Raw genomic sequence first — 72,089 nt, forward strand, 5'->3', positions numbered from 1 at the left:
CTTCCGGTTCCTCTTCTTTCGGTTCCTCCTCTTCCGGTTCCTCCTCTTCCGGTTCTTCTTCGAGAATTTGTGAATCTTCTCAAATTATATTCGACTCTTCATTATTATTAGGTGAGTCGATGGGATTTGTACTAGTGGTAGACATCTATCACACAATATCAAACACATTAAGAGGTTAATATATCACATAATATTTACATGTTAATAATATATAGTTTCCAACAAAAGTGTTAAGCAATCATTTTTAAAGAAAACACGGTCGAAGTCCAGACTCACTAATGCATCCTAACAACTCGGTAAGACACACTAATGCAAAAATTCTGGTTCTCTAAGACCAACGCTCGGATACCAACTGAAATATCCCGTTCATATTAATTATAAACGTTCCATATTAATTGATTTCGTTGGGGAGGTTTTGACCTCTATATGAGACGTTTTTCAAAGACTGCATTCGTTTTTAAAAATAAACCATAACCTTTATTTTATCGACAAGGTTCAAATAAACACCACCTAGATTATCCAGAAATGATAATCTAAAAAAATATCACACTTACACACTACCAATACATATTGGTTTACAATATTAATATGTTACAACAAAGTAAATCTCGAATGCAGTTTTAAACAATATTATACAAACATGCTGACACCAAATCTTGTCCATATTTTAGCAAGCAACAGCGGAAGCTTTTAATAATCACCTGAGAATAAACATGCTTTAAACGTCAATAAAAATGCTGGTGAGTTATAGGTTTAACCTATATATTTATCAAATCGTAATAATAGACCAGAGGATTTCATATTTCAATATACATCCCATACATAGAGATAAAAATCATTCATATGGTGAACACCTGATAACCGACATTAACAAGATGCATATAGAATATCCCCATCATTCCGGGACACCCATCGAACATGATAATTTAAAAGTACTAAAGCATTCCAAATTCCAGAATGGGGCTTGTTGGGTCCGATAGATCTATCTTTAGGATTCGCGTCAATTTGAGGGTCTGTTCCCAAATTCTTAGGCTACCAAGCTAAAAAGGGGCATATTCAGCTTCGATCATTCACCCATATAATGTAGTTTCATTTACTTGTGTCTATTTCGTAAAACATTTATAAAGTTTCATGTATTCTCATCCCAAAATATTAGATTTTAAAAGTGGGACTATAACTCACTTTCACAGATTTTTACTTCGTCAGAAAGTAAGACTTGGCCATTGGTTGATTCACGAAAATATAACAAATATGTACATATATATCAAAGTATGTTCAAAATATATTTACAACATTTTTTTATTACGTTGATGATTTGAGTTTATTAAGTCAGCTGTCCTCGTTAGTAACCTACAACTAGTTGTCCACAGTTAGATGTACAGAAATAAATCGATATATATTATCTTCAATCAATCCACGACCCAGTGTATACACATCTCAGGCTAGATCACAATTCAAAGTATATATATTTTGGGAATCAACCTCAACCTTGTATGGCTAACTCAAACATTACTGCATATAGAGTGTCTATGGTTGTTCCAAATAATATATATACATGGGTCGATATGATATGTCAAGACATTTGCATATGTGTCTATGGTATCCCAAGATTACATAGTATATTAGAATACATGTATAATACAATATGAGTTCGCTAGGATATGATTAATATAGATTTGTTACCAATTTTCACGTAGCTACAACAAGCAAAATTATCCAATCTTGTTTTACCCATATCTTCTTTGTTTTAAATCCGTTTTGAGTGATTCAAGTTGCTATGGTTTCATATTGAACTTAAGTTTATGAATCTAAACAGAAAAAGTATAAGTTTATAGTCATAAATACAGATTACAAGTCATTTTTGTAAAGGTAGTCATTTCAGTCGAAAGAACGACGTCTAGATGACCATTTTGGAAAACATACTTCCACTTTGAGTTTAACCATGATTTTTGGATATAGTTTCATGTTCATAAGAAAAATCATTTTCCCATAAGAACAACTTTTAAATCAAAGTTTATCATAGTTTTTAATTAACTAACCCAAAACAGCCCGCGGTGTTACTACGACGGCGTATATCCGGTTTTACGGTGTTTTTCGTGTTTTCAGGTTTTAAATCATTAAGTTAGCATATCATATAGATATAGAACATGTGTTTAGTTGATTTTAAAAGTAAATTTAGAAGGATTAACTTTTGTTTACGAACAAGTTTAGAATTAACTAAACTATGTTCTAGTGATTACAAGTTTAAACCTTCGAATAAGGTAGTTTTATATATATGAATCGAATGATGTTATGAACATCATTACTACCTCAAGTTTTATGGATAAACCTACTGGAAATGAGAAAAATAGATCTAGCTTTAAAGGATCCTTGGATGGCTTGAAAGATCTTGAAGCAAAATCTTGACACGAAAATAAGTTCAAGTAAGATTTCCACTCGAAATAAGATTGTTAAAGTTATATAAATTGAATCAAAGTTTGAATATGAGTATTACCTTATATTAAAAAGATATATTACTGTAAATAAGAAAGATTTCTTGAGGTTGGATGATCACTCAAAGTGGATTTGCAAGATTGGAAGTAAGCTAGCAAACTTGGAAGTGTTGTTGGTGTGTTCTTGAGTAGTTATTTTATAACTTGGTTTATGTATGGATTTATGAACTAGATTGAGCTAGATTTTGATGAAGATGATGAAGAACACTTAGAACAAAGGAAGAACACTTGATAGAGAGTAATTTGATTCAAGAAAATTGAAATGGAATTGTGTTTGTGAGTCCTCTAATTCACGTGAACTTAAGGGTTCCATATAGGCTCAATTAGTTTGTAATTTTGTGAGATATTTCATGCTAGATGTTAAATGATGGTTCCCACATGGTTAGGTGACTCACATGGGCTGCTAAGAGCTCATCATTGGAGTGTATATACCAATAGTAAATACATTTAGGAGCTGCGTATTGTACGAGTGCATACGAGTAAAGTTGTTGATGAAAATGAATGAGGATGTAATCGTAAGAATTTTTGTTAAGTAGAAGTACTTTGATAAGTGTCTTGAAGTCTTTCAAAAGTGTATGAATATATATTAAAACACTACATGTATATACATTTTAACTGAGTCGTTAAGTCATCGTTAGTCATTACATGTAAGTGTTGTTTTGAAACCTTTAGGTTAACGATCTTGCTAAATGTTGTTAACCCATTGTTTATTATATCTAAAGAGATGTTAAATTATTACATTATCATGGTATTATGATATATTAATATATCATAGTATGATATATATATATATATATATATATATATATATATATATATATATATATATATATATATATATATATATATATATATATATATATATATATATATATATATATATATATATAGTTAAATATTGTTACAACGATAATCGTTACATATATGTCTCGTTTCGAAATCATTAAGTTAGTAGTCTTGTTTTTACATATGTAGTTCATTATTAATATATACTTAATGATATGTTTACTTATCATAATATCATGTTAACTATATATATATATATATATATATATATATATATATATATATATATATATATATATATATATATATATATATATATATATATATATATATATATATACATATATATGACATCATATAGTTTTTACAAGTTTTAACGTTCGTGAATCACCGGTCAACTTGGGTGGTCAATTGTCTATATGAAACCTATTTCAATTAATCAAGTCTTAACAAGTTTGATTGCTTAACATGTTGGAAACACTTAATCATATAAATATCAATTTCATTTAATATATATAAACATGGAAAAGTTCGGGTCACTACAATAATTATATCTTATATAAATAATATTTGTTGTAATAGTAATAATAATACTAATGGTAATATTAGTAATACAAATAATGATAATAATAATAATAATGTTAAAAATAATAATTTTAATGTAAAAAGTAATAATGATGATAATAATAATAATAATGTTAATAATAGTAGTAATAATAATAATATTCATAATACTTAGTAATAATCATACTAAAATGATAAAAATAATAATGATACTTATTTTTATTAATTCATAAAATGATAATATTAATAATAATAATACTTATATTAATACTAATAATGATACGATAATAATAATAGTAATGGGAATAGTAATACTACCTCAAAGAAGTAGTCTTTAAAAAAACCCAAGTCCGGGTTTGAACACGCGACGTCCCGCTAACCCGATAACATCCTTAACCATTACACTATGTGTTTCAATTCTGACATAACACCCAACTTGAATTGTTTTTAACCTTTACTTCTACATCCTTCTTCTTCTTTTTCAAAAAAAGAACAAAATGCCCAAGCCCTGGCTCGAACCCAAGAACTCTCGCTAATCACGAAAACAACCCACACCACTCCTCCGTATTTGCTTTTCTGTTTATATTATAATTCTAATTTCGTTTATCTTAATATCCACATTCATCTTTATTATAATCATTAATTATCATTAATATCAACACGTCTTCCACCTCTTTATCAAATAAATCTCACGATCAAGTGTTTGAGCCCAATTCACATTCAATGAAACTTAAAAACGTGCAGCATAGTTCAGCAGCCAGATGAAATGTAATTATGTGCCGATAGTGTTCACGGACTGTGTATCGTGCACTATTTGAAATCAGTGGCGGATAAAAGTCTTCGAAAAAATCCCAAAATTTTAAATTAAGTATCTTTATTTATTTAGGTCATTATGGTACAAAATAGGGTCATTAATTATTAAATAAAAATTACATTAATTATTCACTTCCAACTCCCAAGTAAAATATAAAAAGTTTTAAAATTTGACAAACAACTTCTACATATATTATTAATAAGCCTAAAATTTATAAAACTCATTTTCGAATCACCGTTTATTTTAAAATTATATAAGTTTCTTTTTAACTCGTGTATTATTAATCAATATGACAATTGAGCGTTACCGTTGTTTACTAAATAACTTCGAAATCACATAATATATATTTAATATACTTTTTATGTATATATAGATTTATTTTAATAATAAATTTTATTATCTCTTATATCATTTTATAATTTAAATCATATATTATATCAAACTATATTTCAGAGTATTATATATATATATATATATATATATATATATATATATATATATATATATATATATATATATATGTTTATTTATTTATATGTAATAGTTCGTGAATCGTCGGAAATGGTCGAAGTTAAATGATTGCATGAAAACAGTTCAAAATTTTGAGACTCAACATTACAGACTTTGCTTATCGTGTCGAAATCATATAAAGTTTAAGTTTAAATTTGGTCGGAAATTTCCGGGTCGTCACACCAATAACGCCAATCAAACCCAAACATAAGTGTTAAATACCAATCTTGCCCAATTTGACACCTAAACCCTAATTTTGACCCATTTCAAAATTAGTCAACCCAAATACACCCAAATGGTTTCAAACACTTCTATAATCACTAATACTAGTGATTATACACCACTTACAAGCCTTAAACATGGTTAAATCATCAACCAACCCAAAACCCGCCAAGTATCAAATATAACTAGTTTTCATAAACCCACTTCATCATCTAAATGGGTTTTACAACTAACAAGCTCAAAACCCTAACATTGAATCTCAAATCAAACAATGAAACTCGGAGTTGGAACTTACCAATACCACCAAAATGATGCAGTTGACGAGTAGAATAACTTTAACACTTGAGACTTGACCCGAATCAAACCCCTTCTTCTCCAAATGGAGCTCTCTCTCTCTAAACTCTCTTCCTCTCTCTAGAGTTTGAAGATGAGAGTGTTTGTGTGTGAAAATGAAGATAAGATTGACCCATGAGTCAGTCTTATGGCTCCAAAACCGTCCATAGGTGAAATTACCATACTACCCCTTTTTAAATTACAAAATAAGAAGTATGCTGAATCAGGGGTGTGCGCGTCGCGCACACTATACTATGCGCCCCGCGCACCAAGTGTAATTTGTGTGAGCCACGCACATAAAAGCGCGCCCCTCACAAATGCGTTTGTGAGCCGCGTACATAAAAGCGCGCCCCTCACACCAAGTGCAAATTTTGACTGGTTTCTTTTTCTTCATACGTGCGTGCCTCACACCATAACTAGCGCGCCTCACACATTCCAAACTTCAATTTATGGACATTTTCTTGCACTTTTAACCAATCGAACTTATACCCACAACCTTTAAAACCCACGATAACATACGAGCTTCAAAATATAGGAAAATAACACAATTTGCGCGAAAAACACTTTAAACCCAAATCCTCCAACTTTAATCCTTATACGATTGCACTTTTAGATTTAGGGTCTTACAACTCTCCCCCACTTAAATTCGATCACGTCCTCGTGATCTTAGTCACTTAACAAATCCGAACCTACACTCTATGGTTCTCGAACAATCGTTCCAATCCGATTTCCACCACATTCCTCATTAACCCGAAGATTATCCCATTTACCGAATACACACTTGCACGAATTCTGAGACATGCAATGCACACAACATCCGAAGTCTATAACAGTCACTTAGAATACACGGAACCACCATGTATTCTTCTAACTTCTCTGGGAAACTCTTCTCAATGAGTCACCCGCGATTTATCAAATCCACGGTTCCGAGCAATAAAACTCGCGCAATCCCTCACGTCGGGAAAAAACTCAACCAATCTCGTGCCAAGATATCAACCCTTTAGCGTACCCTTACCAAGTACAATGCTAAAGTAACCGCATACCAAAAATAAGGTCAAACATCTAACCGATGAAGACCGAAAAAAAGCGAATCCTTACGGATATCACTTACCACTTAACATCCTTTGTAGTGCGCAAACACGGTTATTACGCAACTATCGTAAAATCGTAAGCAAACGACTAAATCCGCTAGTGTCCCAAACGACTATGGCAACGCTAAACTCAAGTTGTACAAAATTGACTAATGTCACACCCTTAACAACATGCGAGCGAAACACGGCTATCGCATACTAATCACACAACATGGTCCTCACGACCCCACCATTGGCGTATAAAATAACCAATAGTTCTCAATACTAACCACATGAAGGCTGGCCGAACTACACGCAACTTAGTGAATCCGCACCATACGCGACTCACCACCTCCACCGCAACAACAATCGGGATTGGCCGAACTACATGCGCCCTAGTGAATCCGAACTACACGAGAGTCACTATCCCAATAGAATGACCGCATCCACACGTGTCATTGTGAATCCGAACTACACGTGACTCACTTCCCAAATCTCAACACAGGAATGGTACTCCCATTCCCCATCGGTACTCGCATTTCCCGATAACGTTATACCATACCGATATAACACTACTCCTAAGATGAAGTTAGCGGACCAAGTCAACGACCATAACCCACCAATCACACACGCTCTTTTGGCCTCATACTACGAGTAGTGTAACATCGCGCACTGCTACACCATAGTGAATCCTAACGGAATACACTAACCATCAACACACGCTCTTTTGGCCTCGATCACAACGAGTAGTGTAACATCGCGCCCTGCTACACCATAGTGAATCCTAACGGAATACACTAACCATCTACCCCAAACAACAAGTATATACTCATACGTAGAAACGTTCCACTCACTTGGAAATCCTTGCACACGCATCACACATTACGTGTACACAACGCCACCACAATCGAGCAAGAACCACCTATATCGCACATAGGCACAAAACAATAATTCTCTAGAAGAGAATCTGACACACACATCCCTTAACTGAGGGATCTCACCTTGCTCGTCAAACACGTCCATTATCTCTAAATGAGATTCACCACATTACCACCTCGGTGATAATTTAAATCTAAAACCATAAGTATAATTTATTCTAAACCGTACTTTTGCCACAATCGACCAACGTAGGTCTAAACGCTAGCTCCGAATCCATACAAGCATCGCCCAATATCAATACACTAGAACATCTTCGTGCGAGAGTTCAAACTCCCCCACTTAGAACTCCATTCCATAACCACATCATCGAGATAGAAGTATCTCACAACCACACACATCACAATACCTTGCTCCAACCTCGAGCATACGAAGGGTTTCGGATTATCTTTCGCTAATTCAACCGATGTAATTACCAAACCGTACAAGTATCACTCTAGCAATCACCGAGTTGCTAACACTTATAACTTCCACACCGTCACTTAAGCACCTAAGGGTTTCTCACCGGTACCCTAAGTTCAATGTGACCGCAACACTATCGGAGTCGAATACTACGCTAGTAGGTATGAAAGAGGCACCTAACATCGCGTCATGTAGACCCCTTCAACAATATACATCGAGATCAAACACTCGATCTCTTGGGTTCTATCTACCCGATGAACCCCGTGGTTCACCCTCCTCAATACAAAAGCGAACGCGCACTTAACAACCGAACACCAAAGACCATACCCATGGCTTGGTAGAAACATTTCCCAAACACTAAGGAATGCTTGGTTGCACTAAGTCTTACGCCCTTCGTCCGTCAATCCAAAATGTCACCATAGGGTAATTCCATTAGGAACGTCACCCATAACAAAATATACACAACACAATGCATTTAACCAAACCCGAATTTATCGAAACAAAATATATAATCAAAGGACATATTTATTAAAATGAAAAGTACCTTAACATCTTCTCGCCACACCAGTCCCCTTTAACTCGGGACACTATGACTTACAATGTCCCTCTCTTTGGAAATTGAAGCACACCGTGCCATCGCACTTTGGTACCGAACATTCCCAAGACTTGTGACCTCTCACGCCACAATTGTAACATCTAGATGCACTAGAATCCGATATACCCGTCCGTATACCACCCGTGCTCGCACTTGCACCCTTAGTTTTCTTACTTGGTGTAACACCCTGATTTTTTTTTAGCACAGCGGAAGTAAATATTTAATTTCCAAAGTAACCTTAGTTAATATTTACATAACATTGTTTACAAACCAACTTTATACAATAACGTTGTTACGTGAAAACATAATTAAATTAGAAAACATCAGAGTCAACGCATAGTTAAACATGTCTTCAACCCGTCCGCAACACCCGTCCTAACCAGCAGTACCTAAACTTGCAAGGGGTGAAAATGTGGGAGAATTAGCATAACTGCTAAGTGAATGGATACTATCTAACAGACCAAGCATAAGCAACTGAACATGCAAGGGTCATAACTATGCTAACGTCCTGAACTAGCATACAACAACTGACAATATAAGGATCGGCGGCTTGTACGAGCACACGACTTAGTTGATCAAGCTACAGTCTACCGATAGTCCGCTTTACCGATTCCACTGCATAACTGTCCAGACACAAAACATGCGTCCTTCTATGCTATACTGAACAATCAGTAACATCATGACCCGACCAGGCTACCACAGTCGACCTCACATCAACCCTACCTTGCCGCCTCAGTGGGTTCCCAACCTTTCCGCCTCGGTTAGTGTCCAACTAACAGTGCGCACATAAGATCACAGATAAACAGTCATGCAATCGTCCTAACTAGCATGGAAATATCTAACTACGCATGGTAATCATACTGAACATAAACATAATATAAAGAGTCTGAACAAGTAGCGTGTCAGCTACCTAATACTCTATCCAAAGATAGACCCACTCACCGAATACCAGCAACTAGCTCAGATAATCTATCACTGAGCGACTTCCTTATCCTTATCACCTGAACATAAGGAAAATCAAGTTAGTTTCTGTCCGTTAACATAAAACAACACAGTACAGAAATCAGTCACAAAAAGCGCCACTAAAAGTCCACCTAACACTTATGCATTTTCAGAATTTACATCCTGATCATCATAAGTCACGCGGACAGCATAACGGCTAGGAAACAACACTTAGTAAAATATTCTGCCCTCAAAGACACTCGGTCGATTGACCGACACAGTTGGTCGACTGTGTCCACACACTCGGTCGAGTGTCCACTCACACGACCGACTGAGTAAAATAAATCATCTGGTCAGAACTCAGACACACTCGGTCGAGTGTGTCACTCAACCAGTCGATCGTCTACACGGTCGATCGAGTATCAAGAGACACTCGGCTGAGTGTGTTCATCTAATGAAGAAGATGAACATAACTACGGGTTTAACCCAAAATTCTCCATTTCTTGCTCTAGAGCTCGTTTCTTACCTCAAAACTGACCAAATCGACTATACTAAACATCAATAGACACAAACCCACAAGATTTTGACACTAACAACATCAAAATCAACCATTTTGACCCAATTTGCACTTTTAACAAGCTTGACACAAAAACTTCATTTTCTCAAAGATTAGAGCTTGATACACTATGATTCTTACCTCAAAAGACTCGGTAAATTGTAAGGAACAAGATGATACAAAAGATTTGAGCTCTAGAACACCAATTAGCAATCTAGGGTTTGATGGATGAGGAAGAAGTGAGTACGGGTTTGGTTTGGGAATTTTCTAGATAAGTGGAGAAATGAGAGGATAATGGCTGCACAATACACTTAATTGTGTTAAAACACAATACCCCATGACACACGGGTATTTACCAGTTATCTAAAATCTTTCGTACTTAATTTGACTGCCCTAACGGAGTCCAAATTAAATAAACGAACCTGTTCTGTGACCCTTGTCACAAACTGGTCTTAACCAAATAATAAAATAACACTAAACAGTTAATTAAAATAAAAGCATAATTAACCACACAATTATGCCTAAGGGCAAAAAAAGTCATCTTACATCTATGCCCGATCTGAGGATATTACACTTGGAGCACCATACGAAACAACCCTTCTCTTACTTGAAGGTTCACCAACTTTCGATCGCGAATACGATTCGGAACCCCTAGCCATGGCGAATAACTCGGTAAACTGGTTCACTTGACCAACGCTAATTTTGTTCTGCAAGTCATCATTCAAAGTTCGATAGAAATCTTCCATCAACATACGATCATTCCCAATATACTCCGGGCAAAAACGAGCCTTCGCCATAAAGGTCGTCTTGAGAGTATTCAAGTCCATAGACCCTTGTTGCAAATTTCGCAACTCATTATGCAATTCTGATAAATCGGCTCGAGTACGGAACTCCTCGAAGAATTCTTTCTTAAAATCGTCCCATGATAACCCCATAAACGCTTCACCACCAACGATATCAATTTTACCATCCAACCAATCTTTCGCCCTACCCCGCAGCAAGCTAGTAGCGAGTCTTGTCCTCTTCTCGGGAGGGCAATCAATAGTACGAAAACACCCTTCGACATCTGAGATCCAAGTTGTGCTTACCAAAGGATCCGGTTTTTTGTCATACATCGGGGGTTTAGTCCTCATGAAACTCTTAAGACAACACTCCATTTCACTACTACTCCAAAATTTGGAATACTTCATATCCAATTCTTCTCGAAACACACCCATTTGCTTCGCCACGACGTCCGCAACTCTAGTGTTAAACTCATCATCACTCGCCTCGATCCCGTTTCTCGTCGTCATTCTAAAGAATGCAAAACGATTAGTCCGCGAACATATAAAATCAGACGCACAACACCGCCCCATCTTGCTAAACACTCGTTGTACATCACTTGTTAGACACGATTTGCACCCGTAATAAGGTTTGCAAGTCCTTATTACGCACACACGCCGTATCAATTTGTTAATACAATGACCGCCTCGCTCGATGATATAAACCAACACAACGAAAATTCTGCGCGATATAAACACACGCAAGAATTACATCACAACCAAGCCACAATCCTAGTTAGTTTACCTACACGCTAAGACACTAACCAATTCCCCGTCCGACCCGTTCACCTACAAGTTCCGTAACAATTAAGCACACACAAAAGTCTAAGTCTAGGCACCTATCTCAAGTCGCCTAAATCCCTTAGACCATGCTCTGATACCACTTGTAACGACCCAACCTGTCGTTTTCCGTCCCATAAAATTTTTTCCTTTTTAATATTCATCAAATAATACTTTAGGTCCCATTTCACAATTTCCAAAACGTATTTGTTATCAAAGTATGTTCAACGAACTTAAAAACATACAATAATAATTTAAACTCCTTAATACAATAATATGTTAGTTAAATCATAACCCGGTTATTACTCATGACTCGACTAGTTACATTTACACAAAATCGAGCATGGTGATTGGGACTACGCTACCCAATCCTAAATCGAGTCCAAAAGCAAGATCTTCTAAAGCAACCTAGCCAAGATCTCAAATCCCCACGCTTACCCGAGCCGCCATCACGCGAATCCTATAAAAATATCAACAACGAGAGGGTATGCTAACGCTTAGTGAGTGAAAGTATACTACATCCATATATATGCATAAAATGGACACGCCACACAAATATAATCAAATAGCACATACCGGAGCATCCAAGCATAAATGCAAGCTAATCTAGGCATACCGTACGATCGCTTTACAACAAGCTAATATATCAACAATGTAAGTACACAAACAACGATAAGTACAACGCCAATAAGCTACACCCGGAGGGTTAGCTACATCACAACAATACATCAATATATATATAACAAAGCATAAACCGCCCAAGGTTAACCCCTTAACCCAATACCAAATGAAGATTGGCGGAAACTACACGAGCCTTAGTTAATCCGCACCACACGCGACTACTATCTTTAATACCACAACAACATCGAGGTTGGCCGAAACTACACGAGCCTTAGTGAATCCGCACCACATGTGACCACTACCTCAATAAGATGACCGAATCTACACGCGTCATCGTGAATCCGCACCACACGTGATTCACCTCCCAAATCAAAACCCACATATACCGGGGTTACTCAACCGCAACTCAATACCAACCCTTCGCCATCGGGGTTATATAAATGCACATCACAAGCCCATGTGATAATGTACACACGAAGTGTGCACCTCGCCAAAGGTGGTCAACCAAAACGCACAACCGTGCCAATTTGACTTATATACAAGTCCATCAAATCCACCTATATGTGAAGTGAGCTCTATAGCTGAGGATCACTTCACCCAACCCGCACACATCCTATATGTAGAGACCCGTCCTAATCCATCCGGACGAAGTCCATATCGATTATAAACGATTCATAATAGTTGATTACATCGCGAGGTACTTGACCTCTATATGATACATTTTACAAACATTTCATTCGTTTTTAAAAGACAAACTTGCTCTACATCGAAAGTTGACGGCATGCATATCATTTCATAATATATCTAACAATAATTGACTTAATAATAATCTTGATGAACTCAATGACTCGAATGCAACGTCTTTTGAAATATGTCATAAATGACTCCAAGTAATATCTCTAAAATGAGCAAATGCACAGCGGAAGATTTCTTTCATACCTGAGAATAAACATGCTTTCAAGTGTCAACCAAAAGGTTGGTGAGTTCATTAGTTTAACATAAATAATCATTTTATTATTTTAATAGACCACAAGATTTCATATTCCCATTTCTCATAAATATACGTCCCATGCATAGAGACAAAAATATCATTCATATGGATTGAACACCTGGTAACCGACATTCACAAAATGCATATAAGAATATCCCCATCATTCCGGGATCCTCCTTCGGATATGATATAAATTTCGAAGTACTAAAGCATCCGGTACTTTGGATGGGGCTTGTTGGGCCCGATAGATCTATCTTTAGAGTTCGCGTCAATTAGGGTGTCTGTTCCATAATTCTTAGATTACCAGACTTAATAAAAAGGGGCATATTCGATTTCGATAATTCAACCATATAATGTAGTTTCAATTACTTATGTCCATTTCGTAAAATAGTTATAAAAGCAGCGCATGTATTCTCAGTCCCAAAAATATATATTGCAAAAGCATTTAAAAAGGGAGCAAATGAAACTCACCATACTGTATTTTGTAGTAAAAATACATATAACGACATTGAACAACTAAACAATGTAGGGTTGGCCTCGGATTCGCGAACCTATATCATTTGTATATATATTAACACATGTAATTGTAATCGAACAAAATTTAGATATTATTATTAATTGTTATTTGTGATGTAAATAATATTATATTAGTTAATATATTAAAAATATAATATTAGTATACTTATGATATACGTAATAGATATATATCTTTATATAAATATCTTTTGTTTGTAAAAATGATAATTATAATAAAAATAATATAAATGTAATAATAATATTTAAATTGGGAAAAAATAATAATAATAATAATAATAATAATAATAATAATAATAATAATAATAATAATAATAATAATAATAATAATAATAATAATAATAATAATAATAATAATAATAATAATAAGTAATAATAATACTAATTATGATAATAATGATAAAAATAATAATTTAACTAAAAATGCTAATCTTAAAAAACATGGTAATTTTAATTAATAATAATGATAATAATAATAGTAATAAAGTTATACCTTAAAACAAGGTCCCAAAAAAAAAACGTCATCGCCTGGGATCGAACCCCCAACCTCTCGTTCCACACCACCACCCTTAAACCCTCTGATCTATCTTGTTTTCCTGATTTAAACTTAATTCAGTTACTTATAACCCTTTTTAGATTTCAAGCCCAAATTTGTCCAATCTCAATAAGCCCAACAACATATATTCGGCCCAACATACAGTTATTCGATAAAAATAAAAAATAACTGTATGAGCAGGGATTCGAACTCAAGACCTATCGTTCATTGCCACAACACTCAACCATCTACGCTGCTATTACTTTTCTACTAATTCCCAGAACATATAACTTACATATCTCTTTCTGTTTCTTTTTCTTTTCCAATCCTTCTTCATTAACATCACCTCTTATCATCATCATCGAATTTATCATAACATAATCCTAACATGATCATAATCCTCATCATCACAGTCTCGTCATCTCATCATCAACTATATAATCCTCAAACCCTATCACGATCATCATATATATGACATAATATATCATACGATCGTTATTCATCTCACATCATTATCATCTTAATAACCATCATCATCATAATTTCTTAATCATCGTCGATTCATTATTCTTCATCATCACGTATCAATTTTCTAATCTTCATCGTTTAACGGCTGCCATGTATCATTCGATCTCATAATATTAGCATCATCTTAATCATTAATGTTACTATCACCCTAACCCCACATCACAAACATTTCGGTTTCATCATAAAATTAATAACATGATTATCCTAATTAAAAGGTGTTCAGCTGTATAGGAACAATGAATCATGGCATCCAATATAGCTCAACAATCACGGCATAATTAAAGAAATAAGGAAAGAAAAATCCCACCTTTTTCGACCCCATGTATCATAAGCCTCACATACTTAATTATTATCATAAAAAAAAATTTGCATGACATACTAGTGACCCATGATGTCGGCCATGAGTTTCCAATTTAGTTCCACTTATTCAATCAAGTTGGTAATATTCTATACTACCAAGTTGACAAAACTTCACAAAAGTTTTTATGGTGCACCTCCTTTCTCCTTGTCTCTTTGCGTCGACCCACAGAAAGGAAAACAACAAGCGGTTGTTTCAATTTATCAAAAGGGAACAGAATAACAAATTCAATGGTGGTCTTTTTTTTTATAGGTGTGATTTGAGTGGTGACCAATATATCATATATTCATATATAGAAAGAGAATAAGGTGTTGAAGTAGCGGTTATAAGGTGGTAATTATGGTGATCAAGGTGGTCGTTAATAGTTGCCGATTGTCGATAGTTGTTGCAGGAGAAGAAGGAAGGTGGTCGGTTTTCAAGGTGATTGGTGATGGTCGTCTACGGAAAACAATAAGTGTAGTACATAAAGGTGGTGATGAGGTGGGTTTGATGGAAGTCGATGGTGATATGGTTCAAGTGAGTGGTGATCAAAGAAGGTAGTTTTGATTCAACTGAATTCACGAATGTAAAATAGAAATATAAGTGTAGTAGCAGCAAATGGGTTCGTTGTTGGGGTTGTAACTAAACACGATTGTTTATATAGTTCATATTTCTGGATTCAAGGAGAGAAGATGAGGGAGTAATGGTGAGGTGGTGACGGTTATAATGGTGACGGTGATCGAATAATATATCAGAGAAGAAATAAGATGGTATTTGTGCTTTTTGTGATCGTAAAATAATGGTTGAATTACATAATGGAAATGAGTACATGTTTAAACAATTATATTTGATCTTAATCTGTTCGAATTGATTTGTGATATGGACGTTCCACTGATTTCTGACAAGGATATTGACAGGAACAAGAATATAAAAGAAAACAACAAAGTTTGATTGTGAGTGCTAACAAATCTGAGTAATCCATTTGTTTTATATCAAATTGAGTTGACAGAATGAATTCGTTGGTACAGAAAAAAATAAAATAAAAATTTAAAAGGAGAGAGGTACTTCTAACAGATTTTGTTTGATAGCTGATATGGAATTCGATATAGCACAATTTGAGTACAAATCATGAGCAGGGATAAAGCTAAAGTGGTTGTGATTGATAAGTGTAATTGGAATCAAATATATATATATATCTTACATATGATATTTATAATTATTATTAATAGTTAATAATTATAATTATATTAATAAAACCTAAATACAATTAATAATAATATTATGATCAATATAACAAAAGTAATAATAATAATAATCAGTTATGATAGAATTTTAATGAAATTTATAATAATAATATCATTAATGATAATTATAATAATAATAATACTGATTATATTATTTTTGATATTAATATTATTAATGATAATATTTATATATCAAATTTTTATATATATTGGAACTAATTAATATAACTAACACAATTATTAATATGAATATTAACAATAATATTATATCGACTTAAACTCATCAAACTTATATATATGTACCTTATATAATAATATTAAGGTTACAATTATACTTTATTTTATTAGATCGTAAATATACTTTTAATAAGCCTATAACTTATATAACTCATTTTCGGATCACCTTTTATTTTAAAATTACATAAGTTCATATTTAACTTGCTTAATATCAATCTGTATATCAAAGGAGTATTACAGTCATTCAATATTTATTTTTAATATACTTTATTTATATATAGCTATGTCTTAAATAATAATAATATATATTATTTTATTTTTACATTATTAATTCTAACAATTACTTCATGTAATATTTCATTTTATATTTCTAATTATTATTTATATATATATTCACACATATCTATTTACAATTAATTGTTCGTGAATCGTCGAGCATAGTCAAAGGGTATTTGATTACATGAATATAGATTTCAAAACTTTCGAGACTCAACATTACAGATTTTTTGCTTATCGTGTTGGGAACATATAAAGATTAAAGTTTAAATTTAATCGGAAATTCCCGGGTCATCACAGTACCTACCCGTTAAAGAAATTTCGTCCCGAAATTTGATCGTGGTCGTCATGGCTAACCATAAAAATGTTTTCATGACGAATATGAGTTGATAAATAGAGTTTTATCATCAATGAGTAATACGGATAAAATAATGCGATTATTCAAATAGTGCGAATGAAGCTATCACTAAATAGTGAAATGAGAAGACATGTTTCATCATAACTTTTGACTAGTCATGGTTGAATTTAGAAAATAAGGTGAGTCTTAACTTTTGACAGAGTCAGGGTTGAATTCCGGAATTCAAGGGATTTAAAGGAAATCTTCGAAATCTAAAAGATTTGATTCTTCGACGAGTAAGGAAATTAAGATCTCTATAATTAAATACGGTGATCTGCATCGATTACTCTGTCTGATATTTCCATTATAAATTTGAACTTTTTCCGTTCCATTCTTTTCCACCACTCCCATTTTTTATACTTTCATTCTTAATTCTTACTTCTAAAAGATTTTGAGAATGCTTCATCCAGTTCTAATCAATGATATTTTCCTAATTATTCTTCCTGTCATCCTTCTTTCCAATCTTCTACCAGAAGAATCTGTTTACTTCTACTATTACCTTGGGGTGATACTATTCTTAATTATAACGTGTCTTTATATTGCTATTTGTATTAATATCCACAGTTTATAACCTCCGTGTTGTTATTGGGCTTTATATTTTCTCTTATATTTTGAAGCTCTTTGCCTTTTTATTATCTTCTCGACTCTTAGTAATACGAGTAACGGTCCAAAATTCGTAATTATGGAACTTCGAATGAACTTAATGTTCTAAATAAGAAGGAACGGAATTGCACGATTTGATTTGTCAAATTACCTGAATCACTGAGAATAGAACTATCAAGAATATACTTTCTTGATATGTTCAGAAGTTAAGTAGAATGAAAGAGTTATGTAACATGGCACATGATGACGTTATGATCTGTGAATCATCACGTTCCATTAGAAACTTAGCATGACTTACTGTAATATAATCACGTTGATCAAATGTCATTATATTATACTAACTCATGCATCAATTTCCCAACATTACTTCAATAACATTCATATTTTAAGCTCGAAAGTTTACAGAATATAGAAACTAACAGTTTCTATATGATGTAACACTGATAGCACGAAGAGATTAATGATTTCTGATAAGAATAGTTATATATATATATATATATATATATATATATATATATATATATATATATATATATATATATATATATATATATATATATATATATATATATATATATATATATATATATATATAAGAAATATCGAGGATATTTATAATGAAAGATACGATAATATCTCGGAATATATAAGATCAGAGGATGATAGAAACTATTGTCCGCAAGGGTTTAGAGTAAGGAGCAAGATGTTCTCTAAAGACTTTAGCAGGCATGGAATCATTTGGATTCTTTGAAGTCAAACTTATTCTTTGTGCTTTGTCCATGGCTTCCTTCATAGTTTTGCATAGTCCGCTTTTCGGTACTAAATTTGTCTATTGAATGTTTCCAATATTCCATTCTTTATCATCAAACTTTTGGTTGTTAAAGTCGTTTACAGTTGTCTACGGCTTCTGCTGCTGCATTCAGCTTTTCCAACATTCAGAGTATTGATTTGTAGACTGAGTGCTTTTCCGAATTTCAGAAGGAAAGACCATAATTCTAAGAGATAAATGTTATATGTATACATATAACTATTGCTGTAAACATGCTGCGAGATTTCAAAATACTGATTGCTGATTCCCGGTAATTGGTATGGCACCTCGTTACAAGATGCGGATGAGTACATGATAGGGTTTCAGTGGATAAATATAGTGATTTATCGGAGAGATTTAAGCCACGGAGTGACGAGGTTACTGATACGTCTTTGGTTATAAAGGTGGATTATAAAAGGTTTCCCGGTAACAATAAAAGAGTTCGCATATATATCAAAGTTATAATAAAGTTGTTTCGAATGAAAAATCGAAGTTGTCTTGTCGGAGCAGTGACAAAATTGGCTATTTTGAAAAAGAACTGCAGAGTTATTTTGGGTAATAATAACACCAAAGGAATTAGCACAGCTACCTGTTTAAACGTTTACTCAGTTTTAGAGAGTTTTTCAGGTGTATAACTATATGCATAAATCTTTCCTTCTGTAGATGAAGTGTCGTTGGTTCATCCTCTCGATTGAGGTGTTTTCAAGAATCATGAAAGGTTTGAACGCAGAATGTAATCGTGAAGATACAAATGAGGTTTAAGACGAAATCAAGTGGCAAACTTGAAGAATTGTTTAGTTTCATATGTTATAATCAATATTTTAATTCATTTTAATTGTCCAATGTTATTAGTCCATAGTCGATAGTCCACAGTTGATGGTCCAATAATTCATATATATAGTTTAATATATAATATTCGAATTAATTAATACGTGTCGTGACCCGTATAAGTCTCAGACTCGATCACAACTCAAACTATATATATTATTGTAGAATCAACCTCAACCCTGTATAGAGAACTCGATCATTACTGCATATATAGTGTCTATGATTATTCCAAATAATATATATAGATGCGTCGATATGATATGTCAAAACCTTGTATACGTGTCCCGATATTTAAAATGCGTAAAAATAAATAACAGAAATTAAATGACGATAAATAAAGTGCGTAAAGTAAATAACAGAAATTAATTGACGATAAATAAAATTGCGATAATTAAATTGCGATAAATAAACTGTGATAAATAAAATGTAATAAGGAATTAACAGTTAGCTAGGAACAGTTAGCTAGGATTTTGTTAGCGTGGTTTCTTAACAAAATTTCTCATAGTTAATTTGTTTGTTTCTAACAAATTTTATTTTGTCCAATGTTTTTCTTCATTATGCCACTTGTTGGATTCTGATAGATCAAAATCCAAATATGAAATTGAATGAAAATAGTTATTCTGCGGTGAACGGATACGTATATCGGTGGTTGTAAATAGAATAGTAAATGACTGTTGAATCAGATTCGAAAAATGTACAATGTAACTTATTAATATGAAATCTAAATATTCCTAGGGTATTACCTACCCGTTAAAATATTTTCACCATTAATAGTTTGTACGGAAGAATTTTCAATTACAACCTTTATGAAAATATACTTACATATATATTTTCTTCAGATGTAATCATGGATTTAATGAGTCAATGTGATATTAAACTCATATGATTTACCGTTAGAACTAGAATACATAATCTCTAAAATATTAAAGATTACATAATTGCGATGTAGAACGAAAATAAATGATGTGTAAAGATACGTAGAACGAAGATAATCGATGTAAAACGATATGTAGAATGAAGATCATGCTTGGGGTATAGATTGCGATGTTGAGGCATGTGATGTTGAAACTTGAGTTGTTGGTTGTACTGGTGTTGATATTGGTGATACTGTTGGTGCCGGTGATGTTGCTGAAGCTGGTACATTTTGCACCATATTTTCCAAAGCCACTACTCGAGCGCAAAGCTCATTGACTTCTTCCATTATGCCGGAATGATTGTCGGTTCGGACGAGCGGATGAATGAGGTTTAGAATTTTAGATAGAATATAATCATGGCGAGATATTCGGGAAATGAGGGTGAAAATGGTGTTTCGGACTAGTTCACTGGTAAGTGCTTCGGGTTCTTCGTCAAGAGGTAAATTCGGTTGGTGAAAAGGATCGCCTTCTTCGCGTCTCCATTGATTAAGTTGACTACGAACCCATCAGATGAATTGAGGGTGACTGATTGATGGATTCATTCTGATGACACCGCTTTCGGAGCTCGAGTGGAAATCCATATCGGAATAATTGTCGGAATAACTATCGAAATAGCTATCGAAATCTGAGGGGCTCGAACTGGGTGAGGGATTCATCTCGTACGATCAGATGAAGTATTTTCGAAAAAGAAAAAAAAATTATAGGATGTAGATTAGTACCCTGCAATACATAAATTACATATGCATATATAATACTAAAATCCCATAAGTTACGGAGGAATCTACGGAAAATGACAAGCAAAGTTTACAATAACAGATACGCTAAGATATGAATTAGCAGATATGTTAAGATATGAATTTTGTCTATACACTAATCATTCAATCAATGCAATAAGATGTGTCTAGACTAAGGATGATAAGCAAGTGATTCTCTAAGAATGATAAGCAGGTAATCTTCGACACGAAATGATAAGCAAAACTTTTGACATGCAGACACGGTCGAAGTCCAGACTCACTAATGCATCTAAACAACTATCAGTTAGACATACTAATGCAAGACCTGGTTTGCTAAGACCTCCGCTCTGATACCAACTGTAGAGACCCGTCCTAATCCATCCGGACGAAGTCCATATCGATTATAAACGATTCATAATAGTTGATTACATCGCGAGGTACTTGACCTCTATATGATACATTTTACAAACATTGCATTCGTTTTTAAAAGACAAACTTGCTCTACATCGAAAGTTGACGGCATGCATATCATTTCATAATATATCTAACAATAATTGACTTAATAATAATCTTGATGAACTCAATGACTCGAATGCAACGTCTTTTGAAATATGTCATAAATGACTCCAAGTAATATCTCTAAAATGAGCAAATGCACAGCGGAAGATTTCTTTCGTACCTGAGAATAAACATGCTTTCAAGTGTCAACCAAAAGGTTGGTGAGTTCATTAGTTTAACATAAATAATCATTTTATTATTTTAATAGACCACAAGATTTTATATTTCCATTTCTCATAAACATACGTCCCATGCATAGAGACAAAAATATCATTCATATGGATTGAACACCTGGTAACCGACATTCATAAAATGCATATAAGAATATCCCCATCATTCTGGGATCCTCCTTCGGACATGATATAAATTTCGAAGTACTAAAGCATCCAGTACTTTGGATGGGGCTTGTTGGGCCCGATAGATCTATCTTTAGAATTCGCGTCAATTAGGGTGTCTGTTCCCTAATTCTTAGATTACCAGACTTAATAAAAAGGGGCATATTCGATTTCGATAATTCAACCATATAATGTAGTTTCAATTACTTGTGTCCATTTCGTAAAACAGTTATAAAAGCAGCGCATGTATTCTCAGTCCCAAAAATATATATTGCAAAAGCATTTAAAAAGGGAGCAAATGAAACTCACCATACTGTATTTTGTAGTAAAAATACGTATAACAACATTGAACAACTAAAAATGTAGGGTTGGCCTCGAATTCGCGAACCTATATCATTTGTATATATATTAACACATGTAATTGTAATCGAACAAAATTTAGATATTATTATTAATTGTTATTTGTGATGTAAATAATATTATATTAGTTAATATATTAAAAATATAATATTAGCATACTTATGATATACGTAATAGATATATATCTTTATATAAATATCTTTTGTTTGTAAAAAATGATAATTATAATAAAAATAATATAAATGTAATAATAATATTTAAATTGGGAAATAATAATAATAATAATAATAATAATAATAATAATAATAGTAGTAATAATAATAATAATACTAATAATAAGTAATAATAATACTAATTATGATAATAATGATAAAACTAATAATTTAACTAAAAATGCTAATCTTAAAAAACATGGTAATTTTAATTAATAATACTGATAATAATAATAGTAATAAAGTTATACCTTAAAACAAGCTCCCAAAAAAAAAACGCCATCGCCTGGAATCGAACCCCCAACCTCTCGTTCCACACCACCACCCTTAAACCCTCTGATCTATCTTGTTTTCCTGATTTAAACTTAATTCAGTTACTTATAACCCTTTTTAGATTTCAAGCCCAAATTAGTCCAATCTCAATAAGCCCAACAACATATATTCGGCCCAACATACAGTTATTCGATAAAAAGAAAAAATAACTGTATGAGCAGGGATTCGAACTCAAGACCTATCGTTCATTGCCACAACACTCAACCATCTACGCTGCTATTACCTTTCAACTAATTCCCAGAACATATAACCTACATATCTCTTTCTGTTTCTTTTTCTTTTCCAATCCTTCTTCATTAACATCACCTCTCATCATCATCATCGAATTTATCATAACATAATCCTAACATGATCATAATCCTCATCATCACAGTCTCGTCATCTCATCATCAACTATATAATCCTCAAACCCTATCACGATCATCATATATATGACATAATATATCATACGATCGTTATTCATCTCACATCATTATCATCTTAATAACCATCATCATCATAATTTCTTAATAATCATCGATTCATTATTCTTCATCATCACGAATCAATTTTCTAATCTTCATCGTTTAACGGCTAACATGTATCATTCGATCTCATAATATTAGCATCATCTTAATCATTAATGTTACTATCACCCTAACCCCACATCACAAACATTTCGGTTTCATCATAAAATCAATAATATGATTATCCTAATTAAAAGGTGTTCAGCTGTATAGGAACAATGAATCATGGCATCCAATATAGCTCAACAATCACGGCATAATTAAAGAAATAAGGAAAGAAAAATCCCACCTTTTTCGACCCCATGTATCATAAGCCTCACATACTTAATTATTATCATAAAAAAAAATTTGCATGACATACTAGTGACCCATGATGTCGGCCATGAGTTTTCAATTTAGTTCCACTTATTCAATCAAGTTGGTAATATTCTATACTACCAAGTTGACAAAACTTCACAAAAGTTTTTATGGTGCACCTCCTTTCTCCTTGTCTCTTTGCGTCGACCCACAGAAAGGAAAACAACAAGCGGTTGTTTCAATTTATCAAAAGGGAACAGAATAACAAATTCAATGGTGGTTTTTTTTTTTTTTATAGGTGTGATTTGAGTGGTGACCAATATATCATATATTCATATATAGAAAGAGAATAAGGTATTGAAGTAGCGGTTATAAGGTGGTAATTATGGTGATCAAGGTGGTCGTTAATGGTTGCCGATTGTCGATAGTTGTTGCAGGAGAAGAAGGAAGGTGGTCGGTTTTCAAGGTGATTGGTGATGGTCGTCTACGGAAAACAATAAGTGTAGTACATAAAGGCGGTGATGAGGTGGGTTTGATGGAAGTCGATGGTGATATGGTTCAAGTGAGTGGTGATCAAAGAAGGTAGTTTTGATTCAACTGAATTCACGAATGTAAAATAGAAACATAAGTGTAGTAGCAGCAAATGGGTTCGTTGTTGGGGTTGTAACTAAACACGATTGTTTATATAGTTCATAGTTCTGGATTCAAGGAGAGAAGATGAGGGAGTAATGGCGAGGTGGTGACGGTTATAATGGTGACGGTGATCGAATAATATATTAGAGAAGAAATAAGATGGTATTTGTGCTTTTTGTGATCGTAAAATAATGGTTGAATTACATAATGGAAATGAGTACATGTTTAAACAATTATATTTGATCTTAATCTGTTCGAATTGATTCGTGATATGGACGTTCCACTGATTTCTGACAAGGATATTGACAGGAACAGGAATATAAAAGAAAACAACAAAGTTTGATTGTGAGTGCTAACAAATCTGAGTAATCCATTTGTTTTATATCAAATTGAGTTGACAGAATGAATTCATTGGTACAGAAAAAGATAAAATAAAAATTTAAAAGGAGAGAGGTACTTCTAACAGATTTTGTTTGATAGCTGATATGGAATTCGATATAGCACAATTTGAGTACAAATCATGAGCAGGGATAAAGCTAAAGTGGTTGTGATTGATAAGTGTAATTGGAATCAAATATATATATATATATATATATATCTTACATATGATATTTATAATTATTATTAATAGTTAATAATTATAATTATATTAATAAAAATCTAAATACAATTAATAATAATATTATGATCAATATAACAAAAGTAATAATAATAATAATAATCAGTTATGATAGAATTTTAATGAAATTTATAATAATAATATCATTAATGATAATTATAATAATAATAATACTGATTATATTAATTTTGATATTAATATTATTAATGATAATATTTATATATCAAATTTTTATATATATTGGAACTAATTAATATAACTAACACAATTATTAATATGAATATTAACAATAATATTATATCGACTTAAACTCATCAAACTTATATATATATATATATGTACCTTATATAATAATATTAAGGTTACAATTATACTTTATTTTATTAGATCGTAAATATACTTTTAATAAGCCTATAACTTATATAACTCATTTTCGGATCACCTTTTATTTTAAAATTACATAAGTTCGTATTTAACTTGCTTAATATCAATCGGTATATCAAAGGAGTATTACAGTCATTCAATATTTATTTTTAATATACTTTATTTATATATAGCTATGTCTTAAATAATAATAATATATGTTATTTTATTTTTACATTATTAATTCTAACAATTACTTCATGTAATATTTCATTTTATATTTCTAATTATTATTTATATATATATATTCACACATATCTATTTACAATTAATTGTTCGTGAATCGTCGAGCATAGTCAAAGGGTATTTGATTACATGAATATAGATTTCAAAACTCTCGAGACTCAACATTACAGATTTTTTGCTTATCGTGTTGGGAACATATAAAGATTAAAGTTTAAATTTGATCGGAAATTCCCGGGTCATCACACTATACAAACATATGCACATAGTATATTAACACCCACCTTGAAGTCTTGATGGATGCAATATCACAAATCCGCAATCGCCAATGGAAAGTACCTATTCCATTCATCACATAACAAGCAATACAATTAGGGTGGATTACAAATCAACCCAAATTGGCACTTAGTGCAATTTCGACCCAATTGCACTTTCAAACACAATTCATGCCCAAAGTTACCAATAATCACACTCTAGAGTAATAAGGGTTCCAATAATGCCAATCAAACCCAAACATAAGTGTTAAACACCAATCTTGCCCAATTTGACACCTAAACCCTAATTTTGACCAATTTCAAAATTAGTCAACCCAAATACACTCAAATGGGTTCCAACACTTCTATAATCACTAACACTAGTGATTATACACCACTTACAAGCCTTAAACATGGTTAAATCATCAACCAACCCAAAACCCGCCAAGTATCAAATATAACTAGTTTCCATAAACCCACTTCATCATCTAAATGGGTTTTACAACTAACAAGCTCAAAACCCTAACATTGAATCTCAAATCAAACAATGAAACTCGGAGTTGGAACTTACCAATACCACCAAAATGATGCAGTTGACGAGTAGAACAACTTTAACACTTGAGACTTGACCCAAATCAAACCCCTTCTTCTCCAAATGGAGCTCTCTCTCTCTAAACTCTCTTCCTCTCTCTAGAGTTTGAAGATGAGAGTGTTTGTGTGTGAAAATGAAGATAAGATTGACCCATGAGTCAGTCTTATGGCTCCAAAACCGTCCATAGGTGAAATTACCAAACTACCCCTTTTTAAATTACAAAATAAGAAGTATGCTGAATTAGGGGTGTGCACGCCGCTCACACTATAATACGCGCCCCGTGCACCAAGTGTAATTTGTGTGATTCGCGCACATAAAAGCGCGCCCCTCACAAATGCGTTTGTAAGCCGCGCACATAAAAGCGCGCCCCTCACACCAAGTGCAAATTTTGACTGGTTGCTTTTTCTTCATACGTGCGCGCCTCACACCATAACTAGCGCGCCTCACACATTCCAAACTTCAATTTATGGACATTTTCTTGCACTTTTAACCAATCGAACTTATACCCACAACTTTTAAAACCCACGATAACATACGAGCTTCAAAATATAGGAAAATAACACAATTTGCGCGATAAACACTTTAAACCCAAATCCTCCAACTTTAATCCTTATACGATTGCTCTTATTGATTTAGGGTCTTACACATATGCCTATTAACCTCCTTCTCCAACCTGCCTATAAAGATTGTCGAGCCTGGAACCATAACCGACGATCTACACAAAACCGGCAAAGACGCACCGTTGACCGTACACTCACTACCATCGGGGACCAGAGAGGCAAACAGAGGCGAAAGGATATTACCGGATGGAATCTCAGTCCCAAAATCAAAAGACTGAGTAGAGGAAGAAGGTTTTGGGGTACTCTTATTCGAGGACGTGGGCGGAATATCACAGGATGAGAACGGAGTTGTCATGGTAAAGAAAAACCTAAATTAGTTGAAAATAAAAACAGGAGGTGATTAATTGCAGAAATAAAAATGGGGAATTGAAAAAAAGGAGAGCAAAACAGGGGTTGGATTTGTAGCTGGAAGTAGAGAAATGTGGTGGATTAAAGGTGATATTGGGGTAAGAAAAATGGGGAAAGATGGTGGATTCTGGTGGTTTTAGGTCTCCACAATGGTAAGAAAAAAAGGGAAAAGTTAAGGAATTGAAAGTGGTGGTGGAAAGGTGACTTACAGTGGTTAACAATGATATGTTTTTGACCTTTTTATTACAGTGGTTAACAATGGTATATTTTTGACCTTTTTCTATTTAATTTAATTACAATATAAATATAAATATAAATATAAATAATAATATAATAATAATAACAATAACAATAACAACAACAATAATAATAATAATATAATAATTAGTATTATATTTATATGTTGTGAATAAATAAATAAATAAATTATAATTATAAAATCATAAATATAATTATAATTATGAATATAATTTTTCGAACGAGTCATGCATAAAATGTATACATAGCGGTTAAATACTAATTTGAAAGTGACGTTATTGAATTATATAATATAATCATACACCTTAAGGACGGTTTTAAGATTTGTCTTTAAATATATTTATAATTATTATAAATAATTATTATAATTATAACTATAAAAATTTCTGTGAAAGTAGTGTTTGTAACGATAAAAAGCTAAATTTACTTATTTATTTTTGAAAGTTTAGCAAGTTTTTCTTTTAATAAACTATAATAAAAATAAAACATAATTATCTATTGTCATATCTATCTATCAATATAATTGACATTACTATATTACTATTACTATATTATTACTATATATTGATCTAAAAAACAAACACACCTTACTAACATTTTACTGTTCACTTACAGGTTATTATTGAATTTTTCCTAAAGTTAATAACGAGCATTTTTCCCTTTTTATTTATTTTTTACTTTTGCAATTTTTCCTCCTTTTCCGTGTTTGATTTGGCAAGCAGAAACGAGACACACTTATTTTATCAATAACTAAAAGTATTCAAATTATGTGGGTTCAATAACGTAATTAATTAGTATTCGTAATTGTAATTTAAAAAAAATATAATGTTTAATATCTATTGAAACCATGTATGTAGCACAACAAACATTTTTTCGCAATAACGCACAGTTGAATCACTTCACTGGTTTAAGCCTAATATATAAACATGAAAACCAATACAGTTAAGTCATTTTATGTTCAAAATGTGTGCGTTGGCAGGGACACCTTGACCCGGTGTTTCCATCTAAAACCCACCCTACCCGCCCTGAAAGAATCGAATTTCGGAAAAATAACTCCGCTAGATCCTCACACATGTGACAGGTGCAATCATCATCCCACTGCCACAAGAGTTGTAAATTCTTATGGCGAGTGGGGATTGAACCTGTACCATTTTTATGTTAAAGTTTTCACATGGCGGGTCCTAGCTTCAAAGGTACCGAATATAACTGAGCTACCAACATTGGTCAATTAAGTCATTTTGCAACACATGTTAAACGTGATTTCTTCGTTTATCATATTTCTCTTTTAATTGTAAGCAGGTAATATATTTTTAATAGTACATATATAGTAGAGTTTTTTGTTTTGTTTTTTTTTTTTTCCTTTACATTCCAAAAAACCAATAAACAATGAACTGAAAAATCATTATAATCGATATTAAACATATTTTTCCTACTATTCTTTTATCTTCTATTCTTTTATCTCTTATATCTTTTCTTGTTGAGTACGACGAGTAAACGAGTAATGGGTATTTGAAAGCCCAACACGGCAGAGTCCAGCCCAGTTTACGTGTTTGGAATAGAGGGCATCATCAGAGTTAAAACCGGCTGAAACAAACAGCGGCTGCGCACCACACCCAGCCGGATTCCAGTGACGTCACTTCCGGTACCTACTTCCAATCTCTCTCATTCGTGTACACAATCCAACAACAAAAGCTTAAATATGACGAAAACCGAAGGTCAAATTCCAGAAGTTATCGAAACCGAAGATGATTATAATCAACATGAAGATGAAGAAGAAGAAGACGATGAAGAAGAAGTAAACTCACAATCGAGTATGAGAGACGATCGATCTCGAATGGAATCACTTTTTAATCGAATGCAATCGGAACGAGTTCCGTTACGAGTTCACGACGTTATTATCAAAGGGAATAAAAAAACTAAGGAATCATTAATTGAAGCTGAAGTTGAAGCCCTAAAATCTGCAACGTCCGTACAAGAACTGTTACAGGCAGCAACGATAGCTAATGCGCGTCTTCGGAAACTTAATATTTTTGATTCCGTAAATGTTTCGCTTGAATCAGGACCTCCTGAATTGCCAGGGACTACTAATGTGATTGTTGAAGTTGTTGAGTCTAAAAACCCTGTCGATGGTAATTTCGGTATTTTTACTAAACCTGAGGTAATGTTATTTACTTAGATTATAGTTAATGTTATCTTGTATGTATTTGTGAGTATTACTTAGTTGGCGATTAATGTTTATTTAAATTTTTATTTAGCTTTGATTTCAATGGTCAATTGTAATTTATAATTGTGTGATTTATTTGCGAATGATCAGTTACTATTTGGTGAAATTAGAAGATGTTTCTTTATACCGGTTTTCATGCCTTTTACCCTTAGAGATCATTAGGATGATAAAGAGCTCTTACGCATGTTTTGGTTTTCAGAATAACATATGCTTATGTCACACCAGTGATCTAAGACTTATGAAAGCTGAAATTCTATATTAGATTTTCGGAACACCATTTTTTCTTGTTATAGTGGTGATGGTTAATTTAACCAATAATGTTGATATGAATGGAAGTAGAACTAGTTACACAATTGTTTCCACATTCTGTGACGTTTGTTGCCATGATTTGACAGTTTGAGAGCAAGGTATCGATTAAATTTGCGTCAAATTATGTAACGTGTATTATTTATGTGAATAACCTTGATTTTGGTTACCTTGCTTAAATGAAAATCACTATGTCACACGTTTTTTGAAAGGCAAGAATCTTGAAATTTTTAGCTATTTTCTCATATAGGCCAAACAACTATTGCTCTAGGTGCTTTGAACCTTATATCTTTTGTTGCATTGATGCATTGTACATGTCATCCTATCTTCTTTTAAGTTTTTTTTTACTATATTTTTTGCGAGGAATATTTCGTTATGTCTTTTGCAGACTAGATCCTGGTCACTTGAGGGTTCGCTCAAGCTAAAAAATATGCTTGGTTATGGAGATCTCTGGGATGGTTCCTTAAAATATGGCTGGGACCAAACATCAGAAGTTAGCACCGGTGTGTTTTTGCCCAGATTTATGAAATTGGTCAATCCTGTTATGGCTCGTGTATCCCTACTTTCTCAAGATTGGCTGAAGTTCTCTTCTTACAAAGAACAAACACTGGGCCTATCTCTTGGCTTATTATCAACCAGGAACCATGACCTAGAGTATAATCTCTCCTGGCGAACTTTAACTGATCCATCGCAAATGGCTTCAACATCCGTAAGAAGGCAACTTGGACATAATTTGCTATCACATCTCAAGTACACATTTAAGATCGACAGGCGAAATTCACCTCTTAGACCAACTAAAGGGTTTGCTTTTGTTTCCACTTCTCAACTTGGTGGCATTTTCCCTGATTATCGGAGCGTGCGTTACATCCGCCAGGTTTGCATCTGTGCTTCTTGCTTATACATCTTGAAGATGGGTTTTGCTTCTTCATTTAACATCACTTGTTTAACTAACTATTGATCATAATTCGAATATTTTTATCTCCATATTTACATTAGGTATCTGATCGTGTTTTGTTACCCTAAGATTCATGAATAAGAAGTGACTTGAGTAGCACTATGTCATCTAGCACATTTAAATATGGCTATCAAATGTGTGTTACTTTTTTTAACAGTAGATCACTGATTACTATTTACTATTATACATAATCAGCAGTCGATTATTATTGTTGAGTGGTCCGAATGGGCTATGTTTTGATCTATTATAAGTCAAAGAGGTAAATTGGGAAAAAAATATAAATGAAAGTGTTCAAATGGGTTGAGCTTGTGAAAGTTTCAGGTGTTTCTCTAATGCGTATAAGCATGAAACCTTTAAATCAATTTTATATAAATTAGACTAACAAAATAAATTAATTTTTCTTTACTTGACAGGAATTCGATCTCCGGTATGCGTTGCCTTTGGGTTTTGCTCGTGCTGCTCTCAACTTTGGGGTTGCTGGTGGAGCTCTATTTCCTTGGGGAAATGGATTCTCGAATAAACCCGTATCTTTATGTGATCGATTCTTTTTGGGCGGGAATTCTTCCCCTGTTTGCACATTAGGAGGCCCAACATCTTTATTGGGCTTCAAGACTCGTGGACTGGGCCCCAGTGAGCCAAGAAGGGAACTCAGAGGCAAAGCTGAAGATGCAGAACGGGATTTTGTTGGTGGAGACCTTGCAGTTACTGCCTTTGCAGACCTTTCATTTGATCTCCCGTTGAAAGTGCTGAGAGATTCCAATATTCATGGACATGCATTTGGTTCTGTCGGGAGTCTTGTAAAGTTAACCGAAAATTCATATCGTGATATCTCGTTTAAGAACTTTCGAGACTCGTTCCGAAGCTCTATAGGAGTTGGAGTTATTGTACCCACTAAATTGTTCCGAATGGAGGTTAGATTTTCTTCCTCAGTTCACTTTAAATAAACTATGTAGTATATGAAAATCATGCTTATAAATGAAAAATGCAATTGGAGGATTAGTTACGTGGGGTGATGGGTCAAAGCATGTACTAATCTTGAAAATGGGTACAAAGGTTTGAGTCGAGTTGCACTGACTGGAACAAGTTTGTCCAAAATCTGCTATTCTGTGAATAGTTAGCTTGTCAATTTTGATTACATCTGTTCTATTGGTAGCAAGACTAATATCTTAAATAAATGATATTCGAAGTTTTATCTGTATTTTTAGTTTAGTCTGTCTGGTTAGGGAAGAAACATAATGCTAGTTTGAGCGTGCATTTGGTTTTCATAACTCAATGGGTCAAAATTGTCACCTTTACTTTTGTGTACTGAATAATATCAACCGGGAAAACTGCGTTTTCTTCCCTTGAAATGTAGGTATGCTAATTCGAGCTTGCATTTGATATCTTTGAAATATATACTAAAAGGGATATTTATTTTTTAATGTTGACTCTCTTGGTGTTTTTTAATCAGGTGAACTACTGCTACATATTAAGACAACATGAACATGATCAAGCGAAAACTGGTGTGCAATTTAGCTTTTCTACATAAAAGCTTCATTCATCTCAATGTGTTGATTGGTATGCTTTGATATGAACCTGATCCTTCCCAAAATATCGATTGTTAGACAGTTTAAAAGTGCTAGTATTCTTGTTTTACTAGATACAACTACCATTAAATAATCTTGAACCTCAATTTTGATACCTGCTTTGCTTGAAAGAGGCCTTCATATTGTTCTGCCTTTATTTTAAGCGTCACGTGATAGCATCAATTAACCATTGTTATCTGTTAACAAATGTTATTTCCTTTCTGTTTCTTGATGCAGTATTATATTTGATCTACTTTTTTTCATCATATACTGTTTTAAGATAATAAGGTTAATAGTTTTTTCTTAGAGCCGGCATGATATTCAAGTAATTAATAGAGAATATGATGATTCACCTCATCTTATTGTACTTTGATATTGATCTGTCTTGGTATGCATGTGCGTATAAAGTGATTGTCACGATTATCTGTATCAAATGGTTCACAAATACTCCTACTATTCAGTATAATTTCGATAATGGTAGGTCAAAATCGTCATATATAGAAAAATAGAGGTCTACTAATAATGATTTTTGTAATAGATAGAAATGTACCACAGTCTCATGTATTACGTTATTGACAATAGGGGCACGACAGCAACTGTTTAGGAGGTGGGAATTTGTAATTAGAACCTACCTTTTGATTGGCACTAGAGAATTAATGAGTTAACAAGGTTGTGGACTAATGGACAATATGCAAGAATTTTAGTGTAGTATATATATAATTACCAAGTTAAGAAAGTGAAATGTTTCTAGAGGACCCCCAGTGTGCAAAATAACTTGTAACGTACAAGTTAATCACCTACTACTGGAGGCTGTTTCGCTTGGTGGGACAATGTTTAATTTCGTGTTAGGATTGACAAATTGACTGACTTTTTCCATGACTCCAAACCCAAAAGTCCAAAATATGTTTAATAATGAAATGATGATACTAAATATGGGTAGTTTAAAGGTAGTTTCAACCATTGGCTAAGATCTTAAAAAAATAAAAGCATACTATTCATATACATTTGGTTAAACATGTCAAGCTCATAAAAACATAACGAGGTTTGCTTGTCGATCGAACCGTGTAATCGTGTTCATCTTGACACTTTTTTGAAGTTGAACTTTTCCTATTTCCACCTTTCATTTTCGACTTTAGAGTATGTTTTGAATTCACTAAATGAAAATTAAGTTTTTTATTTTTATTTTTATCATTAATTAATTTTTTTTAACAACGGTTAGAGTCAGCAATGGGTCCGAATGCGATGTCAGAACTCACTCACACGATCATTTCCTGGGACGAATATTACTGTCGTACCGTCCCTCAAGAGTAAATCTCCATGGCGAATCCATACGAGCATCTCGTGCGGTAAACCCTCTCGGGTGAGGCTTGAACGCAAGACGTCCGAGACTTCCGAGATACATGAAATGGGCTTGTAACATTTAAGAGAAATATTTTACAGCTCATGCGATAGTACCCCTGACTTCTCTTATGGGAAGTCAGGTCACTCACCAATGAACCAACACCTTGACGTTCACGTTTCTTTTTATTTAACAACTTTTGAGTATTTTACTTCGAGAGTTTACCTGAGTGGTTTTACTCATGTGGGGTAATTTAATATTACACACATGTTTGATCCTCATGCGGTGCAAGTATTATTCTAAGCGTGACGGATTGAATCGACCTTGTGCGCAGTCCTCCAGTTTGGTCATCCTTCGGGCTCAATCCTCGGGTGTTTGGTTGGCATTAGTGCTTGATTCTTTATCATTACGAGATTAATACTTGACATTGATAAGTAATCAACTGATCGACAAATCACATCTGTAGGCACCCAGTTAGCTCGGTCTACCACTCATACGATGGAAAAAGGCAGCCGACATAGGTCCGTCAAGGTTTTGGGAACAAAATCTTTCAATTATATAAAAAATAAACATAGACTGAATATGTATGCTCTCGAGAACATCCTTTATCAAGGTTAATCTATCAGTGATCAAAAGAAGAGAAGCTTTTCAATCTGATAATCTAAAAATGATTGATCACGCAATCCCAGCTACCAATCAAATTTATGTTAATACTGTTAGGAATAAACGTGTGAGCCCTTACAAGACTTGATAAGCTCAAGTTACCAAAACCAGTGACAATAAATGGATATAATGTGATGAACACGAAGAAACTAGCAATAAAGAAAAAAACACGAGAATTTAACGAGGTTATATCATATATGTAATCAAAACTTGATTACTTTAATCCTAGGCCAACCAAAGAGTATTCTTATTGATAAAATTCGTAGGTACAATTTACAGGTTACATATGGGGGTGTTTATGGCCTAAAACAAGTTAGAATCCCGATACAACAAGGAATCCTAGTCAAAATCCAATTTTAACCCGTCAGGTTAATATCCCGATACAGGTTACCCTTCTCCCTATACGGGAAGTGGTTCTAACCAACTCTCCCTAATTCTCCCTATATGGGAGCCACCTCCCTATGCGGGAAACTTTCTCCCTATATGGGAGACCTTTAGATGCACCAATTTTTGACTTGTTTAACTCGATTTCGCACTCCAACAATCTCCCACTCGAAGAGACACTAAACAACACCCAACTTTAACCTGACTTCATCACACAATAACAACCCGACTCGCTAATTACACACTCCTTTTGATATCGTCGAATTTATACCTGAATCACGCCGCACTTCACTCGATAACCATCGAGCACAGGGATGACATCCGCGGGCGACGGGCACGGATCCTTAATATCCGCGACCCGCCGGCCAACATTTTTCTTTACCCGCGGCCGCGGGTACGCGTGCACTCGCTAACAGATAAATTTTTCTGCCCGTACCTGCGACCCGCGGGTACCCGTGACCCGCGAGTAAACCGGCGGATTTACATAATGTGCACTTTAACTAATTTTAATCACAGATACCCATTACCCGCAGGTAAACCCGCAAATAATTATGAAAATGCAATAAAAAATTAAGTTATATATTAGTTAAATTTAGTATATGTGTGCGGGTAAATGGGTATACCCGCGGCTAGCTCAAACGGGCATCACGGATTGACGAGTCGGGTTTTACCTGTGGCGGGTATGAGATACCCGCGACTCGCCCGCGACCCGCCAACGAGTAAATTTTTTTACCCGACCCGTGCTCACGGGTACACTTTTTTATAAATAGCCGCCCGTCACTGGAACGGGTACCCGCAGGTCACGGGTTTTTTCTCGCCCATTGCCATCCCTAATCGAGCAAGAGAAGTCTTTTGACACCAAAAAATACCGCTGAGCTATAATTCGATCCTTATGTTACTAGCTTGGGACCAAGAACTACTCTTTGGATACGACACCCATCTCCTTAGTTTAGGAGATCATGGGTCGTTTGAGCTCGACCCGACTCCATCGCCCAAACTATCTACCCATACACAATATCATCCACCCGATCTATCTTTCTAACAAAGAATAAACCAGCCGGTAGAACAAACACATGGACATTACCGATTAAAACCTTACACGTGAACGCAATCGCACCTTTAATCGTCCACTTTTCCACCTTAGTGAAACAACCCAACCCGTACTCCGTACGATAATTTTTTTTTTTAAATGATACACATTTACGCGCCAATTAAATATGTAAACCATTCCACACGTTTCGTTAAAACACACTACGAGTTTAATGTTTACAAAAAGGCACAAAGGCCATTTATGAATGTGATACAAGTTTGACCAACTACAAATGATAGTTTATAATCCAAACGACCCATTGAGCATGGTTTGGGACTAAACTACCCAAAACGTAGGCCAACTTCCAAAGGCTTCAACATAACATCATCAAAGGCCACCTAGTGCCCGATAACCCCTTTGCCCTTATCCGCACCTACAACTAAAAAGATAAACAACGAGAGGGGTAAACTAATGCTTAGTGAATGCAATAATTATACATGTTCATATATAACCTACTTACTTGCAATCACTTACACAATACCGCATACAAGCTAGCTATTCGACAAACATGCAAACATCATGCATAAACTACAATCCACAATTCACAAGGAGCTAGCAACCGACAATAGCATATAGTTCATAATTTAATATGCTAAATACACATTCACACCAACATGGTTAACCAATAGCAAGAAGGAATGGTACTCAAAATTCCCATCGGTGTTCATAACAACCGTTAGTGCACAACACATATATCACCAACCCTTGGACAACACATATCCGTTCATAAGACCCTTGGTATACAACACATATAACACCAACTTGGACAACAGATATCCATTTAATAAACCGTTAGCGTACAACACATATATCGCTAAATTAGACAACACATATCCGTTCATAATTCGTTAGTGTACAACACATATATCGCTAACTAGGACAACGCATATCCTTACGTACAAATAAGCACATCATATACATACAAGTATACTTATTCCACTCACCTTGACACAAGGATGATGATTATGCACGTCCGAACTTCAAGGCAATGTAACTAATTCATTAAGTACACATTCAATACACCAACTAGTGGAATTAACCACATTACACATACTTGAGCATTTAATGACCCAATTTGCATTAAATGACCCAACTAGTACTACCACAAAACCGTCCATAATTGGCCAAGACTCAACTTTAATCACTAAAGCTAGTGAATTAAAGTCTACTAACCTCAACTAACGTAACTTAGGGTAATTTCATACCCAATTCACCCAAACTAGGTCAACATTACTCTTTTGACCCATTTTAACATTTACACATTCAAACTTAGTCAAACATGACCCATTTAACATCTCTTTCAACTTTAAACAAGTGTCTTGATGCTTAACAACACAATTTACACTTAAAATTCTTATTAAACAAGACCAAACCCTAGATTACATCTATTTAGGGTTTTCCTTTCATCACATGACCCAAGTTCACCCATTTTAACCCCAAATGGGTCATACAAGTCTCTAGTGGCCAAAACCCTAACCATAAATGTGACGATCGCTCCAAATCCATATGGACGAACACGTCATTCATTGATTTCATTGCGAGGTATTTGACCTCTATGTGATACATTTTGTAACATTGTATTCGTTTGAAAAGGTATTTCATAAATGAATATATAAATTCCAGGTTTTTAACATCTGATGATTTCTACGTATAGACAATCACCATTTAAATGGTTTACAATAATACATCTGTTGACAATACAGTCAAAATAAGATACATGGTAATGGTTTGGTGAATGCAAGTTTCTTGTATATAGCATGTATGACTCCAAGCACATATCTTGTATCACGTATAAGCAAACAGCGGAAGACTTCTAGAATCCTGAGAATAAACATGCTTCAAGTGTCAACACAAAGGTTGGTGAGTTCATAGTTTTAATATTACACATAATCCGTATATCAATGTGGATTACAAAAGTTCAGTTGTTTTATTCAAAACGTTTATCAATAGGTTTTACATAAAAGGTGGATCACAAGATTTCAGTTGTTTCATCCGAAACGTTTATCAATCGGTTCTACAAAATTGAGCACCCTGGTAACTAAACTTTAATGCTTATATAATTTGTACCCTTTGTATAATCATCTTAATAATACACGCAAACCAACGTGTACGCTTCTCAAATAGCATACGACCGTTAAAAGGCTAGTGCTCTAGCTCGGACGGGGATATCAAGCCCTATGGATCCATATACTACTACTCGCGCCCACCAGTTCTTATAACTGGCAGTTACTAGTTACCAAAGCTAAGGGATTTTTGGTTCAAACTCAGTGTAGAATTTAGTATGTACTTGTATCCATTGTGTTTAAAATAAAGTGCATGTATTCTCAGCCCAAAAATATATACTGCAAAAGCAATTAAAAAGGGAGCAAATGAAACTCACACAAAATCAGTTTTAGTATTTGTATCCATTTAGTAAAACAGTTTATAAAACTGCGCATGTATTCTCAGCCCAAAAATATAGTTTGAAAAAGGGATCATATGAAACTCACGCATATAAATATTGTATATCGGTTAATAAAGCATTTGCATGTATTCTCAGCCCAAAAATGTAGAGAGTAAAAGGGATCATATGAAACTCACGCATATAAATATTGTATATCGGTTAATAAAGCATTTGCATGTATTCTCAGCCCAAAAATGTAGAGAGTAAAAGGGATCATATGAAACTCACAGTTAAATATTGATATACAATATTGTAGGAGAGCACGTAGACGCATTGGATATAATAAGCACGAGGTTTGATTCACAAAAATACCCCCGAATATTACCCATAACCTCCTTGGCAATAACCCATATTTTCCTTAGCTCTAGCTTTCTCGGAAACTCGTTTTGAAAAATTACTTGGACAGCACTCCGTCGTAATATTTTATGTACATTATTATTTTTGTATCGCAAAAATAATAACACTAATAATAAAAATAATAAGATTAATAATAATCTTAATAATAATAATAATAATAATAATAATAATAATAATAATAATAATAATAATAATAATAAAATAAATAAATACGGAGTAAAAATAATATATATGTGTGTGTGATTTATCTGGCCAAAACTCGAGAATTTATAGCACTTGGCCTGAAATTTTGCCTCATGCGATCGCATGGATTTTGGGCATGATGGCCATGCGATCGCATGGCCTCAATTTCCAGCTCAGAATCATTTGTCCATTTGTTTGTCGACATGATAAAATATTAATATAATATATATAATTTAAATAATTAATTATATATTATATTAAATTCACGTGCATAGTTGACTTGTAACTTTTATTCCGATAAGTCGTACGTTGTTACTTGACTTATGTCCCGGTTCCGGTTTCTCGAATGTCCTTTCGTACGCTGAGAAAACTTGCATTTTACATTTCGTGACTCGTACCTTTGTTAAAATATAGCCTTAAATTATTCCTAAACTATACCACTCAAAGTATATCTTAAACTTTCGAGTATCTTGGTCATTTACTTCTATAAATCATCGTCTCACTATTTGTTAAAATAGTGTTTTACTGTAGCAAAGTTACTGTAGCAAAGTCAATTTTACTGTAGCAATTAGTGATTTTCGAAAACACTGTAGCATTTTGGGTACTGTAGCAATTTGAAAATACTTTATCAAATTAGTGTTTTACTGGTTCATCTTAAACGTTTTAGTTAACTTATCTAAATATCAATCAAATCAATAATCGAATGTTACTATCGTTTACTAAATAACTTGAAATCATATATATTTAATTAGATATATAAACCAATAAGTTTAATGTACGGTATTATGCAATTAAAACTTTGTTACGTTTTCAAGTTATAGTATATATATGTATCTATTTACATATAATGGTTCGCGAATCGTTGAGAACAACCGAAGGGTAATTGAATAGTTCAAAATTTTGAGATTCAACTTCATAGGCTTTGCTTATCGTGTCGAAGTCATTAATCATTTAAGATTAAGTTTAAATTTAGTCGAAATTTCCGGGTCATCACAGTACCTACCCGTTAAAGAAATTTCGTCCCGAAATTTGAGTGAGGTCGTCATGGCTAACAATAAAAATGTTTTCATGACGAATATGTGTTGATAAATAGAATTTTTATCATCGTTGAATAATATGGATAAAACAATCCAATTACTCGAAGCGTATGAGAGAAGTTATCGTAATAGAGTGAAATGGAGAATAGAGATTCGTCTTATCTCTTGACGTAGTAACGTTTGATTTCCGGAATTCAAGGAAATTAAAAGAAAATCTTTGAAATATATACAGGATTTGATTCACCGGGATTTAAGGAAATTAGGATCCACTTTAATTAAATGTGGTAACCTGCCCTGGCTACTTTGTCCGGTATTTCCATTATAAATTGACTTCTTCCGTTTCATAATATTCACCACCCTTAAAACTTTCTTCCCCAATTAATACATTAAAAAAAAATTGTGAAAATGCTCAATCCAGTTCTGGTTCTTGACCTAATATTGACGTTTGCCACAATCATCCTTCTTTTCCAGCTCCCACCAGAAGAATCTGTTTATTTCTATTATGCTCTAGGGATTGTTGTATTTATCATTCTCCCGTGTCTTTATATTGCTATACGCATTGATATACACGGTTTGTAATTTCAGGTTTGTTATCGGGCTTTATATCTCCCCTTATATTTTAATGTCCCTACTCCTGTCTTCTATAATCATTGTCATTCACAGTTAATACTCCCTCCTATTTGCTGCGATTTATACTCCAATTTCTATTTCGGAGCTTTGTCCCTTCGTTTCTTCTTCTTGCGATTAGGCATCTCTTGTAATGGTCCAGAATTCGTAGGTATAGAGTTTTGGATGAACATAGTTAATGTTCTGAGATGGTAATCGTAATGGCACGATCTTGATTTGTCAAATTACCAGAATATTCGGAAAAGACCGAATCATCAAGAAAAATATTTTCTTGATATGTTTAGAGTTTAAATAGAATAAAAGAGTTATGTAACATGGTTCATGATGAGGGTGTGATATGTGAACCTTTATCAAGTTCCATTAGAAACTTAGCATGACTTACTGTAATATAATCACGTTGATCAAGTGTCATTATATTATACTAATTCATGCTTCAGTTCCCAACACTACTTCAAAACATTCAAATTTTAAACTTGAAGGTTTCAGAATTTAGAAACTAAAATAGTTTCTTTTATGATGTAATACAGATAGCGCGAAGAGATGAATGATTTCAGATAAGAATGCTTATGAAAATATCTTCAGAAATATCGAGGATATTTATAATAAAAGATACGATGATATCTTAGAATTTCTAATATCGAAGAATGATGAAGAAGATTTGTTCGTAACGGATTTTGAGTTAGTAGCAAGGTATTCGTTAATGACTTCAGCAGATACTGAATCATTTGTATTCTTTGAAGGCAGGTTTAGTCTTTGTGATTTATCCACAGCCCTCCTTCATACTTTGCTCAATCCGTTTTCCAGTTTCAAACCTTTTTTTTTTCTCAGCTTTACCACCATACTATTCTTTATCATCAAACTTTTGACTGTTAAGGTCGTTTACAGTTTTTGCTGCTTCATCAGCATTGTTCCAATTTCAGAGAACTAGTTTCATAGTTTGGGGTATTTTTCGGAAACTTCACATTCGAAGTATGTAATTCGAGGAGGTAGACGTTATATGTACACATATAACTGTTGGCGTAGACGTGCTGCAAGATTTCAAAATACTGATTGCAAATTCCCGATAGTTGGAACGGCAACTATTGTTACAAGATGTGGATGAGTACATGATAGGGTTTCAATGTATATATAGTGATTTCCGGAGAGATTCAAATAGCAGAGTGACGGAGTCGCTGGTACATTTACTGCTAATATGGTGGAACATAAAAGGTTCCCCAGTAACAAAAACGTATATGCCAAAGTTATAAGTCTGAAAGGTCATCGTTGACTTAGTTGAATGGGTGATAATACTGGATACTTTTAAAAAGGAATTGCAAGGTTATTTTCAGTAATAATAATGCCGAAGGATTTATCACAGATACGTGTTAAAGTTTTACTTAGGTTTCGAGAGCTTTCCAGATATATGATTATAAGTACAAATCTTTCTTCTCGTAGATATCGTGTAGTTGGTTTGTCTTCTCGTTTGTTCATTAGTTGAAGTGTTTCCAAGAATTTCGATGGGTTTGAACGCAAAATGTAATCATATGATGTTCTAGTACTGTTCTGAATTCAAAGCATGGTTTTCGAAGCATGGTTTTGAAAGATGTAGGAATCTAAGAGTGATGTTTTTCGTTTAATCTTGACTTGGATTCTGATCTATCGAAATCAGAATATGAAATTGAATGAAAATGGTTATTCTGCGATGAACAGATACGTATATCTATAGGTTTGAGCAGTATAGTTAATGATTGCTGAATCAAAATTGAAGAATGTATAGTGTAACATATTAATGTGGAATTTATATATTTCTAGGGTATTACCTACCCGTTAAAATATTCTCATCATTAACAGTTTGTACAAAAGGATTTTCAATTACAATCTTTATGAAAATATATGTATGTATATTTCCTTCAGATGTAATATAAATTTAATGAGTTATTAAACTCATTTGATTTTCGGTTGGAACTAGAAACGAATAATCTCTTCTATATTAAAGAATACATAATCATCGCAGGATATTTCTCCAATGAAGTTATGAATCAATACTTCATCGTTTATGGTTATTAGTATTCTTCGGTGCCTACGGTGCATATGAGGTTGATACTCGTGGAACAGATTGTGAGGTTGAGGTTTCCGGTGCGGATGTTGTTGTTGGTGGTACTGGTACTGTTGTTGGTTGTGCTGCTGGTACTGGTGGTGCTACCGGTGCTGCCTGTGATGCCTGCAAATTGTGCATCATATTCTCCAAAGCCACAACTCGAGCGCGAAGCTCGTTAACTTCTTCTATTATTCCGGGATGATTGGCGGTTGGTACGAGAGGATGAATAAAGTTTAAAATTCTGGTTATCATATAATCGTTGCGAGATATCCTGGAAATGAGGGTGAAGATAGTGTTTCGTACGGGTTCGCCGGTAAGTGCCTCAGGTTCCTCACCAAGAGGTGAATTCGGTTGGTGGAAAGGATCGCCTTCCTCTTGTCTCCATTGATTAAGTTGATTACGAACCCATCCCCAATTCATCCAGAATTGGTGATGACTGATTGGTTGATTCATTCCGGTTACACTGCTTTCGGAACTCAGGTGGAAATTCATATCGGAATCCGAAGAACTCGAATTACTTGCAGAATTCATCTTACACGGTTAGATAAATAATTTTCGATGTGAAATGATTTTCGGATATTGGATGATATTTTAATTACATAGAATACCTTTATATAGTACAAAGGATCCGTAAATTATGGAGAAACTTTCGGAAACTGTCAAGTAAAGGTAACAGTAACAGATACGCTAAGATATTCATTTTGTCTATACACTAGTCATGCAATCCATGCAATAAGGTGTGTCTAGACTACAAATGATAAGCAGGTAATTTTCCACACAAGGAATGATAAGCAGGTAATTTCTAACAAAAAAAATTATAAGCAACAACTTTTATCATGCAGACATGGTCGAAGTCCAGACTCACTAATGTATCCTAACAATAACCGGTTAGACACACTAATGCAAATTCTGGTTCGCTAAGACCAACGCTCTGATACCAACTGTGACGATCGCTCCAAATCCATATGGACGAACACGTCATTCATTGATTTCATTGCGAGGTATTTGACCTCTATGTGATACATTTTGTAACATTGTATTCGTTTGAAAAGGTATTTCATAAATGAATATATAAATTCCAGGTTTTTAACATCTGATGATTTCTACGTATAGACAATCACCATTTAAATGGTTTACAATAATACATCTGTTGACAATACAGTCAAAATAAGATACATGGTAATGGTTTGGTGAATGCAAGTTTCTTGTATATAGCATGTATGACGCCAAGCACATATCTTGTATCACGTATAAGCAAACAGCGGAAGACTTCTAGAATCCTGAGAATAAACATGCTTCAAGTGTCAACACAAAGGTTGGTGAGTTCATAGTTTTAATATTACACATAATCCGTATATCAATGTGGATTACAAAAGTTCAGTTGTTTTATTCAAAACGTTTATCAATAGGTTTTACATAAAAGGTGGATCACAAGATTTCAGTTGTTTCATCCGAAACGTTTATCAATCGGTTCTACAAAATTGAGCACCCTGGTAACTAAACTTTAATGCTTATATAATTTGTACCCTTTGTATAATCATCTTAATAATACACGCAAACCAACGTGTACGCTTCTCAAATAGCATACGACCGTTAAAAGGCTAGTGCTCTAGCTCGGACGGGGATATCAAGCCCTATGGATCCATATACTACTACTCGCGCCCACCAGTTCTTATAACTGGCAGTTACTAGTTACCAAAGCTAAGGGATTTTTGGTTCAAACTCAGTGTAGAATTTAGTATGTACTTGTATCCATTGTGTTTAAAATAAAGTGCATGTATTCTCAGCCCAAAAATATATACTGCAAAAGCAATTAAAAAGGGAGCAAATGAAACTCACACAAAATCAGTTTTAGTATTTGTATCCATTTAGTAAAACAGTTTATAAAACTGCGCATGTATTCTCAGCCCAAAAATATAGTTTGAAAAAGGGATCATATGAAACTCACGCATATAAATATTGTATATCGGTTAATAAAGCATTTGCATGTATTCTCAGCCCAAAAATGTAGAGAGTAAAAGGGATCATATGAAACTCACGCATATAAATATTGTATATCGGTTAATAAAGCATTTGCATGTATTCTCAGCCCAAAAATGTAGAGAGTAAAAGGGATCATATGAAACTCACAGTTAAATATTGATATACAATATTGTAGGAGAGCACGTAGACGCATTGGATATAATAAGCACGAGGTTTGATTCACAAAAATACCCCCGAATATTACCCATAACCTCCTTGGCAATAACCCATATTTTCCTTAGCTCTAGCTTTCTCGGAAACTCGTTTTGAAAAATTACTTGGACAGCACTCCGTCGTAATATTTTATGTACATTATTATTTTTGTATCGCAAAAATAATAACACTAATAATAAAAATAATAAGATTAATAATAATCTTAATAATAATAATAATAATAATAATAATAATAATAATAATAATAATAAAATAAATAAATACGGAGTAAAAATAATATATATGTGTGTGTGATTTATCTGGCCAAAACTCGAGAATTTATAGCACTTGGCCTGAAATTTTGCCTCATGCGATCGCATGGATTTTGGGCATGATGGCCATGCGATCGCATGGCCTCAATTTCCAGCTCAGAATCATTTGTCCATTTGTTTGTCGACATGATAAAATATTAATATAATATATATAATTTAAATAATTAATTATATATTATATTAAATTCACGTGCATAGTTGACTTGTAACTTTTATTCCGATAAGTCGTACGTTGTTACTTGACTTATGTCCCGGTTCCGGTTTCTCGAATGTCCTTTCGTACGCTGAGAAAACTTGCATTTTACATTTCGTGAATCGTACCTTTGTTAAAATATAGCCTTAAATTATTCCTAAACTATACCACTCAAAGTATATCTTAAACTTTCGAGTATCTTGGTCATTTACTTCTATAAATCATCGTCTCACTATTTGTTAAAATAGTGTTTTACTGTAGCAAAGTTACTGTAGCAAAGTCAATTTTACTGTAGCAATTAGTGATTTTCGAAAACACTGTAGCATTTTGGGTACTGTAGCAATTTGAAAATACTTTATCAAATTAGTGTTTTACTGGTTCATCTTAAACGTTTTAGTTAACTTATCTAAATATCAATCAAATCAATAATCGAATGTTACTATCGTTTACTAAATAACTTGAAATCATATATATTTAATTAGATATATAAACCAATAAGTTTAATGTACGGTATTATGCAATTAAAACTTTGTTACGTTTTCAAGTTATAGTATATATATGTATCTATTTACATATAATGGTTCGCGAATCATTGAGAACAACCGAAGGGTAATTGAATAGTTCAAAATTTTGAGATTCAACTTCATAGGCTTTGCTTATCGTGTCGAAGTCATTAATCATTTAAGATTAAGTTTAAATTTAGTCGAAATTTCCGGGTCATCACAATAAACCAATTAAAACTCAAATCATAGAGTTTGGACTTACCAAGACTACCAAAGTGTAGCTAGAGACGCAAGGAACAACTTTAACACTTGGGTTCGGGCAAGATTCAACCTTCCTCTTCACTAAAACAAGCTTTCTCACTCTTATAGTATCACTCTCACTCTAACTTTGTTTTTATTTAATTGGAAATGAATTAAATGAGAAATAGATAAGGTTGGATCAGCATTTACTCCCCCAAAACTGGCCCTATGTGAAAAGACATCAATGCCCTCAAAAGATTCCATTTAAAATGGACAAAAAAGTAAAACAGCGACCTCTATCGTGTTTCGCGGCACCTTGTCGCGTTTCGCGACACTCAAACGCGATAACCTTGACAGAATACAGGATTTTGACACGTCGCGTTTTGATGCGACTTGTCGCGTTCCGCGACGTACTGGGTCACGATACACCTGCTCCAGACGCGACAACTTGCCAGTAACCACACAAACTTAAATTTTTAAACACCAAAACTCTACAATATCGAGTATAGATATGAAATTAAGCGTACACAAGGATAAATAAGTACCTTAAGTCACATTCGGGAGGAACGGGATGTTACACTTAGCTTTCACCGTTGGAACGCCGACAACATACGTGCGCACGACTTTTGACAAACCCAATTTTTCACCCAAAGCCAACACACATTGTACGGATGTATCATTAACCGTGACTCCTAAAAAAATCTCTTGTTCATCTTTCTCGGTAGATAGCAAAAAAGTTGTCATTGGAGAAGATTTACCCGAAGTAACGAAGACTTTAGTGTATCCGATTCGACCCGAATCTCCACTAGCTCCGATTTCACTTTAACTCCCACTCAAACAAGACCCCTCAACAAAATTACCTTAACTTCGATTTCGCTAGGATTTTTAACACTTACAAAATTACCTAGCAATTCCTCGAAAAAAAACATCAACCATATACATGGTCCCCCTTTTGTACCCACGAGCAATTACATAATCTCCTTTAAAAACTACCCATTCTTGATTCCCAAAGAGAACATGACACCTATCATCATCCAATTGTCCAACCGAGATCAATCTACTATTCAGCTTTAGGATGAACCTCAAGTTCCTCAAGATTCAAGCATAATCCAAGTGTTTAACCACTAGATCACCAATACTCACAACATCAAGAGTACTCCCATTCGCAACTCGAACCTTACCGGAATAGCCCTTAAAATTCACCATATCGTTCATGTACGGGGTGACATAATACGAGGCACCCAAATCTATAACTCAAAATTCGTCAAGAACCTCCTCTTGGCACATCAACGTATCCTCGACCACCGTAGTCACCACACTCCCACCCGACTTAAGACTCGAGCACTTTGACTTATAGTGACCAACTTATTAACAATTTCAACACACCACATTCTTGCTCCTTGATGGACTTCTTGACCTATATCTTCCCCGACTAACACTTAGAACCGAACCCGAACTCCCACTTGAATCTTTCCTTCGAATACCTTCGCTAAGAATCAAATCACGGATTCCTTCAAAAGTGAGTTTAAGAATTCCGGATAAATCACTAACCGCCATAACCGTACCAACCCAACTATCAGGCAATGAAGATAGCAAAAACACAATGCGCCTTAAGTGGTATATATATATATATATATATATATATATATATATATATATATATATATATATATATATATATATATATAGTCGTATATATAAATTTGATTTCTTATATTCTCCTAAAGAGGTGTTAGCCGAGCTCAAAAGTTCACTTACATCGTATTTTGAAGTGATTAGAAAAATTGTTAGAAATGATCTTTTTTTAAATAGCTTTTATACAGAGAATATTATATGTTTACCCGTTTAAAGAAACACTAACTTTTATTACAAATAAAGTTTGCTCTATTCACGTTGCTTAGAGTGGAGAATATTACTCCCTATTATTTAAGTGATTACCGTGTAATTAGATTATCATATGACCGTTTTGCGAGCTTTTTATTTAACATTTTAAGATGTACTGCTAGTAATTTTGAACTTCACACATCATATAAGGTCATAATGATATTAGTATATCAACGTACTACTAGACCATCTTGTAAGATCATTCCTAACCATGAAGCCTGACAACGCTAACGTGAAGTCAGAGAATGTACGTTTTGACATGATGACTATAAGCTGGCAAATGTCAGGCTGTAACCCTTCGGGTGCGTCAAATGTGATGGTGACACATCGTTAGGACTAGTCTAATGATTTTTCTCTTATTATACTGTTTTTTTTTTCTCTTCCAAAAATCGTGAATGGTGAGTTGTGAAAAAAAATTATCGTTAAGTAATAAAGGACGACATTGCTTATCTACTTTTTTATCATCATATCATTTGGATGGTCCGATGGGTTTTGAACTGCAAAATAAGCTAACCATGTAGGCTTGTCTGAGAAGCCATCGAGTTGTCCAATGAAGCATACCACCCGAGTTCAATTTCTGACTATGTCAATTTGTTCAAAAAGGAAGTGTGACTAGAGGGTGTGCATAATGCGCAATTCACCCGGTACCAGGTCTCGCCGCTCGGGAGGTTTGATTACCCAAGGTTTTACCTTCTATGAAGGAACCAATGTGCTCGTTTATAGGAGGATTTTCCTCGCTTACAAAAAAAATAAAATAAAAAAATAAAATAAAATTATAAAAGAAACTATCAATTCAATGTGACTAAATCATTTTATTATTACGCTTCCCATTTGGGTTTTTAATGAATTGGATTTTATAAGAGATGAAATATCTGTCGTGCTCTAATTCGTGGATCAATGTGAGGACCCATATTAGTATATATAAATTTGACGACAAGTATCAATGCAATCTATATTTTGATTGGGAGCATCAAAATTATTCTAGAAAATATATAATAAATCTAATTTCTTGCTAACTTTGATAAGACATACCTAACATGGAATAAGTAGGGTCTCAAATGAATTCTAAATCAAGAAATGCTTTCATAAATCATTGTCCTTTCTACAAATATTTATAATTATCAAATAATATAATAATATAAATATAAACCATTTATATGAACAAAGTGACGACTTGGGTACCTAATAGCTCACCAACACTTTACTAATAAACATATGACGAAACTGAACTAAAAAAGGGTTTTACTATTTGTATAATTGTATCATCATAAACTCGATGAAAAAAACTACATAGATACATTATTTGGACGTAAATTTAAATTTGAATATGTCGCTTTTGATTTTGATTGTAATTTTTTTTTATAAATATACCATGGCGGGTGATACGCAAGTGCCATGTGAAGCATGAGAATGAGATAAACAATACGGCAATACCTTTTAAAAGCCGATAATAACGTACTCCGTTTTATTTTATATTATTAAAGCATTATTATACCAGATTAATTATTCTTTGTTACGTACGACACATAAGTAATTTAATTCACATAAATAAAATAAGTACTGTATTAGGTTGGACTACATGTGGACTTTTCAAAGGGTTCATTTCTTAAGATTTAAATGATATTCCCATAATCCCATTAGTTAATTATTTCATGCATTATAAAATTTTGGATATTAGGTGTTTACCTGATCCGAATGTATATTTTTTTCATCAACTCTTTTCGATTGGATTTTCACCCGCTGTTAAAAATGTTTACACGGCTTGCATGGTCATGTAAATAACCATTATCTACTGCCAAGGTTTTATTTCTTGAAAAAAACAAAATCGTAACTTAATTCTATAAAAGTCTATTATTACGTGAAGTGTGATATTTCATGTGCTATTTATATATTAACCAATTTTCATATTTTTTATGTTATCAAGTTCTAATGTTTCATTAGTGATATTTCATGTGCTCTGATACCATGTTAAGTAATGTAATTGCGTATATTATTGTGAATGCCCCATCAGTACATGAAGAGAGGCTTTATATAGCCAAAAGCCCTAGCAAAGTATAATGGGCTAAGCCCGACAAGCATAATACATGGGCTAGAATAATAATATAGTCTAACACTATAAGTGATTATTATTTTTACCTTTAAAAATAGAATGTCTTAAATTCGTGAATTTTAAATTTGTGAATGCTGAAGGTGTTATGTATTATACTAGAAAATAAATGACATGAAAAAAAAGTAATGATATATAGTGATCTAAATTCATAAGTTCCTACCTTATTTTTAAAACTACTTCAAATAACATAGTTTTAAGCTTATTTTTTCAACATATACTTGAAATTTTACTTAATAAAAATACTATAAGCTTAAATTTATAGAAAGTAAATTTAAACGCCGATATACCAGCAGCCAAACACTATATAAGTATTAAATTAAATAAAATATATAATAAATACTAAATAATAATTAATGAATAAATAATAAAGATATACAATGGGAAGAAAACATTGGTAAAGTTGACTTTCTAAAACAGGCCAAAGATGGATACTGAAGGCCTACCCTTTCTTTTTTAATTATCCTCATAAACAAACCACATTGGGAACAAAATACTATCAAATAGTTTTTCCAGAAAACATCAAGAATAGTCTTTGTAGTTTGTCAAAAAACATCATCAATAGTTCTTAACATCAGTCAGTAAGATAGAATATCTTTGATTGAAGTATAAACTATAAGACTATTATCTATAATTAAAAAAAGTTTAAGCCTATACTTGATATCTTTAATAAACCACATGATCTATCCTCGATATTTTGTTAAATTTTTCATCAAACTCTGCGAAAATATAAAAACACGTACAATTTATATAACTGTTGAACCCATTTCACTGTTTATATACAAATATAAACCTGATAAAAATGTGACAAAATTAAACATATTAATTACTTCTGTTTTTGTTAACGTGTTAGGGGTGCGATATATATTCATATACTTATTAATTTGAAATAAAAAATACAATGTAAAAATGAAGTGTACTAAGACCACTCTTAGTTAAAGATATGAGGAATTGAACAATTTAGCACCACATTAGTATTAGTATACTCTTAAAATGAATGAATACTCATTAAACATTGTCAATGATAAATTTAAAAAGTTGTAGCTCAGCTGGTAGGTCACCTTTCGCTTAATGTGGGAACAACAGGGAGAGAGAATTTTACCGGCCATACTCTCGGATTGGTCCGGATTTACTACATGCAGTAGTTGAGAGCGGGTTATGCAACTACGATAGATGAACGCGTGGGTGGTTAAGTCCCAATTGAGTGATCCTAAACTGACGAAGCACACCACCCATGTTCAATTCATGGCTATGCCAAATTGTTCAAAAAAAGAGTGTGACTAGAGGGTGCGCATAATGCGCAATTCAACCGGTACCAGGTCTCGCGCTCGGGGGCTTGATTACCCGAAGTTTTATCTTCTATGAGGGAGCCAATGTGCTCGTTCATAAAAGAGTTTCCTCGTTTACAAAAAAAAAAACTGATGTAAAAAAAATGACAAACTAAAAAACTATTTTGTTTATTATAATTTCAATTTTGAAAATATTAATTTTTATTGTTAGAACAAATAGTGTGGTCGAGGTGTTACTCGGATTGACAATGAATTATATATGAATCTAATCCGATCTATATTCATTTGATTTTTGTTCATTCATATTCATTTAGTTTCAGTTCATCTATTTATATCTATATCCAGTGAATTAGTTAAAGAATATCTATTGAATATTCATAAAATATTATAATATTTTTTAATTTGTGATAAATAGAACACGTAGTGTAATAAAAAAATATATAATGTGTCATAACTAAAATCTATCCACAAAAACGCGTAATTTTTGTCGAAAATATAACACAATTTATTACTACTATATTTACTATTAAACATAGACTATGACATATTTAGTATAATTTTTATATTAGTTTTATTATATATACATCTTTTATTGTAACATATCATTTTTAATACATATGGTTCCAACAAAAGAGTATGTAATGGTAAAGGCACTTGAAATAATAAATGTGTTTGCATACATACACACACACACACACACACATACATACATACATACATACATACATATGTATATATATATGTATATATATATATACATATATATATATATATATATATATATATATATATATATATATATATATATATATATATATATATATATATATATATGTATATTCGGGTGTTTTAATGGATATCTATTGATGAAAGTTTTTTATCTATATCCATATTTATATCCATTAAGTAAGCAAAATGAGGTGAAAAAAGGTCCTAGAAACAGGTAATTATATATATATATATATATATATATATATATATATATATATATATATATATATATATATATATATATATTGGGTCAAATGCGTAGTTCATGGTATTTTTTTAGCATAATCAAAATGTATAACATAGGGTTAAAGTTAAAAATAGGTCATATTTCACTTTTATTCCATTGTAAGTTATATACACCAAATAATTACACTACAGGTTATAAACTTTCAAAAATGTATTGATGTCAACTAAACGTTACATGTTACCGATTGTATAAGTTAAATTAATTACGTGACATTTTTCTTTTCTTTTAAAGATGACATGGAATGAATATAATTAAGAGTTAAAGTTATAAATAAGTTATATGATTTCTCTTTTTTCAAATGTACGCTATATACCACAAAAAAATTATTGCAGAAGATTTAAATATCAACCCTAATTGTACGTACATTGACAACTCAATGCCAAATAGGATGATACGTGTCATCACGTGTTTTTAGTCCAGGTTAAAAAACTAGTCATTTATATTAATACACTTTGTAAAAGTTTATAACGTACGTCGAGATTATTTGAGGTATATATATATATATATATATATATATATATATATATATATATATATATATATATATATATATATAATGGGACAAAAGTGAAAATTTATAACATATTTATATCTAATATTATAAATGGGCCGTTAGAAAAAAAAACTGAGCTCTGAACCGTCGATCATAATTCCCCAGCATTAAACTAGTCCTAAGGTGAATATCCACTTAATCGAGTATTCATTATTGTCACTTACGCGCCTCCTGTAGTCTCCCATATCACTTGAATGATTGAATCCGTCACTCACGTATTAGCGTGTTTCGTTATTATTATTATTTTATAAATAATTTTATTATATTATTCTTTGTAGTTTTACAATAATATTCTATAATTGCATTTTGGCTCTATTAATCGAATCAACTGCAAACGTCTATTTTTTGGCGACTTGACGGTCGCTTAAAGTCTAAATTGAACTTCTGACAGGTGTATAACCCATGAAAATTTGATTCTACCATTTTCTTAACGTCTCACACTTTTTTTATTTATTTATTTTTTAACCTACTTATTACCTAGAGGTCCATTCGAAAGCAATTTCTATATCATTATCATTTATATCTATATCATTACCATTACCATTTATATTTATATTTATATCATTATCATTTTATATTCTTAATTCTTAAACTTAAATATCATTTTACATAAATAACCTTCAACTTTTTTAAACACTTAGAAAAATATAAACTTCAAATAATTTTAACTAGAAATATAAGTTCCGATTCTACTACCAGTTATTTTCATCTAAACACACCCCATTCGAATTCAAAATACTTATTATAATAAAAGTAAAAAAAAAAAAAACATACTACTCGATTAATCGATCTTTAATGCCCAAAAAAGTACTCCGTATTTAGTTTAGACGGCTGTAATCTGGTCTCAGGAAGCTCGTGATTTTGTCACAAAAAGGATTGCTTGGAAGTTGTAAAGTCATACTACTCGCCTTTAATTAATATCCCCACACGAACAAAGAATTGTTCATTTAATTTTGTCATACCCCGTAATATTTTTTTTTTTTTTTTTTTTTTAAAGGCAATTAAATTTTATTATTATTATTAAGAATAAACAGTACACGAATAAAAACTAGCAAGGAGCTAGACAATACACGAATCAACACACAACCGCATAAAAAGGACGCACACACACACAAAGGCTCAAAACTAAAGAAAACACACAATCACGAGGACGCGACGCGACACGACAACAAAAAACTATGTTTCCGAGTCCGATGGTGCGCAAGAAGAGCAACACGAGCAACAACCAATATCCTCTTCCAAGTTATTCATCACATTCTCGATAAAATATCTATCGTGCCACCGAAAATTATCTCGACGTCGGCTACGTTTCATATTATTCCTACCCCACACAAGTTTAATAAAATGACTTTTGATCAAAGGAGGAGTTTTTTTCCTTTTAACACGAAACCGAGCAACCGCGGTAAAAGCAGGACAGATGGGTACGTCCTGCAAGTCAGCCTGAACAATTTCTATTAGGCTAGGGTCACCCACGTCACGTTCATCTGAGCGCAGATCCAGCCCATTTAGGGCCTGATTATCGTCATTTAATTTCACACTAAGCCCAATAGTAGACCCACCTTCTTTTGGCTTAAATGGCTCGTCAGAATTTTTGATGCTCTCTGGTCCAATAAACGAATCCAGCCCACCTAAATGTGATTCAAGGATACCTGTTGAAATCGAATTAATAATTTCCTCTGGCCCACCTAAATTATGAGCTAAAGTATCTATAGAATTTGAAAACGAATCACATGGGGGATTTGGGCCAGTGGTATGATTATGTCTATCAATCTTAGACTTCAAAGGAGCATCAAAAGTAGGGTCACGCGTGCAATTCTTGACCCCACCATCCACAACCTCGGGCAAAGTATCTTTTGTCATGGAACTTGAAAAAATCTCACTTAGAGCAGAACCATTAATGACTTCGGATTCCTCAACCATCACATCCGCGTCGGCCTGAAAAACTAGCCCGTCACCGGCATCATTTGTCGGAAACAATTTTGGGATCATAGGTATATACTTATTACCCCCATCATCGCAAATTTCCTCTTTTCCATCAAAAAGAGTTGATTTAGAAATCGATTCAGTAGCCCAAAAATTCTCAAACTTGCACTCAGACATGTTAACGTGATGATCGTCTGGGAGATTATGAGGCTCCTTATGACCCGAGAACTGAACCGGACCCTTAGACTTCGGTTCTGGCTTGACATTATTGTTCGTTCCAACCCTCTCCGCGACTTCAAACGATTTGTTATTCACTTCGACCAATGTCCAAGATAGCCGATCATTGCTGTAGCTAAATACGAGATTGTGATTATTCACCGAATCGGGTAGATTTAACACGAAACACTTACCACCAACCTTTATTTCGATGCTATTACGAACCGGAAAATGAAACCCCGAATTGTTCTGATTGTTACCTTTAACAGTGGGTTTAACATGAAACTCTGGTTCCTTGGATTCGTGTTTAGCACCTGCAAGCGAATCCATGAAGCTTTTTCCTTCCCATTTAATTGGATTAGACTGACCACGGTTCCACGGGGCCGGTGGAAAATCATCCGCATTTAGATTGTATTCATAATCCTTACTCGATGAACGATTAGTAACATTCCTCTCCATAGCTTTGTACGCTCGAATCCATTTACCATTAACTTGAATGGTGTTCAAGACCTTTGCAAAAGATTCAATATCAGTGATGCCAACATAACGAACGTATCCGAAGCGTTGGCCGCTCGACAATCTCTTTCGTGCAAAATACACATCTTTAAGATCCCCGTAGTTCTCGAAGACACTCCGGCACTCAACTCGAGTCCATGTGTCCGGAAAGTTGAAAATTAAAAACGAGATTACTCGATTATCGCACGACTTAGAACACGAAAAGCCACTTGGCTTCGACATGAAGATCACATCATCTTCGGCCAGGAGCCTATCCGGAAAGATGAAGTTTACCGGAGGTAGTTTGAATATGAAGCGGTGCTGTTTTGCTAGATGAAAAATATGAGAGAGATAGAGAGAGAAAAATAGATCTAAAACATTTTGTCACACTGCACGTTCCGTAATATTTTCTTAAATTAACTATAGTATATTTTCATGAAAAATAAAATATATCTTAACAGAAATTACATAATTAATATAACAGGTGATCGACATTTTTAAATTCTTATATAATTTAAGTTCTTATTTTCAAATCTCACAAACATCACATATTCAAGATTGAATCCTTCTACATGGTACCTTTGGTTCTAAGACGACGAAAGCTATAATTCATTAAATTCATTTGCTTATCACGAAACAGAAGGTGAACATTATTCAGAAATAGTGTGATTTTCTCCGGTGAACCAGTGAAGAAACCTTTTTTATTTGATACCATTTGTAATTTTTCGTTTTTATGATATACAAGTAAAGGCAAAATTGATATTAATAGAAACAGTTTCCTTATAAAGCCTGTATTCGTTGATTTTTTAAGCGCACTAGCAACTTGCTAGTGAGTTGGTATTAATAGAAAATTTGATCGTTAAAAAAAAAAATATACGTGTAAAAATGAATTATTAAATATCATTAAACTCACAGATTTATCCTCCTCTATTACCATCAATAATTTATATATTAAAATTTTTATAATATTTATCATACATAACTAAATTTCATTTTACTTGAAGCATTTAAAATTTGAAGCATTTAAAAGGTGATTTCTAAACCAATATTTTTAACAATACACAGCACTATATGTGTTTCACATTATTATTAGAAGTATAATGTAAAACATATATTTTTATTCATACACCAGTAACTTATTTAAATGTACCCGTGTTGTAAAATACAATGCGCCTTAAAGTAAACTTAATAATGTATTACGAGTACTAAAAGTATTGATGTAAACATTATCACCTTGTTATAAATGAATATTACTTATCATGTATTTGTTTAACGCTTATTGAATGGTTAAATGTTGAATGCTGAACTATTCAATATTCATCGTCATTGTTCCTGATCTTTAAATGACATATGATGCTGAATGTTTCAACATTTGATGTTGAACCATTCAGAGAGTTAAAACACTCTTTAACCATTAAGCACATAAATTTTCTGTAATATCTTTCTCAAATCGTATCCAGGACACTTAAGAAACATTATTTATATATATATATATATATATATATATATATATATATATATATATATATATATATATATATATATATATAAATAATGTTTTATTTATGTAACATATTAATAATGTAATTTTATTCAATTCATATCTTTCATTTAAATGATTATTAAACGGCTTATTTTCATTTATAAGCAAGTTTATTCAGAAACTTTAAAATTATTTAAATTATGAATTCTTCAACACTAAATATTCACTTCTATCTAAATATTCACTTCTATCAAACGCAACATCAATTGTGGGTTATTAAGAGTACACTTAATCTTGTGTCATCCATCCGACATTGGTATGTGTTGGCAGTGCCATGCTATCCATCTGTCATGTGTGTGATGATATTTCTCGTTTAATTTATCGTTTTAAATTTTTTTTTTTATTACGGGGAAGTGTTAGTAATAGTTTTACATTTTGTTTTGTGACTTGTAGATTACTATAAATAATTAATATCATAAGTTATAGTTTATTTGATAATGTGTCTGATGGTTGAGTGTATTTATTTTATTTATGTTAATTAGAAAATATTAACATATAGCAGTTGTGATGTATAAAATAGTGTTATTCATTTATGATGATTGGAATTTTAGAAGTGGTATAATCTCTCCTTGATTTATTTCGTTGGAAAATACCAATACTAGTGACGTATGAGGGATTAGAAGTCCAAACTTCCCTTCTGGGTAGGGACATATAAACCCGTGATTTTCTACCTACGTTAAATTGTGAACTATTTTTCTATTATATTCCTATTAAGCTTTAAATTTTTCCATGTATACGTCTATAAAGAATTTTTTTTAATACGTACCATTGTACACAACAACACAAGCATAATATTATGAACAGATACAAAACTTTTTAATATACACTATTGTGCACAAGTAGATCTTTGTGTACATTGATTAGTTCTGTAATTTTCTGGTTCTGTATTGAATCTTCTCCATCTAGCATATATCTATATATAATCAATCCGTGAAAATAGGTTTGGACCCAAGCCTAGGCTCGAGTGCCACACAGCAGTTTCGGATTGAGTACATAAGTTCGGGTTACTATTAAAATCCATATTTAAATGAAAATTTTACAATTTAGTCTCTCCACTTTTTATCCGCTTTTAGCCCTCGTTCATTTTTCATTTACGATTCACCCCTCCTACTTTTTTTATCCTATATTTAATTATTTTCTACAAAAACAACAGCGACAACGCGCTGGACCTCCCACTTGAGCATCATCGTTTCAAAAGTACAATTCTTATACATTCAAACGTTTTTAGCAAAAGGGCAAATAACCTAAAAAGGTCTTAAATATTTTGACAATAAAGTTAATATGAATTTTGCTGATCCGTGAGAAAACTATATACTTCAATTTGTCACGCGTTAAAACAATAAAGTAAACGATCGTTAGTCAAATTCCGTTAAATGCTCACATGTGCTTGGCACGCATGAGGAACAAAATTACACGGTTGGTCCATGAACCTTGTCTTCAATCATATTTTGGTATCCTTTTTTCAATTTTTATATTTTTTTAATTAATTTTTTTTTATTATTTTAATTTTATTTCATTATAATTATATATTTTATTTATTTTTTTTTATTATTTTTTACTATAGATGTAGTTTGAAGGTATAGGATGATCTTATACTATATGTATGTATATGTATGTACTCTTGATAATAACATACGTCATGACTGATATGTGATAACTATGACTTTATTGTTGGAAGCTAAACTTGATTTGGGCTATATGTCTTGAATTTGGGCTTGTAAGTATTCAAGTATTATGGATCAAGATTGTAGTCCATTGTATAGAAACTTCTTGTAAAATCTAGTAGTCAAATGTGTAGAATGATCTTATAAAATATCTAGGTCTAGAAATACTAGGAAATATCTAGATAGTAGTAGATGATGGAGTGATCTAGACTACTCCATTGAGTAGTATAAATAGAGGGTTTCACCCCTCATTTGTAATTAAGCAAAGCAATTCAATAAGCAATAAAAGAAGAGTTTTCAAGATCAATCAAACTTCTAAATTATCAATCCTCTCTTCCCCAAATAATATATCTAGCCTCCTATTTCCAACAAATTGGTATCAAGAGCTTGGTTCAACAAGATGATGGCCAGCAATGTCATCACGTTTCCTCGCCTCACAAAGGATAATTATGATCGATGGAGCATCCAAATGAAGACCTTCCTAAGTGGACAAGACTTATAGGAGATAGTGGAGGAAGGCTATGAGGAACCTACAGAAAAAGGTTCTCTCAGCAAGGAGAAAAAGTTATTGAAGACCAACGATCAAAAGGCTCTTTCCATCATCCAACAAAGTGTAGATGATGGAGCTTTTGAGAAAATTGCAAGTGCAACCACCACCAAGAAAGCATGGGAGATCTTGGAGAATTCTTTTAAGGTGAAAAAGGTTCGACTACAAACACTACGAGGTGAGTTCGAATCCTTAAATAAGAAAGACTCGGAATCAATTTCTGATTATTTTACAAGAGTCTTGGCGGTTGTCAATTAATTAAAGAGGAATGGTGAAACTTTAAGTGATGTGAGGGTCATTGAGAAAATTCTTAGATCATTAGATTCAAAATTCGACTATATAGTCGTAGCCATCGAAGAATCTAAAGATCTAGAATCAATGACTATCGATGAACTCATGGGTTCACTACAAGCCCATGAAGAGAGGTTCAATAAGAATAATAAGGAGACATTGGAGCAAGCTTTACAAACAAAACTGTCTTTCAAGGAAGAGAGTAGTGAAAAGACTCATCAACCGAGTCAAAGAGGTCGTGGTCAAGTACGTGGCCGAGGACGAGGGCAAGGATATTTCAGACGTGGAGGCTATAGTTTTTACAAAAATGAAGAAAGAAGCCAAGATTTTCACTCGATAAGAGGTCACGGGAGAGGCTATACAAGTAGAAGGCCAAGGTATGACAGCTCTCAAATTAAATGCTATAATTGTCATAAATTTGGTCACTATGCTTCGGAATGCGAGAAGTCAAACAATTACGTGCAAGCAAGGGTAAATTTTGCACAAGAAGATAACGAAGCCGTGGAAAACACTTTGTTACTAGCATGCAAAAGTGATGACAACGGAGAATCGAATTTGTGGTATCTTGAAACGGGTGCAAGCAACCATATGTGTGGTGACAAAAGCATGTTTGTCCAGTTAGACGAGGTAATAAGTGGAAATATCACCTTCGGAGATTCTTCAAAAGTCCCGGTTAAAGGCAAAGGTAAGATCCTCATCCGCTTGAAAAATGGAATGCATCAATTTATCTCTAACGTGTATTATGTGCCCAATATGAAGACAAATATACTGAGTATTGGACAACTCTTAGAGAAAGGCTATGATATTCACATGATAAATCGTAGTCTTTATCTGAGAGATCAAAAAGGAGGTTTGATTGCTAAGGTGCCAATGTCAACGAATAGGATGTTCTTGCTAAATATTCAACATGACATTCCAAGATGTTTAAAAGCATGTTTCAAAGATAATTCTTGGCTTTGGCACATGAGATACGGGCACTTAAATTTTGGAGGCTTAAAATTATTATCAAGTAAAGGAATGGTGAAGATTTTGCCTCCAATTAATCATCCGGATCAAATATGTGAGGGATGCCTTCTAGGAAAGCACTTTCGAAACAGTTTTCCAACAGAAGCTTCTAGTAGAGCGAAGAAACCTCTAGAACTTATTCACACGGATGTGTGTGGACCCATCAGCCCACCGTCTTTTGGTAAAAATAGATATTTTCTTCTATTCATTGATGATTTTACTCGAAAGACATGGGTCTATTTTCTAAAAGAGAAGTCGGAAGCTTTTGGAATGTTCAAGAAGTTTAAAGCATTTGTGGAGAATCAAAGTGGTCTCACCATAAAGGCGATGAGATCCGATCGTGGAGGCGAGTTCACATCTAAGGAATTCTAGGAATTTTGCGATAACAATGGCATACGACGCCCTCTAACTCTTCCGTATTCACCTCAGCAAAATGGTGTTGCGGAAAGAAAGAATAGGACCATTCTTGATATGGCTCGGAGTATGTTAAAAAGCAAAAGGATGCCTAAGGAGTTTTGGGATGAGGCAGTGGACTGTGCGATCTAACTAGCAAATCGTTCGCCCACTAGAAGTGTCAAGAACAAAACGCCCATTGAAGCTTGAAGTGGAAGGAAGCCTGGCATCTCACACCTACGAGTGTTCGGAAGTGTGGCATATGCTCATGTGCCAGATCAGAAGAGGACGAAGCTCGATAATAAAAGCGAGAAACTCATATTCGTGGGCTATGACTCAAGTTTGAAGGGTTACAAGCTATACAATCCCAAGAATGGTAAAGTAATCTCAAGTTGAGATGTGGTGTTCGATGAAGAAGCAACATGGGATTGGAATGTTCCCGAAGAGGAGAACTACGACTTTCTCCCTTATCCATTCGAGAGTACTGCAAGGAACGGAGAATATCTAGAAGTTCAAGAACCTTCTAGTACACCATCTCCGCACTCTCCACGTACTCCAACCACTACACCTAATGAAGTGACACCAACATCAGGAGGAGAATCAAGTAGACTACAACATCACACAAGGAGCATTAGGGAGTTGTACGAGGTAACCCAACCTATGGAGGATCTATCATTGTTCTGCCTTCTTGTCGATTGTGAGCCAATAAGTTATGAAGATGCAACAAAAAGTCAAAAGTGGAAACGTGCTATGGACGAAGAGATTCAAGCAATCGAGAAGAATAATACGTGGGATCTTGTCACACTACCAAAGGGACATAAGGCTATTGGTGTAAAATGGGTGTACAAGGCCAAGAAGAATTCCAAAGGTGAAGTTGAAAGATATAAGGCAAGGTTGGTGGCGAAGGGATATAGTCAATGAGCCGGCATAGACTATGACGAGGTATTTGCTCCTGTCGCTCGTCTAGAAACTATAAGATTGATAATCTCACTTGCGGCTCAACATAATTGGAAGATTTATCAAATGGATGTCAAATCCGCGTTCCTTAATGGCCACTTAGAAGAAGAAGTCTATATAGAACAACCTTTGGGATACATCGTGAAAGGCCAAGAGAATAAGGTGCTGAAATTGAAAAGGGCCTTATATGGGTTGAAGCAAGCGCCTCGAGCACGGAATAACAGGATAGACAAGTATTTCCAGAAAAATGACTTTGCGAAATGCCCCCATGAGCATGCCCTCTACACCAAAGTTAGCAATGATGGAGATGTTATGATCGTGTGCCTATACGTGGATGACTTGATATTCACCGGTAGTAATCCCAAAATGTTCGAGAAGTTCAAGAAAGCAATGGTTCGGGAATTCGAGATGACCGACATTGGACTTATGGCTTACTATCTTGGGATCGAGGTAAAACAAAAGAAAGAAGGAATATTCATATCCCAAGAAGGATATGCGAATGAGGTGCTCAAGAAGTTTAAGATGAATGACTGCAAGTTAATGAACACACCAGTGGATTGCAATCTCTAATTATCAAAAGATGATGAAGGATACTTGGTGGACCCAACACAATACAAGAGTTTGGTTGGAAGTCTGAGTTGCTTAACCAGCACCAGGCCAGATATTCTCTACGGAGTTGGACTAGTAAGTCGATACATGGAAGCACCTACAATAAATCACTTGAAGGCGGCCAAGAGGATACTTCGCTACATCAAAGGTACGATTGACTATGGCCTATTTTATTTGCCTTCTGATCACTTCAAGCTAGTTGGATAAAGTGATAGTGATTGGGCTGGAGACATAGATGATCGTAAGAGTACGAGTGGTTTCGTGTTCTATATGGGTGATACGGTGTTCACATGGAGTTCGAAGAAGCAACCCATTGTGACTTTGTCGACGTGTGAAGCCGAGTTTGTAGCAGCAACATCATGCACCTGTCATGCAGTATGGCTGAGGAAGTTACTAAATGAGCTTAAGTTTTTCCAAAAGGAAGCTACAGAGATATATGTAGATAACAAGTCTGCGATTGCTCTAGCAAAGAATCCAGTCTTCCATGATAGAAGCAAGCACATCGATACGAAATACCATTACATCAGGGAGTGTGTTAAAAATAAAGAAGTGCAGATAAAGTACACGAAGTCATTTGACCAAGTTGCAGATATTTTCACAAAGCCTCTAAAACACGAGACGTTTCAGAGATTACGGAGTATGCTCGGAGTGACGAAATCAAGTTTAAGGGGGGCTGTTGGAAGCTAAACTTGATTTGGGCTATATGTCTTGAATTTGGGCTTGCAAGTATTCAAGTATTATGGATCAAGATTGTAGTCCATTGTATAGAAACTTCTTGTAAAATCTAGTAGTCAAATGTGTAGAATGATCTTATAAAATATCTAGGTCTAGAAATACTAGAAAATATCTAGATAGTAGTAGATGATGGAGTGATCTAGACTACTCCATTGAGTAGTATAAATAGAGGGCTTCACCCCTCATTTGTAATTAAGCAAAGCAATTCAATAAGCAATAAAAGAAGAGTTTTCAAGATCAATCAAACTTCTAAATTATCAATCCTCTCTTCCCCAAATAATATATCTAGCCTCCTATTTCCAACATTTATATCCGTTTCATTCTCTCTTTCATGAACATCCAAATTAAGCCTAACAAAGAAATTAAAACCCGTCATTCTAGCGGAAAATATTACGTCACGGTTTGTGGTGCATGAGTAGGTCGCTCGTCACTTAATTGCAAAATGACGAGCTAATATCAGTATATCATGATGCTCATTGAGTCGTACATAAGCAAATCGTTCATACGAGCTACGATCATATCCATTATACACAAGATTATATTCTTAATGATTTGATAGAACAAAAATCAATTATCTGAAGTTAAGTACGGAGTATCAATTAAATGTTTATTTAATTTTTTAACGTTAATTATATGTTAATTGATGTTAATCAGGGTGTTTTAGATAGTGAACAAAATAGGCAATCTAACGAGCCTCAGAATTTTGAAAAGGCTCTAAATATTCTTAAAAAAAATTTACCCACACATATATATTGCTATGAATACAAGTATGTCAATAAAAACTTACAGATTTTTCTTCTTCTTATGAGACAAGTTACTCGGTCTGAATTTATATGATTAAAAGATATCCAAAACAATATAGCTTGTTTTGTCATTTATAATATTTCATCCGTCCCATATTGATAGTTCAGTATTCTATTTTGAAATTTTCCAAATTAATAGTTTATTTTTATAAATAGAAAAAAATAAAAACTTAAGTTTTATTATGTTTTTAATATATGTGGATATGATTAAATGAGAAAGAAAATGTAAGAGTAAAACTGGAAAGAAACAGAAAGTACAGTACTTTTATGACATTTTCTTAGACTGTGTATTTTTTTTATGTGTGGACTATTAATATGGGACGGAGGGAGTAGTAAATTTATAATATCATCATTTTTTTATATATATGAAATTTTTTATTATGTATAAGAGCTCATTTTATATGTTGAATGTATACTTATAAATCAACGATACACATGCTTCATGTTAATTAACCATCCTAGCATATGCTTATCATCTTTTTACAATTCCATTATTTTATTTTTTTATGTGTAATTATTATTTTACTAATGAAATGACCCGTGAAATCACGTGTTTGTTTAAACAAAACAGTATATATAATAATATATTGTAGATATTTAGTAAATGTAAATGCTAAAGTCATTTAGTTTAATGACCCGTAGGACCACATATTTCGACTAAGAAACTTGTCGTTGTTAACTTGATTAGAATAAATGAACTACATTCATTCTTCCACCACATATCTCTAATTTTCATTACAACTACTATTTTCCTTGTCATAAATGGTACTTATTTAACATTAAAAGAGAGATTGAAAATACCTGGTTCAACCTCGCAAAAATCATGATTATTTTTGAATTCTTCTATCATAATATATACCTTCTTTTAAATAGTCACAATATGATATGACGTATGTTATCGATTTTTAGATTTTTGTTGTTTAACAAACATACAATAATAAAACATTCAAGGTGTGATAAATTTCATCATCAAATAACGCATAAAAGAGAATAATTCTTTGAAAAAATCATCAATAATGACATGAAAGTTTGTACCTGCTGTTTGAAAATAAAAGGTTATTGGATAATATGGTGTAGATCGAGAAAAATAGTTGTAAAGGTTTGTACATATTGAGAAAAAGAGTTGTAATAATATATGGTGGAGATGCTCCGAAATATATATTTATAAAGCAATAATACCGTATTAAATATTAAATGATATTTTATTAATTATTTTTGCCTTCCAAATCGTCATTCATATATTATCAGCATTCGTTTGTTATTATTCTGAATTTTTTTTAATTAGAATTAATATTAATATAAAATAAAAATATTATCATTATGAAAATTAAAGTGTTAGTGAAAGGATAACATAATCATTTTAGAGCTTTATATTTGTTCTTATTTTGTATTTTTTTATTAGAATTAATATTAAAAATTACGGAGTAATAATTTATTTAAGTTATTAAATAATTAGTTACTATAAGTACAATTTTTTTTTAATTATAAAATATTAGAATTAATGACATCATCTAAGTGACCTAGATTTTTTTTTTTTATTATTGATTTTTTCTTAATAGAGAAATTAGCCTAATAATGACATCATCATTATATGATTTTAATAGAAACTATAGATTTAATAGATTATATGGATATATATACACATAATTACATAAAAGAGATTGATATATCTATCATCATTTTTACTTCTTTCACTATAACTGTATATTAATATATTGTACAGTACAATATATTAATGCACATTTATGATAGAAGAAGTAAAAATAATGGTGGATATATCACCGTAGCAGTATAGTGACTCAAATTTCTAGGGCAAGTTATTATTTATTTACTTTCCAATGTTAGCAACCTTTTGCTTTCTAAAGTTCAACTAATTATGCTGCTATATATGCTCCTTGGAATAAGTTCCAACTACTTAAATTTCACTTTTCTCTTTGTGTATGCATGATCAAATAATTAAAGAGATCAAAACCATGAACACGTCTCTTTAAGTAGCATCACACGTACAAGCCCAACAAGAACAACTCTGATCCCTATATATAACTGTTTCTCGGTCTTTTTCTATGGTGGATCAAAACCCCAATATAGAAATGAAGAAAAGTAGCAACTTTCTTGAGGAAGATACACAAAAGGATCACCCCATGAAGCAAAACCCTAATTCTAATGATGTGGAACATGAAAACGATGATATCGATGAAGAATCAGAAGACGTTGACCGTTGCTCCAATGGTGGTAGCCAACCCAAAAGCGGATCGACATCGAGTAATAGTACAGTTGAGGAAACTAGTGATAAGAAGGCTAGTGGTTCGAACACGGGATCTGTTAGACCATATGTTCGATCCAAGAACCCGAGACTAAGGTGGACACCTGATCTCCATCTTCGATTCGTTCAAGCGATTGAACGATTGGGAGGTCAAGAGAGTTAGTATATTAAACTTATCATTTTTTATATAAATTCATAAGCTTAATTGATTAAACTGTTGGTGATATATAGTATATGGTTGTTTTAAGCCTATGTTGAAAAATAATGTGACTTTTAACATTGAGTTTTGCTAGTGTAGGAGCCACACCTAAATTAGTTCTGCAACTAATGAATATCAAAGGCCTTAGTATCTCTCATGTCAAGAGCCATCTTCAGGTACTACTTTGATAGTTTAATTGACTAATTTAAGAAATAATATATGTAATTTGGAGATCAATTAGTTAGTTTTTTTGTTCATGTTGAACCTATATGTTCTATAGTTTTGAATTGTGGATTTGTTTTATTCAGATGTATAGAAGCAAGAAGATCGATGATCCGAATCAGGGTAAACTTCGAATTCATGATCCAATAATAAGTTTGAGATTAGACTTTTTGTTAAGACTATCAGTAGATATGTAATCCAAAGCTAATTTATAGTTACCATATATGAGGAAGTATATGCTACTTTAACATACAAATCAAATTGAATGAAACTAATTTACGGTTTGTATTCGATAATATATGTGAAAGTGTATTAATTTGAAGAGCTTTATTGGTGTTTCAGAACAAGAGCTTCTTGATGATCATCCTATTTTCCAACTTAGCAAACTTCCTATGCTCCAAAACTATAATCAAAGGTCACAATCCAATTTCAGGTATATATCACATATTCTTTTAATTAAATTTCTCAATTAAACTATAAAAAGTATAATTTATGAATACCATATATGTTAAAACTATATAGGGAATGCAACTATCATGGTTGTAACGAACAAATTAATTACGCGAAATATAGTAATAAGGTGTCTTTAATCTGATTAATTAATTAATATTCATTTCAGATATGAAGATGGTTTATGGAGTCCTCATTTAAACCTAATTAACAACGTTCCTTTCATGGATGGATTAAGACATGGTGTTTATGCTTCAATGGCGGATAGGATACTTGCAAAGAACAACAAAATCAAGAATGATCAATCAAGTTTCTTTTTAAATCACACTAGTTCGAAAAGTGTACAAAGCAATAGTATACAAGAATCCCAAATGGGATTATTCAAGAATCTGGATGGATTATCAATGCATAATCACATTCGAAAAAATACGAAACGAGCAGTGGATACTAATGTGGTTGTCAATGATCTAGATCAAGAAAAAAGGGTACTAAAAAGAAAGGAGATTGATCAAGAATTGAAACATGTTGATTTGAGTCTCTCGTTAGAAATCAAGATTCCGAAAGAGGATCATACAAATATTGGTAAAAAAGTAAAGCATGAATTATTTGATGAAAACGATTTATCGTTATCGTTGTTTTCTCCAAGTTCAAATTCAAATTCTAATAGTATTACAAGAACAAAGCATGTAAAAACAGTGGGAAGCTGCAGTGCATCTCTTGATCTGACTTTGTGAATGAGACAAAGATTAAGTGAGATTTTGAAAGTGCACTTTTGTCCCGGAAAACATTGCATAGAATATTGACTGTTGTTCTACTACTTGTATAATTAAATGTTGTTATTTGTCTTTAACCAGGGTGTACATGCATGCCAGTTTTTGTGTTTTCTTATGAGCTCAGTTAGCATCCAAAGTTCTAGTAAATTATTGACAGAGACACATTTATATACAGTAAATAATTGTTTGAATGTCATGGATGTATGGAATTTGGACTCGAAGTTTACATTACTTTGTTTAATGTATTATTGTTTGATGTTAATTACTCCATTCGTCTCATATTAATTAATAGTTTTAGAGAAAAAAAAACACATAATTTAAAAAATCTCATAATTACATTATACTTTTTTTTACTTTACAATTTTACAATTTACTTTTTATATATTTTTTTGTCTTAATATAAAAGAACTTTACTTTATTAGTTTTATGCAATAAACTATTAATTAAAACAACACAAAATAAAATATTGAACTATCAATATATAACATAGGGGGTACTAAATAGTCTGCATATATGTCCAATAATTATGTCACCGGAACTAGATCTCAAAAAACATGTCTATCTGAAGTTTATAATTTAACCATTCCCGGTACCGTAGCTAGTGGTTGGGGTTTAATATCCTCATAAGAGTTCTAAGGTTCAAAAACTCCTAGCATCATATCTTGGTGTGTTGAAAACGATCATGTGATAACCTGGTTAATCGGGTCCCGTACATCTGAGTAAAAAATGTACTTCTCATCTCCGAGTTGTATAATCAATGAAAACTTTATCCGTTTTATCTTTTAAGACGCTCTTGAGATGTTGGTTTGGTAAAGAGTTTTAATAGCTAGTTAACTAGTTTCAAATATGTCGATTCGTAAATGTATTCGTGGGCTAAAGACAATAATGAGAGTGTTGGTGCAAATTGCAACGTAATAGGATTAAAGAATATTGGTTAGGTTTTATCTCTGCTTATATGCGTTTAATTTAACATTATGTCAGGGTTTGTTTTCCTGACAATATAATAAGTTATTAAACTATTTATATATATCTCCCCATCCACCCCTCATGTATTGAATCAAGAACTACATACATATCAAGAACTACATACATTCAACGTGTCGTACAGATTCACTAGTGAATTCGGTAAGCAAAAATTCTCGAAGGTGTCTTGTCATTAAAGTTCATCTAGATGACGAAAATAATATTTTATTCATTACAATATTCTTTTTAAACGTTTTAAATTTTTATCACATTATTATTTTTGTTAAAACATAACTTAGCATGGTATAAATAGTTTTAAGACATATTATTTTTCTCACATTGTAATTATGTATATTGCATATAATTTTGAAACTAATATCACTTCACTAAGTACAAATTTTAACTCATTAATATCGCCGCCACATGATCATTTGGCGGTGCATAATTTTCGGTTTCAGATTGTGTTGAAATTCCTAAGATCACTCTAAAAGAGAACAATGAGCAAGACTCCCTGAAGGTGTCTTGTCATTAGAGTTCGTCGAGATGACGAAAATGATATTTTATTCATTTTAATGTTATTTTTAAACGTTTTGAATTTCTATCATATTATTATTTTGTTAAATTATGACTTATCACGATATAAATAGTTTGAAGGCATATTATTTCTCTCACATTGTAATTATGTATATTGCATATATTTTTGAAACTAATACCAAAGGGCCCTTGGCCTAGCGGTATGAGAGGAACCCTTCAACCAAAAGGTTGTGAGTTCAAGCCTCACTTGAGGCAGTGAGTTGTGAATATTCGTGGTTTCGTGTGTAGATTGTAGGTTTGCCCTTAAAAAAAATATATACAACTTCACTAATTACAAATTTAAACTCATTAATATGCGCCGCCAAATGTAGAATAATTTGACGGCGCATCATTTTCGGTTTCAGATTAAGCTGAAATTCCTAAGATCACCATAAAAGAGAACAAGGAGCAAGACTCCCTGAAGGTGTCTTGCCATTAGAGTTCGTTGAGATGACGAAAATGATATTTTATTCATTTTAATGTTCTTTTTAAACGTTTTGAATTTCTATCACATTATTATTTTTGTTAAATATGACTTAGCATGGTATAAATAGTTTGAAGACATATTATATCTCTCACATTGTAATTATGTATTTTGCATATAATTTTGAAACTAATATCACTTCACTAAATACAAATTTTAACTCATCAATTTGCACCGCCAAATGTAGTATCATTTGGCGGCGTATAATTTTTGGTTTCAGATTGTGCTTAAATTCCTAAGATCACCCTAAAAGAAAACAAGGGGCAAAACTTCCTGTAGGTGTCTTGGCATTAGAGTTCGTCTAAATGACGAATATGATATTTTATTCATTTTAATGTTCGTTTTAAACATTTTGAATTTCTATCACAATATTATTTTTGCTAAAACATGAGTTAGCATGGTATAAATAGTTTTAAGGCATATTATTTCTCTCATATTGTGATTATGTATATTGCATATAATTTTGAAACTAATATCACTGTACAAAGTACAAATTTTAACTCATTAATATGCGCTGCCAAATGTAGTATAATTTGGCGGCTCATAGTTTTCGATTTCAGATTGTGTTGAAATTACTAAGATTACTCTAAAAGAGAACAAGGAGCAAGACTCCGTGAAGGTGTCTTGTCATTAGAGTTCGTCTAGATAACGAAAATGACATTTTACTCATTTTAATGTTATTTTTAAACGTTTTGAATTTCTATCATATTATTAATTTTGTTAAACCTGACTTATCATGGTATAAATAGTTTGAAGGCATATTATTTCTCTCACATTATAATTATGTGTATTGCATATAATTTTGAAACTAATATCACTTCCCAAAGTACAAATTTTAACTCATTAATATGCGCCGCCAAATGTATTATCATTTGGCGTCGCATAATTTTCGGTTTCAGATTGTACTGAAATTCATAAGATCACCTTAAAAGAGAACAACGAGCAAGACTCTCTGAAGGTGTCTTGCCATTAGAGTTCGTCTAGATGACGAAAATGATATTTTATTCATTTTAATATTTTTTTAAACGTTTTGAATTTCTATCACATTATTATTTATGTTAAATCATGACTTAATATGGTATAAATAGTTTAAAGGCATATTATTTCTCTCACATTGTAATTATGTATATTGCATATAATTTTGAAACTAATATCACTTCACTAAGTATAAATTTTAACTCATTAATATGCGCCACCAAATGTAGTATCATTTCACGACGCATAATTTTTGGTTTCATATTGTGCTGAAATTTATAAGATCACTCTAAAAGAGAACAAGGAGCAAGACTCCCTGAAGGTTTCTTGTCATTAGAGTTAGTCTAGATGACGAAAATATTATTTTATTCATTTTAATGTTGTTTTTAAATGTTTGACTTTCTATCATATTACTATTTTTGTTAAGGCATGACTTAGGATGGTATAAACAGTTTGAAGGTATATTATTTCTCTCACATTGTAATTATGTATATTACATATAATTTTGAAACTAATATAAC

The 72,089-nt window shown here is 33.0% G+C and overlaps 2 protein-coding genes across 2 annotated transcripts; both read left to right on the forward strand.

Moving 5' to 3' along the window:
• The first annotated feature begins 29,522 nt into the window (after positions 1–29,522).
• On the forward strand, positions 29,523–33,106 carry LOC139895755 (uncharacterized). The gene is made up of 4 exons (XM_071878292.1): positions 29,523–30,099; positions 30,860–31,345; positions 31,840–32,337; positions 32,877–33,106. The coding sequence occupies exons 1-4, from the start codon at positions 29,641–29,643 to the stop codon at positions 32,952–32,954; spliced, it is 1,521 nt and encodes a 506-aa protein (XP_071734393.1). The 5' UTR covers positions 29,523–29,640; the 3' UTR covers positions 32,955–33,106.
• A 33,567-nt stretch (positions 33,107–66,673) lies between these two features.
• LOC139895756 (uncharacterized) lies at positions 66,674–68,730 on the forward strand. The gene is made up of 5 exons (XM_071878293.1): positions 66,674–67,087; positions 67,228–67,304; positions 67,437–67,473; positions 67,693–67,783; positions 67,970–68,730. The coding sequence occupies exons 1-5, from the start codon at positions 66,730–66,732 to the stop codon at positions 68,532–68,534; spliced, it is 1,128 nt and encodes a 375-aa protein (XP_071734394.1). The 5' UTR covers positions 66,674–66,729; the 3' UTR covers positions 68,535–68,730.
• Positions 68,731–72,089: the final 3,359 nt, after the last annotated feature.

Source organism: Rutidosis leptorrhynchoides, chromosome 3, assembly GCF_046630445.1.
Source record: "Rutidosis leptorrhynchoides isolate AG116_Rl617_1_P2 chromosome 3, CSIRO_AGI_Rlap_v1, whole genome shotgun sequence".
Classification (NCBI taxonomy): Eukaryota; Viridiplantae; Streptophyta; class Magnoliopsida; order Asterales; family Asteraceae; genus Rutidosis; species Rutidosis leptorrhynchoides.

Coding starts and splice junctions, on each gene's coding strand:
- LOC139895755 (XM_071878292.1), top strand. CDS start 29,641: ATGACGAAAACCGAAGGTCAAATTCCAGAAGTTATCGAAACCGAAGAT. Junction 30,100..30,859: donor GTATTTTTACTAAACCTGAG/GTAATGTTATTT, acceptor TGTCTTTTGCAG/ACTAGATCCTGGTCACTTGA. Junction 31,346..31,839: donor GCGTGCGTTACATCCGCCAG/GTTTGCATCTGT, acceptor TTTACTTGACAG/GAATTCGATCTCCGGTATGC.
- LOC139895756 (XM_071878293.1), top strand. CDS start 66,730: ATGGTGGATCAAAACCCCAATATAGAAATGAAGAAAAGTAGCAACTTT. Junction 67,305..67,436: donor ATGTCAAGAGCCATCTTCAG/GTACTACTTTGA, acceptor TGTTTTATTCAG/ATGTATAGAAGCAAGAAGAT. Junction 67,474..67,692: donor GATCGATGATCCGAATCAGG/GTAAACTTCGAA, acceptor TTGGTGTTTCAG/AACAAGAGCTTCTTGATGAT.